This window comes from Apium graveolens, chromosome 6 (genome assembly GCF_009905375.1).
Source record: "Apium graveolens cultivar Ventura chromosome 6, ASM990537v1, whole genome shotgun sequence".
NCBI classification, from domain to species: domain Eukaryota; kingdom Viridiplantae; phylum Streptophyta; class Magnoliopsida; order Apiales; family Apiaceae; genus Apium; species Apium graveolens.
The window spans coordinates 148,954,753-149,026,841 of NC_133652.1; the positions used below are offsets into that span (position 1 = coordinate 148,954,753).

General features: G+C 36.4%; 1 pseudogene; it reads left to right on the forward strand.

Annotated features, from left to right (window-relative positions):
- The first annotated feature begins 26,589 nt into the window (after positions 1–26,589).
- On the forward strand, positions 26,590–43,586 carry LOC141665527 (diacylglycerol kinase 2-like; annotated as a pseudogene).
- The last annotated feature ends 28,503 nt before the right edge of the window (positions 43,587–72,089 follow it).

The following is a 72,089-nucleotide window of genomic DNA, read 5'->3' on the forward strand; positions in this document are numbered from 1 at the left end:
GGCAACTAATTCTCTCAACCTCTTCCTCCCTCCATTATTTTGATTTCTTGGTGGATACCGGTGGAGTGCTTCACAATTGAGGAGTGTTAGATATATTTGATAATGTCATGTCTAATATGATTTATGTTTAGTTTTCAGATCTTACTTAAACATGACAAATCAGTACTTAACTGAAATCAGCACTTATACTGAAGTCAGAACTTAAGTTATCAGTACTTAAGATTCAGGAGATATTTATCAGGAGATAATATTAGGACTTAAAGGAAACTTTCAGATAAGGAAGGCGGATGATTGAAAGGAAAGAAGATCAAGACAAATGTAAGAAGTGATATGCATGAAGAAGGAATTCTATGAAGAATGGAATACTTGAAAGAAAAGATAACTGATTGATATATTTTAGGAAGCAAAATTATATTCCATATCAATTAGCGATTATCTTGTAACTGTGTGATATATAAACACAGACATAGGGTTTACACTATAAGTGTTATCATTATCGAGAATATTATTCATTATAACCCTAGCAGCTCTCGTGATATTTGTTCATCACTGAGAGAGGACAGTTCCATATTGTAACAGAGTTTATTGCATTGAATAAAGTCTGTTTTTCTGTTACTTGTGTTATTTGAATTCGATTTGATTGTGCTATACACTGTATTCAACCCCCTTCTACAGTGTGTGTGACCTAACAAGTGGTATCAGAGCCTATCTGTTAACACATAAACAGTTTAAGATCCAAAAACAATCATGTCTGAAGCAGAAACTCCAACCAAGCCCACCAAAACCGAAGAACCACCAAAGACTAAAATCCATAGTCGATATGAGGCTATTAGAGTTCCCATACTGAAGCCATCTGAATATCCCATATGGAAGGTGAGGATGACTATGTTTCTCAAAGCTACTGATCCAGAATATCTTGACAGAATCCATGAAGGACCTCACAAGCCAACAAAACTCGCTGTTGTAGTTGCAGGTGAAGCAGCAAAGTCTGTACCAAAGGAGAAGAGTGATTACACTGCTGAAGATATTGCTTCAATTGCTAAGGATGCTAAGGTACAACACTTGCTGCATAGTGCCATTGATAATGTAATGTCAAACAGGGTAATTAACTGCAAGACTGCAAAGGAGATATGGGATGCCTTGGAGACAAGGTGCCAGGGAACTGATTCGATCAAGAAAAACAGGAAGACAATACTCACTCAAGAGTATGAACACTTTGACTCAAAGCCTAATGAGTCATTGACTGATTTATATGACAGATTTGTCAAACTCTTGAATGATTTGTCACTAGTTGATAAGGAGTATGATATTGAAGATTCAAACCTTAAATTCCTGTTAGCTCTTCCTGAAAGTTGGGATTTGAAGGCAACAATTATAAGAGACAACTATAATCTTGAAGAAACAACTCTTGATGAAATTTATGGAATGCTCAAGACTCATGAACTTGAGATGGAACAAAGAAGCAAGAGGAAAGGAGGAAAGTCAAGGACAGTTGCTCTTAAGGCTGATGAAGAATCCCCCAAGGCAGCTACCTCAAGGAAAGGCAAAGGAAAAACGCTCATCACAAAGACTGATACTGAGTCATCAAGTTCTGATAGTGATGATGATCAGAAACTGAAAGCTTACCTAAGATAGATGTTGATGAAGAGATGATGAAGCTGTGTGCTCTTATGGTGAAAGGAATCACAAGGATTGCATACAGGAAGTTCAGGAAGGGAAAGAGGTTTTCCAGGAAAGGTGCAAGTTCTAATAAGAAGAATTTCAGAAAATTTGAAGGCAAAGGAGGGAAGTCTGACAGAGGAGATTACACAAATGTCAAATGCTACAACTGTGGTGAGAAAGGCCACATATCTCCTGATTGCAAGAAAGTGAAGAGTGACAAAGGCAAGGCTCTTGTCACAAAGAAAAAAAGCTAGACAAACACTTCAGATTCTGAAAGTGAGGAGAACTATGCCTTGATGGCAAATGCTGATACGGTAAATGATGACAACAGTCCTGAAGCTGCTGAGTTAAAGGTACCTCAAACTACTTATGCCTTTCATACTGATGATATTAATGAGTTGAGAAGATATCTTAAAACCATGTTCATTAGTTATAGAGATCAAACTTTAATATGTGAAAGGTTAACTTCTAAAAATCTTGCTTGTAAAAAGAGAAATGATTATTTAGAAAAAGAGTTAGTCATGTTCCATCAAACTTAGAAAGATATAGATGATGCTTTCTATGTTAGGGATGAAGTACTTAAAATGAATGAATCTCTAAAAACTGAGTTAGAAAAGGAAAGAGAGATTATCAGGACTTGGAATAACTCTAGCAGAACAATTCAGAATTTGTTAAGTAGTGGAAACTGGAAAGAGGGCTTAGGTTATGGAGATGATAAGAATGATAAAGGAACTGTAGATATTAAGCCTATAGTTGTTAAACAAAAGCCAAAGTTAAAACCTGTTAAGTTTGTAGCTATAAAGTCTGAAACTGAGAAATCAGGAGTTAAAGAGGAATTAACTTCTGAAAAACTAAAACAGGAAAAGACAACTGAAGTAAACGTAGGCTTAATGACAAAGAAGCAGCTTAAGCATAAGCTGAAAGATGTAAAGAATATAAACAAGGTAAAGTCTCCTAGGAAAAATAGGAATGGAAAGGAAGGTATAAATAAAATCAATGATTATAAGCCTGTTCCCAATGCTCCTAGAAAAACATTTCATAACTATGGAAGTTCTAACCATCTGGCTTCTTTTTGCAGGAAGAATAAGAACATAAACTCCTTACCTTCAAAGTCAGGAGTTAGGAGTCGGTCTGTTAGATATAAGCCACAAAATCCTTGTTTTCATTGTGGTAGTTTATGGCATTCCATTTATACTTGTAAGGAATATCATAGTTTGTACTATGATTATTATCAAATAAAACCGTCTTTAAAGAAAGTTAGCATTGTTCATTCTAGTGTAAGTTCTGATACAAAGTCTGATAATATAAATGCTGATAAGAAAAATGTTAACATAAACTCTGATGCTAAATCCGCTGCAAATGTTAACAAACTTAATAAGGCCACAGGATCCAAGCAAGTCTGAGTCCTTAAAACTAATCATTAGTGGTCTTTATGATTGCAGGGCAACAGGAAAAACATTCTAGTTCTGGACAGTGGATGTTTAGGACATATGACTGGAAATAAAGCCCTGCTATCAGACTTTGTAGAGAAGGCTGGCCCAAGTGTTTCTTATGGAGATGGTAACATTGGAAAAACATTGGGATATGGCAATATCAATCTTGGGAATGTCATCATTAAAGAAGTAGCTCTGGTCTCAGGACTTAAACACAATCTGCTGAGTGTTAGTCAAATCTGTGACAGAGGTTATCATGTGGATTTTTTTGAAGAACACTGTGAAATTGTAAGAAAATCTACAGGCAAAGTTGTTCTGAAAGGATACAGGCATGGTAACATTTATGAAGCCAAGCTTTCAATAAGTACCGATGGTTCTGCAATCTGTCTGATGAGTAGAGCATCAATTGAAGAGAGCTGGAATTGGCACAAGAAACTCTCTCATTTAAATTTCAACAATATAAATGAACTGGTCAAGAAAAATCTTGTGAGAGGACTGCCAAAATCAGTATTTTGCTCCTGATGGCCTTTGTGATTCATGTCAGAAGGCTAAACAAAGAAAATCTTCATTCAAGAGCAAGACTGAATCATCAATTCTTGAGCCTTATCACCTACTACATGTTGATCTATTTGGTCCAGTGAATGTCATGTCTATTGCAACGAAGAAATATGCTATGGTAATAGTGGATGAGTTCACCAGATACACATGGGTGTATTTCTAGCACACAAAAAGTGAAACTGCATCTATCTTGATTGATCATGTCAAGCAACTGGATAAATTGGTCAAAGATTCTGTAAAGATCATAAGAAGTGATAATGGCACTGAGTTCAAGAATTTGACAATGGAAGAGTTCTGCAAAGACCATGGAATCAAGCAGGAATTTTTTGCTCCTGGAACTCCACAGCAAAATAGAGTTGTTGAAAGAAAGAATAGAACTCTTATTGTAGCTGCACGAACTATGCTTGATAAAGCAAAGCTACCAACCTATTTTTGGGCTGAAGCTGTGCAGACTGCTTGTTTTACTCAGAATGCAACACTCATTAACAAGCATGGAAAGACACCATATGAGATGGTGAAGAAAAAGAAGCCAAATCTAAAGTATTTTCATGTATTTGGATGCAAGTGTTTTGTTCTTAAGACTCACCCTGAATAGCTATCCAAATTTGATTTAAAAGCTGATGAAGGAATTTTTGTTGGATATCCACTTTCCACAGAAGCCTTCAGAGTCTATAATTTAAGAACAAGGGTTGTCATGGAATCTATCAATGTCTCCTTTGATGATAAGAAGATTACTGGACTTGAAGATTTTGATGATCATGATCAGCTGAGATTCGACAATGAAGACTTAAATTCTGATACTGAAAATCCTGATACTGTAAACTTTGATGGATTAAACTCTGATGTTATTGAAACAGTGGTGACTACGTCAAAGGAAGATGCACATGTGCAGGGGGAGCATACTGAAGATACCACCATATCTCAAGAAGCATCAGAACATACAACTGGCTCTTCAAGTTCTGATTCATCAAGTTCTGATAAGCCAAGTTCTGATAGTTCTGAAAACTTAAATTTTGAAGGATCCAACTCAGAGAGCATAGTTTCAGGGGGAGCATCAGAAAATGTTGATGAAGATGGCATGAATCATGGGGGAATATCCAGTTCTAGAGAAAACCTTCCATCTGCAAGGAAGTGGACTGAATCACATACACCTGACTTAATTATTGGAAATCCTGATGCAGATGTCAGAACTAGAACAGCTACTTCAAGTGAATGTCTCTATAATTCTTTTCTTTCTCAGACTGAACCAAAGAAAGTGGAAGAAGCTCTTCAAGATGCTGATTGGGTGCAAGCAATGCAGGAAGAGTTAAATGAATTTCAAATAAATAAAGTCTGGACCCTAGTGCCAAGACCAAAGAACAGATCTGTTGTTGGTACAAAGTGGGTGTTCAGAAACAAAACTGATAGTGATGGCATAATTACAAGGAATAAAGCAAGGTTGGTTGCAAAAGGATATTCTCAACATGAGGGAATTGATTATGATGAAACATTTGCACCAGTTGCTAGATTGGAAGCCATAAGGATATTTTTGGCTTATGCTGCTCACAAAAAGTTTACTGTCTTTCAAATGGATGTGAAAAGTGCTTTTCTCAATGGAGAATTGGAAGAGGAAGTATATGTTGAACAACCTCCAGGCTTTATAGATCCCAAATATCCAAATCATGTCTACAGGCTTGATAAAGCACTTTATGGCATTAAGCAAGCTCCAAGAGCATGGTATGAGACTTTAGCTCAGTTTCTTCTGGAAAGTGGATTTAACAGAGGAACTATAGACAAAACATTGGTCTACCTCAACTATGAAAAGGACTTACTTTTGGTTCAGATATATGTTGATGATATCATCTTTGGTTCTACAAATGACAGACTTTGCAAGAAGTTTGCCAAACTGATGCAGTCAAGATATCAAATGAGTATGATGGGGGAACTTAGCTATTTTATGGGCCTTCAAGTCAAGCAGAATGAAGAAGGCACTTTTATTTGTCAAACCAAGTACACTAGAAATTTGCTGAAGAAATTTGGAATGCAAGATTGTTTAAGTGCATCCACTCTCATGGCCACTGCAACAAAATTGGATAAGGATACTGGTAAATCAGTAGATATTATTGATTACAGAGGTATGATTGGCTCTCTACTCTATCTAACTGCTAGTAGACCTGATATCATGTATGCTACCTGTCTTTGTGCAAGATTTCAAGCAGATCCAAGCAGATCCAAGGGAAACCTCACTTAAGTACTGATTGTTGTCTGATGTGAATTTCTAAACTCTGATAGTGATATGAAAGTTTCTGGGATTATTCAATCCAATGAGGATAAATATGCTAGATGCTGACCTAGTAGTCTTTAACAAATCCCATGTTAGAAGTAATTATTTATGTGGAAATCTATTGACACAAGCAAATTCTGATATTGAGCTTAGTTAAGTTTACTTTGTCTATCTTATTACTAAGTCAACAACTAGAATAATGCTTCTCATCTGTTAAGTTCTGATGTTAGTAAATATGGTGAATGTACTAAGTGCTGATAAGCCTCACTTATCAAAAGAAAAGGAAAAGAAAAAGAAAAAAAATCAGGTACTCCTTTGAGATCTAGAGTAAAAACTGTGGAAGGGAAGACCCAAGTGCATTGCTGGTATTAAGTAATATGCATCAGAAAAGCAAAATAAATATTTTTCTTGGTGATTTTTCACACTCTATGATTACTAGAGAAATACTTTGATAATAGCATAAATTCTAATAACTAGTCGTGACTCACTTACACTGAGAAGCCACTGTAAAATGGAATTTCAAAAGATGCATAAAATGAGCACAAAACAGTTGAGGTGGACTCATGCATGAACTCATTCTAAAGTAAGCTTCAGAATTATGACAGATTTTGAGCAAAGTTCTTAGTTATGCCTTATTTCTAAGATGTACTGAAGTGAATCAGACTTTAATCTTTATCTGATATTTAACTTACTACACACACATACACTCCATATAAATGATGAAAATTACTGTGGTGATAAATGATGTTTTAGATGAACGGTTTATGTGTCAGATTGCATAAATTCTGAGGACAAGTTATGATGGAAGTTTTGATGATTAAGTTCTGAAGAAATGAAATCAGAAGTTGTGTAAAGAATTGCAGAAATAGACATTCATTTTTCGAGTTAAGAAATCATGTTTTGATGACTGTTAAGTTCTGATATAAGTCTAAGTTCTGATATTACACTCTGATTCTTTACTTGACTTATCTGTGGTTAAAATCTGAAAATGTCTTATTTAAAATCAGAATATGTTTGGGTGAGATATTAACAGTCAATATAATTAGGGTTGGTGGTACACGTCCATGCATAGTAATTTTTACTTGTTTCATGTGCGCATTAAATCCTGTTTTAAACTTCCAATGGCTGTTTTTATTCTCATCAGTCTAGGGAGACGAGGTAGAATTATTTCTACCTATAATCATTAAATTTTCCTTGCATCTCCTGACATTCCATTGGCTATATAAACCAACACTTCATTCCAGCCAGCACATCTCTCATTTTCTCATAAACTCACTCTCGTCTTATTCTTATCACCACAAATGGCTGCGTTTGGCTGGTTTTACAATTATGGCACTGAGAATGTACATGTTTTTCTGAATGGAATTCCAACTCCATAACATATCAACAACATCCCTCACAATCTCTGGATTCAATTTCCAGAGATCATTAAACGTGATTTGTTGACAGTCCGAAGAGATCTACATCTCCGTCATCTCCGACAACAGGAGCGAATCATTCGTCTCGCTGTACTTTTTGTTGAGAGTAGGAAGAAGAAATAATTTCGTCTCCCTGTCTCTCTTCACCGTCAGCTTTGTCTGGTTTCTTAGCTTAGGACAAAAGCTGTTGATGTTAGGATTTGTAGCTTAGGACAATCTTGTAATTTTGTGATGTAATTTAAATTTCATGAAATGTATTTGCCCAATATATTAATGAAATTTTATATTTATGCAAGATTTTGTCTCTGAGTCATTTGATATTCTGATGCATTTTTAAATCCTGATTTACCCATATTCTGATGACCGTTTTAGCTCTGATACAAATCAAGTTCTGATTCTAACGTGGCAATATTTATTTACTTGGTTTCTTTATAGTCATTCTCTCATTGGTTATATTTTTACAGAATATTGGTCTCGCAGTAAAAATAATTTATTAAGTGGGAACAGTTTTAAATTTTACAATAAAACTGAACTACCTTAATTAATGGGATTACTTGGTAAGTGGAACTGTTTTTCCTTGAAAAACTGCATGTGATAAGTAATGATTACTGAGTTCCCATGCCCATTAATTATATTTTACTGCTGCATGTCTGACAGGTGTCCCAACGGTTACTTTTTCTACCGTGTATAAGTAAAAGAGAGAAAAGATTGTAAAATCTTTTATTTACTATCACATTTTATCTCTCTCTCTTTACTTCTATTCTCTCTCATCTCCTGACGCTTTTTCATACAAACATTTTATCAAACACCTTACAGGCAATCAAATTTCTCAATTTTTCTCATGGCACCTAAGGATTTGATTATAGATGGAGCCAAGTTTGTACCCAACAACTATGCTGCAATCTTGAACCATGCTGAAGCTCCATCTGATTTGCACTTTGTGCAAGATCTTCTAGCACACAGTGAGATTGGGTATGCGTTGACCCAACCTTAGGTCATTTCAAGCCAACAAGTTCTGACATTCTGGCGGACTGGGCATTTTGATAATGGTGGTATGACTGGGACTCCAAGCATTATTTTTCAAGTGAATGATGTTGAGCATGTGGTAACTCCTGGAGCAGTTCGTAAAGCTCTGCACTTACCAGAAGGCTGCACTTTTTCCACAGTGGAGGAACCTGTTCTACAGCAGCTCATGGCCAATTTGAGGTATGAGAAGAGTTTGGCCAAGCTTGGATAGTTGAAAAGGGCACATATCAGGAAGGAATGGAGCTTTTTCCTCGACTGCATCACTAAGGCATTCGCCAATAAGTGTTCCAACTTTGATGCCATTCCAATAATGAGTCAACACATCGGGTATGCTATTATTCACCAAACTCATTTTGATTTTGCAAGTGCTGTGCTAGGTTTTATAGGGGATAGGATGACAGAAGATAGGAATGTAGTGTACTTTGCTAGATTCTGTCAGCTTATATATAACTTATGTTGTGCTGATGAACCCCAACCTACTACTGACTTAATTCCACCCTTTAAGCTTGCAAAACGGGCTTTTAATGACTTGGTAAATGCTGACCTTAAGAAAAAGGTGGTTAGACCCTTACAGATACCTCAGTCTGTAAAACAGATCCTGGTAAATGCTGATCCTCAAACCTACAGATCTGTTTACCCTGATGTTCAACCCACCAACACATCCCAGACACCACAACAACCATTAGAACATACCACATATACACCTCAACCTACTCAACCCTCTATCAGAACATATCTCAAACCTTCACAGATATCTCAACCTTCATCATCAGCACATACTGTGAGGCCTTCATCTTCAAAGCCCAAGAGGACAAAGACTGTACCTCAGACACAACAGAAGAGAAGGAGGATTGTTCAGAGAGATGAGTCAGACAGTGAAGAACAGGTTCCTGTGTCAGAACCTGTTGTCAAAGAAGCTGAGAAGGTCTCCCCTCAGAAGGATATTGGAATTGGGGGTTCTAAGCTTCTCAAAATGCTTATAAGGATGTATTCTAATGAAACTCCCAAGGAAACTCCACCTTCAAAGAGATACAAGAAATAGAGAGCATAAAGGTACAGGGCTGAGTCAGTTTCAGACCCAGGCACAAGTGCTGAGATTGATATTTACAACCTAATTGTTCCAGAGGTTCTCTACTTAGAAGCTCCACCAGCTACAATCAATCCATCAACAACACCAATTCCTGATGCTAATGAAACTCCAGAATTATCTACAACACCTTCTCTGCATCTAGACATTGAAGATCAGACTATAGGTGAGCATCAGAATATGGCTGTTGATCAGAACTTGGACACATATCAGCACTTAGAGGATGATGTTGAAGCCTCCATAGCCTCTCATACTGTTCTTTTATCAGAGGATGTTGACTCTGTAAGTTCTGATGGTGCAAATGCTGATGATACTGATGATGCTGCTACAAATGCAGATGCTGATGAAGCTGGTCCTTCTGGACATGCACCTCTACAAGCTCCTTCAAAAGATGAACTAGTTAAAAAGTTTGTTAGAGGAGATGCACCAGTACCTTGGAGTGAAACTCCTAGAGGACAGGAGTGGACTAAGGAATGGAACTCGGTCAGTTTTATTCCTTCCGAAAAGATTCTTGCTGATCACTTGGCAAAAGCTGATGAGATGTTAGTTAATGATGATTTCAAAATATAGCTGAGAGTTACTGCTTTGAGTACTAGACATCTTCAAGGTCAACACTCAACAACTCATGCCGAGGTGCATAAAATTCAAGAAGCTTTACTCAAGCAAGAAACAACTATGAAACTTGAAAAGAAAAGCTTTTTCAAACCTACCTTTAACAGAGGTGCCTACATTGAGAAAACCCAAGAGAAGCAACAATCTCAGATTGATGAAATTTTGCAAAATCAAGCTTCTCAGCAATCTCAACTCAATGAGATCCAATCCTCAGTGGAATTGCTTGTCTCTCTTCTTTTACCTGCTAATTCCAAAAAGGGGGAGAAAGTAATTAAGTCAAAATGCAAACCTGATAAGACGCTGAAGAAAAAGAATGATGGTAATGACCCGGTAAACTCTGGAATGGGTGGAGGTCATGGTCAAGGTAGAGATCTCTCATCAAGAAGAGCTGGAACTACAAGTCATAGAACAAGTTCTGATACTGGGAGAAGAATAATTTCTGATACTGGCAAAATGATAAGTTCTGATAAACTTTTGGATCTTGATGAAGAAATTTCAAGACAGTTATTTCTGAAAGAAAATCCAGGAATGGACTTTGAAAGTCTAATGGAAGAAGAAGCTAGACTTAAGTCAGAAAAAGTCAACTGCAAATCTGAAGCTTCTGTTGGTAAAAAGAAACTTCCTACGGCTAAAGGTATTGTGATAAAAGAAAGGACAAATCCTGTGGCAACCAAGGCCAAATCACAATCACAGATAGATCCAAGGTCCAAGGACAAAGAAAAAGTTGGTGAACCTATAAAGGTTTATGTGCCTCCTATGGATGAAGAAATTTATGTTGAAGATGCTGATCTTACTCTGACTTTAAGGAAGATTTCTAAGACAACCTCTGACATGGCTCAAGTTGTTTAGAGTCAAGATATAGTTAGTTCTGATATAACCATGAAGCAAGCAACCTCTGACATATCTCAAGTTGACTTGATATCAGAAGATAAGTCAAAGGAAACCTCTGACATTGCTCATGTTAAATCCTCAAGGTTACTCCTACCAGGTTTCACTAAAGCCAAATAGACTCAACCTTTGAAGACTGCAACAAGTGGTTTTGAAGCAAGAGTGGTTACTGGAAAGGAAGCAAGAGATAAATCTGGATTGGGTAGTGCTGATGAAAGAAGAGTGCAGAACACGACCAATGATCCAACTTCCTTAAGTGAACCAGGTGTTGGAGCAACTCCTGAAAGATTGAATCAACTTAAATCTGTATAGATGGTCTACCATACCTTCTTGAAAGAACACATCTTGTTATATTTCATGACAGATGGTAGGGTTTACCATATAAGGGAAAATGCTATACCACTGAAGTATTTTGAAGAACTAGAACATGTTTTATTCTTACTTCAAGTGAATGACAGAATAACAGAAAGTGTTGCAAACTATTTGAAGACTCAAATTCAAAGACAGAAAAGGCTTTATTCTGTAAAGTCTGACAGCACATACTATCCAAAGTACAGAGATCACAATGGTGATATTGTTGATATGAAGCCTAATACTGCACGGATCAGAACATATCTTGGTATTAAGGGACTTAAATTCAATCTAGAGTCTGACAAAGCTTTTGTCATAAGACTGGATCAGGAGTTGAGAAAAGCAAAAATTAATGATCTCATATATGATATCTTCCAAACTGGTGAAGATACTGCAGAACTCAAAGATGCTAAGAGGAGGATGATTGATGAACTCAGATATGCTGAGAGATGTTTGTTAAAGAACTATCTCAGAACAACTCCTGACATCAAAGAGATCAGAAAGTGAAGCCAAGTCAAGATCTACAACTGCTCAAATTCTGATATGTATACAGACTGAAGTTGTTATCAGAAGTTAAAGTTGGTAAAGCTTTAAGGACTGTAAGTTGTAGTTATCTAGTCAATTTCTCATGCATTTGTACTTAATATTTTTGACATCATCAAATATCTATTAAACTTGTATATTATGCTAATTTAGAAGTTGGGGGAGATTGTTTTATATATTTGATAATGTCATGTCTAATATGATTTATGTTTAGTTTTCAGATCTTACTTAAACAGGACAAATCAGTACTTAACTGAAATCAGCACTTATACTAAAGTCGGAACTTAAGTTATCAGTACTTAAGATTCAGGAGATATTTATCAGGAGATAATATCAGGACTTAAAGGAAACTTTCAGATAAGGAAGGCGGCTGATTGAAAGGAAAGAAGATCAAGATAAACGTAAGAAGATATATGCATGAAGAAGGAATTCTATGAAGAATGGAATACTTGGAAGAAAAGATAACTGATTGATATATTTTAGGAAGCATAATTATATTCCATATCAATTAGCGATTATCTTGTAACCGTGTGATATATAAACACAGACATAGGGTTTACACTATAAGTGTTATCATTATCAAGAATATTATTCATTGTAACCCTAGCAGCTCTCGTAATATTTGTTCATCACTGAGAGAGGACAGTTCCATATTGTAACAGAGTTTATTGCATTGAATAAAGTCTATTTTTCTGTTACTTGTGTTATTTGAATTTGATTTGATTGTGCTATACACTGTATTCAACCCCCTTCTACAGTGTGTGTGACCTAACAAGGAGCAGCTGTTAAGGATCTCCGTTCATCATTCTTGGATCGCTATTAAAGTTTAGTAATCGATCCCTCGATTTATTCACGATTTGTATGCGTTTATATGGATTTTATATCAAGAAAATGTTTTACCATGCTTCTGTGATGTATAAAATCCTACAATGGTATCAGTGCATAGGTTGTATTCATATAGATCTGTGATAAAAATTTCAGAATTTTATGATCTTGTATGAATTTATTATGATTTTTGTAAGTTATATCATGGATTAATTATGATTGATTAGAAATTGTTTCTCAAAATTGTTTTGACTGTAGATATGGGTTCTACAAGTGTTGTAGATCGTCTGGGTATTTTTTTCATAATTTTCTGATGTGTGGATTAATTATTATGAATTTTTAAAGTTGTTTTAATTAAAATTCGTAATTAAATATGTATATATATATGTAATCTGTTATGTATATATATATATATGTTGTATGCTGCTGGAAATCAAAAGTCTGTACTGATGTTGATGGTGGTACGGTGTTCGATGCGGCGGCTGTTGATTAATAAAAAAAAAGAGAGAAAGGAGTCGGCTGCTGCAGGCTCGTGCAGCGCACGCATGGAGGGGGTGTCGCGCATTCCGGGAATGCGTTACACCCTGTGGCGCATTCACGGAATGCGTTACACCTTTTAATGGCTTAAAAGGATTGTAACGCATTACCGGAATGCATTACAGGGCTTGTAACGCGTTCCTGTAATGCGTTACAGCCCATCTGTTTTTTTAATTTGATTTCTGGGAGTTTCGTAACTCCGTTTTGGGTGTGCAATATATCGTTGGATTCGTTTTTCTGAGACGGATCTAATGGAGTCAAATTTTTTTTATATAAAATTTTTGAACTTTTTATATTCCCGAAAGTGTTTTAAAGCATGTTTTAATTGTTTAATTGCTTTTAAATGCTATAATAAATTCATACATCATAATATCAATGTGTGACATGATATTGCTTGCATGCTTACTTGTTTATTTATTTTTATATATATGAGATATATGCCTATGTTTACCATGCGATGATAGATTTAGGTGAACTTAAATCAATATAAGGCGTGCTCTAGAAAATCTAGAATAAGAATCATTTCTTGCCTTAACAATAATATTATGAATACAATCATGAGATTCTTGTGTTTATGAAACACATATTTAAATATGAATTTTCAATATTGAGAGAAAGGATGATTCTGTCAAAAGCAGATTTATATCTGTAAGAAAGGGGTATTAAGTGACGCCTCTTGACAATGCTCCCCCCGATCTGGGAATCATCTGATTATCGATTATTGATTTGAAATATTTAATTTAAAAGGAAGAATATCTTTATAATATGATTATGATTGTAACATAATATAATCCCTCTAAAATTAAATAATATCAAGTAGTAATTGGCCAATGACACAACGGGCCTGTGTCGGTCAAAGCCTTCCGACATGGTAGAAAGTAGTTCTTATTTTTAAATCATTGTCGTTTCGTGCTACAGCCGAAGGCTTTGATTTCGAAATAAGAAATACTTGTCTATTACATAGAGATGTGTACATTGAATTAGAATCTAAAGGTCATTACGTGCTGCAGCCGTGGGCCGTTGGAGACTGATTAAATTGTACAAAATGTTGGGTTAGACTTGACTTAGAATATTGAGTCTGTCGTGCTACAGCCGTGACTCAACTATTCAAGAGGCTAAAGTTTTATTAGTGAATAACATAAGATGTAATTGACAATAGTTGTCTGTTTATTGAACATCACATGACGTTTCATGCTACATCCGAGGTTGTATGATGGAATGTAGGATCCATATTCCCACTAGCATTATGAATGCTTAATTTTTCACTTAAAGGGGTTATATAATTTAGATAAACTAGTGGGAGCCACTTATGAATAAAGACCCGATTCATATAGTGTTTTGAAATGAAATTGAATATTTGCTAAGTGTTGTTATGTGTTCATCATTTACAGATTTACTATATACGTTATGTCTTCTGTACTATCACTCCGGAGTATACTAGATGCTCACAAGTTGGCTGGTCCTAATTTTGTTGACTGGCTTCGAAACTTGAGAATTGTTCTCAGGGTTGAGAAGTTGGAATATGTGCTTGACTTACCTAAGCCTACTGAACCTGCTAGCGATGCACATAATGATGAACATGTTGTGTATTGTAAGTGGACAGATGATGCAAATGTTGCTCAATACATCATGCTAGCTTCCATGAATATTGAGCTACAGAAGCAGCATGAGCATATGGATGCTCACACTATCCTTATGCATCTGCAAGAGTTGTATGATGTGGCAGGGAGGACAGCTCGATATGAGATATCGAAGGAGTTGTTCGGTTGTAGGATATCTGAGGGATCATCTGTGAATGACCATGTACTTAAGATGATCAATTTGATTGAATGTCTTGGACAACTTGGTTTTGCCATGGATGGGGAGCTGAGCCAAGACTTGGTCTTGCAATCACTTCCGGGTTCGTTCTCGTAGTTTGTTGTGAACTTTCACATGAATAAGCTGGATGTCAGCCTTCCTGAACTCCACAACATGTTGAAGACCGCGGAATCGAATTTTCCCTCTAAGAAGAGTTCTGTTCTTCTAATTGGTGAAGGTTCCAATCCTAAGAAAAGGAAGAAGAACCCTTCCAAGAAGAAGAAAGTAGGTGAGAAAAAGCCGATTCCACCAAAAGCTGAAGACCCCAAGAGCAAAGCTGTTTGCTTAAACTGTAACAAAGTGGGGCACTGGAAGAGGAACTGCAAGGTTTACCTTGCAGAATTCAAGAAGAAGAAGGGTAGTGAGATGATTTAATTGAATATGTCATTAAATCAAATTTCTACTTGGGTATTAGATACCGCCTGTGGTTCTCATATTTGCAATTCGTTGCAGGGACTAAGGAGAAGTAGGACTCTTGAAGAAGAGGAGGTGATTCTACAGATGGGAAATGGAGCAAGAGTTGCTGCTGAAGCTGTAGGATCATTTCATTTACATATGCCTACGGGCAAGACTATTGTTTTAAATATTTGTTATTTTTTTCCCTCGATTGTGAGGAATATTATTTCTATTCCCATGTTAGACTTGGCTGGATTTTCGTTTGTTATTCAGAATAATAAATGTTCAATTCTTAGAGATAACGTTCTTTATAAAAGTGGTATTTTAAACAATGGTCTGTATATATGTGACGTAGAGCATAATTTACTACAAATTGAACATACTAATAAAAGAAAAAGGGATGATGAAAATCTCACTTTCTTGTGGCACTGCAGACTTGGTCATATATGTGAAAATAGACTGCGGACATTGCATAAGGAAGGGTTACTTGACCCCTTTGATTTTGAATCATATCCTACATGCGAATCTTGTTCATTGGGTAAAATGACCAAATCTCCATTTAGTGGACATGGAGAGAGGGCTGCAGATTTGCTAGGATTGGTACACACAGATTTATATGGACCAATGTCTACGCAAGCCATGGGTGGATTTTCATACTTCATTACTTTCATAGATGATCGATCTAGATTCGGATATGTGTATTTGATGAAACACAAGTCTGAAGCCTTTGAAAAGTTCAAAGAATATAAGTATGAAGTGGAGAAACAAATAAAAATATAGTATTATAACTCTTTGATCAGATCGAGGTGGTGAATACTTGAATGAAGAGTTTCTACCTTATCTCAAAGAAAATGGTATAGTCTCCCAGTGGACTCCTCCATATACTCCACATTTCAATGGGGTATCTGAAAGGAGAAATCGAACTTTGTCAGACATGGTTCGGTCCATGATGAGCTATGCGAATCTTCCAGTATTCCTGTGGGGTTATGCATTGGAAACCTCAGCATATTTACTGAATAAGGTGCCTTCCAAATCTGTTCCTTAAACTCCATATGAGATATGGAAAGAAAGGAAACCGAGTCTTAAACACGTTAAGATTTGGGGATGTGCAGCTTATGTCAAGAAAGTTGACCCAGATAAGCTGGAATCTCGATCCGTAAAATGTAATTTTGTGGGATATCCTAAAGAGACTTTAGGGTATTACTTTTACACCGATCATAGGGTGTTTGTCTCCAGATATGCTACCTTCTTGGAAAAGCAGTTTATCCTTGAAGGAAACAGTGGGAGCAAGATTGAACTTGATGAAGTTCAAGAAGCACAAACTACTACGGTTCAAGTGGAAACACCTATTCAGACTGAACAACCTTCTATGTAATAGCCCATTCGTAGGACAGGGAGAGTGTCTCGCCAACCTGAGAGGTATTATGGCCTTGTCATTGAGAATGACAATGAGTTGTCAATCATTGATGATAACGACCCTATGACCTATAATGAGGCTATGAGTAATGTTGACTCAGAGAAATGGAAAAGTGCCATGAAATCCGAAATGGAAACTATATATACCAACCAAGTATGGACTTTGGTTGAAGCACCTGAGGGTGTGAAGCCTATTGAGTGTAAATGGGTATACAAAAGAAAGATTGGAGCAGATGGCCAGGTGGAGACCTATAAGGCCAGGCTCATGGTAAAAGGATTCAGACAAAGCAAGGGATTGACTTTGATGGAACTTTCTCGCCTGTAGCCCTGTTAAAATCAATTTGGATTTTGCTTGCGATTACTGCTTACTACGACAATGAGATCTGGAAAATGGATGTGAAAACGCCCTTCCTCAATGGGAAACTTGAAGAGGAAGTTATGACACAGCCAGAGGGTTTTCTTTCCAAGGGAAATGAACACCTAGTGTGTAAGCTGCTACGAACCATATATGGTTTAAAGCAAGCTTCTCGTAGATGGAACATCCGTTTTGATGAGACAATCAAAGAGTTTGGTTTTATCAAAAATATAGATGAACCATGTGTCTACAAGATGGTTAGTGGGAGCGCGGTAACATCTCTTGTATTATATCTGGATGACATACTTATAGGAAATGTTTTGCGGCGCTTTCATCTGAATAGAAAGATTGTTGAAAGAGGAGATGTCAATGTCAAGAGAGTTGACACACATAACAACATAGCAGACCCTTTAACAAAGCCAATTTCTCAAAGTCACTTTGATCGTCATAAAGACAAGATGGGTATTAGATACCAGAGTGATTGGCTTTAGTACAAGTGGGAGATTGAAAGAGATGTATCCTAAGTCCAATCATGTATGATGATTTAGGAATAACTTTTATGTAATTTGTTTTGATTTCATTGATATTAATAAAAGACTTGTTTTGGTTTTATTGCGGGCTTTATCTATTTAAGTGTTTAAATAAGATATACCATAGTTTAGAGTAAAGCTTTTTATGGATTATGATGAGATCATAATAATGAGACCTAAAAGATTATAACTCTGAACTTAAATATTTCCTGGTCATAGGATTACTAACTGGTAATTAGTAATCCGCAAAGATCGGTACATACTATGCTTGCTTCGTTATGAAGGATGTCTGTTCTCATAGACATTTGTGTGGTGACACTATAGCTAGTATGTAGGTGCTTATTATAGAATAAGTTCACTGAACATGACTCACACAGCTGAACAACTGATGGAGTTCACTCACGTGTCAGCAGATGTTCACACAGTGATAGTTGTACAAGTATCCTTAGACTTGAGGTCATCATAATCATCTTGTGTACACTGAACTATACTTTGGTTTAGTTCTTACTCTCCAGGGACAATAATAAGGGTTCTACTGGGTGTAGGAATTTGTACACGAAGATAGTGTATGATCAATAAAGGATCTACCCCTTCCAGTGAAAGGAAGAGAATGTTTAATGTTGATCCACTTATGCTAGTTCAGGAATCTCTGGCCAGAGTGAATGAAATTAGAAAGGAGTTTCTAATTCACATTAATTAGAACTAAGCATAGTAAATGGGAAAGCATATGATTAAATAAGATAGGCTTGACACGAGTTCCATGCCTTGTATTTAATCATGACATTGCAGGGTAGAAGGAATTAATTGTACGGTAACTATTCACTGAATAGGTTCTTGGTATTCTAAGCAGTGAATTCGTATTATCCGGATAGTCGCGATATGCTGAGAAGTATCCCTCACGATATAGAATAAACATGATTAATTTATTAATTATTCATATTTAATAAATTAGAGAATTTATATAAATAATGATAAAATAGTTTTATTATTATTTATTTCTACTATCGGCTTAATATTGAACCTACAGGGTCACACCATAAAAGAGAATGATTTAATGGTGGAGGAATTAATTAATAATGGCTGGTGATTATTTATTTGCGAAATAAATAATTAAGTAGAAAATTTAATATTTGATTAAATGAGATTTAATTAATTATAAATTAAATAAGAAAAGTTCTTAATATTATTAATTAAGAATTTAATTTTGGAAATTAAATCAAGTGAGAGAATTATTTTTCTAAAGTGTTTAGAAAAGGGATTAATTATTAAAAGGTGTTTTAATTATTAGTTAATTGGTTAATAAGAATAATCAATTAAAGGGTTAATAATAATAATATTTTATGGGAAAATTTTCAGCTGAAAATTTTGCCTATAAATATACTATTATAAACCATATTTGCCTCAACCAAAAAAAAACCCTAAATCTAAAGTAGAAAAGAAAGGGAGGCAACTAGTTCTCTCAACCTCTTCCTCCCTCCATTATTTTGATCTCTTGGTGGATACCGGTGGAGTGCTTCACAATTGAGGAGCAGCTGCTAAGGATCTCCGTTCATCGTTCTTGGAACACTATAAAAGGTTAGTAATCGATCCCTCGATTTATTCACGATTTGTATGCGTTTATATGGATTTTATATCAAGAAAATGTTTTACCATGCTTCTGTGATGTATAAAATCCTACATCAACATGCTCCAATATATCGCAAGATTTGCTAATAACAGTCATGCACTTATCTCAAGATAATACATCAATATATTTACATCACAACAACAGTATAACGGGTAGAAAACTTGCCTGAGCGTTCCGGGGTAGACTTAAGCTTAGAGTGGGTCCGGTAACCTATGAACAACAACATAAGCCGAAATTAAACCACGGTCGCTTAAGAAACTAGTCAAAACTCACTTATACCCCAACGGTCGCTTACGGTCGCTTATACGCTTAACGATTTGCGTTAATCGCTTGCGTATCCTCGGCTCCACCAATTTTAATAAATTAACCGTTATGAATTTTAAGGGGACTCTTTCACCAGTACTTTACCAACTGCCTAATCCACCTTAAATAATTGTTTCGTGTTTTGATTAATCATTTACGGGTCTCAATTATGGTCTCAAAGTTACTCGAGGTTTCGGGGTTCGCTCGCGAAATGCCATTACTTAAAATGGTCGTATCTCCTAAACCGTAAATCGGATCTAAGAGAACGACATATCAAAATGAAGCTTTAATCATAAACTTTCTAAGCATGGTAATGGTCAGTTCATGGCAGTGAGTGTTCGGGTGCAAAATTCATGCACAAAACAGTCTAAGGAAAATTGGGCATTACGATGGCTATAACTTAGCGATTCCCAAATTTTACCAAATCAATTCATTATCAACCACCACCAATCAACACTATTCCACCATCATTCAACCACGATACAAGATCATTCAACCATAACTCAAGATCTCAACTTATTCATCTAAACCAAGTCAAAATGTGACCAAGAACTTCAAATCCAACAAGTATCACTCCTAACTCCAAAATCAACAAAACCACTTACTAAACAAAGCTCTAAACATGATTACACACCCATTACACTAACCCATCATCTAAACATTAGGAAATCAAAACAAACAAAACTTAATACTAAGGGTTTGAGAAGTTATACCTTCCTTGGAGAGTGGAGAATCACTTAGGGAGCCTTGAATAACCACTAACTATCTCTACTAAGCTTGGATCTAGAAGAAAACATAAGAAAACACAAAGTTAGTTTCTTGAAAACACTATTCATCAAGAACTTTGATGAATTGATTAGATTAGTAAACCTTGTAATCTTGGCTTCAAACTCATTACATAACTAAATCATGAATTATGGAAGCTAAGGAAACAAACCTCTTAATTTTTGAAGGTGTGTAGCTTGAGTTTTGAAAATTTCTCCTTGCTTTTTCAAGAAGAAGTCGAAGCAAAAAATGGGGGAAGAAGAGAGAGTTTGCTTGGTTAGTTTTGGGAAGTATGAAATGAAATGCTTGGTTGCTTTCCTTTTGACTTGGCAAATTATTAGCTTTTTACCATGGTAAGTTTTACTTAGCTATAAATCAATCAACAAACCAAAACTCCTTGTCATGCTTGTATCATCTTTTAACACATGGCTTCTCCTTGTGATGTGATGACATCATCATCCACTAACCTCTTTGATTAACCCTTAATTACTTGGCTAATGACCGCTTATCTGTCATACGGTTCGCTTAACTTTCGTTCGCGTTCGTCATTTAAGATATCATATCCGGGATCTTATTACTTGGGTTTCCCTAACCTTTCTCAATATTTTATATTTCTTATATGATCCTCTCTTATAATCCTTTTTATCATGTTACCTAATACTCAATTCTTTCAGTATCTGGTGGATTTTCAGGAAAAATCAAAGTGTCCGGATTCGAATTCTAACGACCTTTACATACACTCATTTACATTATAGAATACTAATACGATCTTAGAATTTCCATAACAGTACTCCTATATAGCGTGGTCTGATAATTTTTCTTAATTAGCATAGTCAGCAAAAGTTACTATTGATCAGGGTTTCAAAAATTTCCAAGAATTGGGGTTATTACAGTCTCCCCTCCTTAAAAGGATTCCGTCCCGGAATCAGATAGAAAACAGTTGGGGATACTTTCTTAGCATTGCACTTTCTAATTCTCAAGTCAATTTTCCCGCATTGTGGTTCTACCACCAAACTCTAACTAGTTTGATAACCATGTTCCTAAACACTTGTCCCTTTTTTATTCATAACCCTCACTGGTTGCTCCATATAGGTTAAGTCTGGTCGCAGGTTTACGTGTTCATATTCCCCTATGTGTCTCGCCTCTAGATCATACTTCCTTAACATTGATACTTGGAACTCATTGTGAACTTGTTGCAGGTTCGGGGGTAGGGCTCGTTCATTTGATAACTTCCCAATACATCTTAATATATCCAAGGGTCCAACAAATCGTGGACTTAGCTTTACTTTCTTTGCGAACCTCACCATTCCCTTCCAAGGCTTTTCAAGGGGATACCTTTAACAATAATAGGTCCCCTACTTCATACTCTTTGTCCTTTCGTTGTCAAATCAGCATATTTCTTATGTCCATCTTGGGCTACTCCCAGCCGTCCTCTGATTAGATCTATTATATCCTTGGTCCTTTGGACCACTACTGGTCCGAGCATCTTGCGCTCTCCAACTCCATCCTATCATAAGGGAGATCGACATTTTCTTCCCTCAAGGATCTCATAAGGCGACATCTCGATACTGACATACGATCTATTATCGTAAGAAAACTCAATCCGCGTTAAGTGATCACTCCAAATTCTTTCAAGTCTATTGCACAGACTCTCATCATAGTTTCTAGCGTTATAGCTTTTTCTTATCAATACCCACTCTTTTCTAGTTCGTAAACGTTACTATCTTCCGTACCTAATATTATACTGGTTACACTTTTGCTCGATAGCGTTCTATAACCTTTTAAGAAATCGCGTCAAACTTAGTATCACGAACGTGTTAGATTCGGAATACCACTATATTGATACCACTTCATCTCTAGCTGCTTCCATTTTCCAAAGTTTGATCAATCATATAGAAGTTAAAGAATTTATTGAGAGATCACTATGATTATGAACACTTGTTACATCGCACAGTTAGTATAGAAGGTGGCCACCCTTTAGTACTTGACAAGCAATTAAACAATAGATGGTATCCTGCTAGGCTTCTATCACACAGATAGATAGTCATTCGGCAATACCTCCCCTGCTGGAAGGGTTGTTCTTCTCAACTTATAAAAAATGAAAAGGAGAGAAAAGAACGAATTTAAGAGCATTATATAAAAAAATATACTGCCACAAAATATTTGGCTTGGAATCTACCTCTGAACTATAAAGGTTTATTAAAGGAGAATGAAATATAAGTATCTATATCAATATCCAGTATTATTGCATCGCAATTCATGTGCCTGAATATTTTTGCTATTCCGTCTATCATTCTATAAACCCATGTTCTTGCTCGAGCTTATAAACAATCACCGTTGAAACTCCTTCGACAACAAAAATCGAATCTGGGATTTCATTCTAGACATCATCGTTACGAGAATTCTACGCTTTCCCCACAACCTTCCTTGTATAGTAATATGACTCTCTATCGATAAGAAAGAATAAATTTTAAATAGATAGATAATCCACTAGTTAGTCTATCAATGATAACTTATACATCACCATGACCTGATTAGTGGTACTCAATCTCAACATTCATTATAATACAACTCTCCCGGTTGTTATCATCTCATTATTCCCGGAATCATTGCTGCATTACTATAATCCACTGTGGACCTACAATAGTCATTAGTTTTCCTTGGAATCTTAATAGCTAACCATACGGAGTCTATACTTGTCGTATCAAATTCTTCTAAGGAGGTAACATAATCACCGTTCATGATTCATGAAGAACACTCCTGATCCTGACATACATACATGACATGAAGCAGATAAAATTGCAGAAGAGTTTCAATGAAAGCAACGATAGCAGGCTAATACCATTATTAACCATATGTCTTTATTAGGAGACGTGAAGCTCAAAGGTTTATTTAGTCCTTTTATAACATGGTCCTCGCTTATCTCAAGATAGTACCTTCTAAGATAGGTAGCCCGCTCACAGCGATGACATGAATTAAATCTTTACCAGACTACTATTACGGTTGAGTATCGTACAATCATCAGAAGGAATATCAGTCTTTCACACCATAATACCATATTCACAGCTTTAACCATCATTACTGTATTCCTCTGGCACGAGCGCCTATAATTTCTCTTTTACAGTTAGAGTGTCGGCCACCTCATTGGCCTTTCCTGATAGTAATAGTTCCTTATAATCAATATCTTTTGAACGATCTCCAACTAAATTTTCTGCCTCATTTGCCATCACTGCTTGTGTGAAAATGCTCTTCCTTAAGCTTTGGTGAGAAAAAAAATATCACCATTTTTCCATAAGTTATTGCCTCGGTCTTTAGAGGTTAACATTATCACGACTAACTCTCGATCATACTTAGGACGTCTCTTATCTTGGGTCCTTCTTGTTTTCACTAATCTCAACCTTTATTGGGTCAATCTATACTTTCTTATGGTTCAACACGTGCCCACCTGGCATTATTATAATTACGTAATATTTCCTTTATCAAAATTTCTATTCATCAGAACTTTGAATATTACCTTTCTCCTTATAAGACCTCTAAGGTTATCCTTGAATCGTTACTCCTGTATTCCCTAGATACAGGGCATATCAAAATACCATTTACTAATACTAGAACCATTGTCTATATACTTCTAAAAATTCCTCCACTGATCCTTAAAGGTTGTTGTTACCCTAATTTTTTCTAATTCATACTTTCGAAACTCATATTGTCCCTATTAAGGGTGAAATGCCAACCTTTATGCATTTCTCTAGGATTCATCTCAAGTTATCGAGGTTCTATCCTTAATTCCACCTTTAAAAAGGTACTTGCATCCTTCCATGGATAAATCAAGTCATATATCCCTGATAAGGGTATCTTATTCAATCATTCCCACCTCGATAGTCTATACCTAATTTCACAATAACATCATTCTTCAAACTGAGGTCAATCCATATGGCCTCCAGAAGATAACAATGGTTATTCGCCTTTCTTTCTTAATTGGGTAATGATAACATGGATGTTCTGGAAGATATTGGTTGTGTTCAAAGTGAACTTTTTTAGTTCTAATTACTCATTTACCTCTGTTATTTTTCTTAATAGTCATCTCAATATTGGGATATCTTTTGTACCTAGTGTCTCCTTTTGGCTATCCAGTCACTGGTGTTACATACACCTCATATTCTTGAAGGTCACTTCATTCATCCAATTTCCTAATTTCTTGTTTTCCTGTCTCCTCGGTCCATCCGTGTTTTCTTATTAGCCCATCGATCTATCTCGAAGTGTCTTCGAATACTCCCAACTTATAGGGGATAAAATATATATATATATACATATCATTTATGCCTTCAACCATCAACTTTAACTCATGGTGAATCACCCCCATCCTAATGATCACACACTTTTCCATTTCTATTACTATGAGTCTTTAGGGTTTCCTCATACCCAACTCCCTTATCATTCCTCAAACTCTATTACATTTATATTCCTTTCCACTTCAGTTTTTTTATTATTATTACAATCATTTCATGAACCCATTAATCATTGACTTCAAACAGCACGTCATTCTGGGATTCGTGTCATTAGGACGAATCTTGCCAACTTTTACAACTTAGATTCATAATTCATCATACCTGTCCACCTTTGTTCTGGCTTTAAAGCTTTTACACTATCTCTATAACCTTGGGAAGTACTTTTCCGAAAACAATTGACTGAACTTTAATCGGTTTATTATAACCTCTGGCTTCCTGTCTTTCTTGGCCTTTCACCAGCGGGTGGCCTCTCTCTTAGGAAGGTAAGTGACAAAAACAATCTTTTGCGCTTCATCAATCATTTAGAATATAAAATCATTCCTCTGTTTCCTTTAGCCAGGCTCTTGCCTCGGCTAGGTCAGCTTGCACTACTAGAAATAGTGCCTACGACATCACCCCTTTAACATCGGTTGCTTTAAAACTGATGTTGAAGGTGTTGTAAGACATCAGTATCTAAACCAACCGATGTCTATAATCGTTTTTAAAAAAAATAAAAAATGCCCGCTTCTTTCTTTCCCCCGTAAATACACCAAAAAATTCCCCCTTAACCAAATTTTTTATTTTCAGTTTCCCCCATTAACCAAAACAGTTTCCCCCTTCTCTCTCTCTCTCAGCTTTCTCATTCTCTCTTCTCTCTCTCTCATTCTCTCATTCTCTCTTCTATCTTCTCTCTCACTGTCTTGTCTCTCTTCTCTCTTCTCTCTCATCTCTCACTGTCTCTCTTCTCACTCACTTTCTTTAACCTAAAACCCCTAAAATTTATATGAATTAATAAACTCGATTAATTCATAAATCGAGGTCGATTGGTGCTAAAGAGCCTTGAAGGAAGTCTGGACTACTAGATTAGTGTGTGAAAAGTACGTTTTTTCGAATTTAATTTCAAATTTTATGTTTTGATTTTAATCAAGTTTGTTTTTTTATTTTATGTTTTTTCGAGTTTGATTTTAGGTCTTTGGAGCTAGGTTTGGTCAATCTTGAAGTGGGTTTGCTCGATTAGGTAAGATTTCACATGCATGTGTATGTTTTGTTACTTTAATAGATGCATGTGTTCCTCCTTGTTCTTGTTTAATTTTAATAGATGCATGTGAATGGATCTTATTTAGTTTATATTATGTATGTTCTTGTTCTGTGCTACATGTGTTTCTGCTTGAATAAATTTAGTGATCTCAGTCCTTTTACAAGAGATTAAACACCACTGATAGTGGCAATCTCAAATACATAGTGTAGCATACTGTCGGATCCTCTAGCATTTGGGTTATACAATTGCCTTTATTAAGATTTTTAGAGGTTTTAGCTTTGGCTGTATGTAATCTATTGCATATAAATGGTGATCATGCGGTGTACAGGGTTCTTGTTCATATGAAAATAGTTGTCTCTTTACTCATTACTTCTTTGGACTAATTATAATTATTTCCGTGGCTTAGGGTCATCCAGAATCTGCTTGGATTTGGATATCATCAACCTTGTAGGCTGCCAAAAGAGTTGAGATAGATGATGACGGACTAGTTTCAGAATGATTGATTTTAGTTTATTGAATAGCTTGTTGAGTACCTCAAATTCTTATGGTCCAAATTTTGGATGGTTAGTTACAGCTTCATTTAGATTTATAGCTGTTATATATGCATTTTTTAAATGGCAGAGAAAGACATCTCTGTATTGGGTAAAAGCTTCTGCAAGAGAGAAAAAGAAGGTATGGAAGAAGCTAAAACTTCCCTTATCACACCATGCATGGGTGGAAGACTTTTCTCATGGCAAACAGCCATCTACATGCTGTGTTTGTCTAACTTCTGTGGTATCCCCACAGAGCACAGGTTCAAAACCCACGGCTCATTCTCCTATCCAGCATTGCTCTGTTTGTGGTGTATCGGTGCATTTCAGTTGCTATCAGTTTGCAAGAAAGGATTGCAAATGTGTTGCTTAAGATGTTATGAATTAGTGGACTTGCTTGCAGATGCAAGACCTCTTCTGGTCTTCATCAATACTGAGAGTGGGGCTCAAAATGGACCAGCTCTTAAAAGGAGATTAAGCACGCTATTGAACCCTGTGCAGGTAAATGTTATTTGTCAGTATTATATCAGCCTAGATATGTATTTGTTACGGTATAAACCTCTGTTATGATACGCTATATTGGTGAGAAAATCCAAAACCAATTTTACTATTTTTGCATAGAGAAGAGAGTGAGGATTCAAAACTCGAGCCATTTTAAACTTCTCACGATGAGTTCACGAACTTAGTTCACTCATCTGGTGTTCCTTTTCTATAGCCTATATCAATTCTTTTTTGTTCCGTCTTTGCAAGTAGGAGAAGTGCTCTTTTTGTTATTGTTAGTTGTCATTAGAGTTTGTAGTATAGAATTGTCTTGCTTTAGGTAATATATATCGTTGAAATATGCAAAGCTTATATATATGCATTTAGGAAAACATGAGTTTTCCTGATTCTTAAAGGGTGTTAAGTTTTGAAAAAGTTTGGTAGATGTAATTACAATACTCATGGTTGTACTTGATTCAACACTGGAACCTTTATGCTTCAAGTACTAGGTATTTTTTGTTACAAACAAAAAAAAGCACTTAATAGTATTGAGTCTGAAATGCATTATTCTGTTATAAAAAATATGTGTCATGCAATTTGCCTTATGTGTTGCATTCGTTGTTGATACAATTGATCTTATCATTTTCCACTAGAATAACCTTGTATGTCTTTTAGCATAGAATTGTATTACCCTATGACAAATGGCTTATGTTCAGATAGAATTATCTTAGCCTACTAACTAAGGTGAACTGTGTTTATATTATTAGTGAAATATAGTTGCGTTTTGCTGAACCAAGTATTTTTTTTAATTTATATGTTCAGATGTTTTTGGTGATTCCTACTCGTGTATTAAGTGCATTACGTGTCTATATTGGTAATTCTATATGTCTGTAGAGTTTGTAGGCTAAGAGGTATGTAATGGAGCATGCACCTAACAAAACTATGAATCAAACACGCCATATAGTTTGGCTTTCTACCATATAAAAGGTCTGACCTTTTTGCTTAGAAATATATTACCAAATGTGTCTTTTGTATTCTAAGTCAGAGCATCTATCCATAAGTTCATGTTAATGTCTAATATTTTAAATTTAATTTTATTGTTAAGGTATCTAAATAAAGCCACTTCCTGTTTCAGGTGTTTGAACTCAGTTCCTCACAAGGGCCTGAGGCTGGTTTGAAGTTATTCAGTAATGTGCAATATTTTAGAGTTTTGGTTTGTGGGGGAGATGGAACTGTCGCTTGGGTTCTTGATGCAATTGAGAAACATAACTTTGAGTCACCGCCACCTGTTGCAGTTCTACCACTGGGGACCGGAAATGATCTATCCAGGGTGTTCTATTTCCTAAATAAGCATGCAGCTATGTGCATTTGACGTATTAAATTCCAATCGTCTAAACTATATGCTTTTATGGTTTCTTAAATTTTGACTAGTTTGTGAATAAATTACGGGATGCGAAAGAAGGGGCTAGGGATATAATGGACAGAACATGTGCAGACTTACCATGGCAAGTGTGGCTTGAATTTGATGGAAAGGACATTCAGATTCCAAAGGTACATCAGTTATGATTAATTATATACTGAAGAACTTTTCCTTTTATAAAGTTTTTAAATGTAAGCTTAACAATTTTTTTTCGTAAATTTTCAGGATGCGGAATGTTTAATTGTGCTCAATATTGGCAGTGATATGAAAGGTGTGGATCTTTGGCAAAATGATTATGAGCATGATGATCAATTTAGTCATCAGTACATGCATGATAAAATGCTAGAAGTTATATGCGTTTCTCAACAAGATTGCCAACATAAGGAAAACTTGGTGGGAGCCCAATGTCTTGCCTAGAATATTACTCATCCCAGAGAGAGGAATTACAGTTCATAAATCACCTCATTATTTGATGGAGTTCAGAGACAATAAAGGAGTCAGAAGATTTTTCAGACTTGAAGATCAGGTCAAGATTGCCAGTAATGAAACTCTCAAGGATATGCAATCTAAGTTGGACATCAATGAAGAAGATGAAGCTGAATTCTACAGACAACTCCAACTCCAAATAGAGGAAAATGACAGGAGGCTAGGGAAGAAAACAAGGGATCAAAGGAAAAGAAATTAATCTACTCAGGCTTAAGGAGCACCCTTGGAAAGAATGTAATTCTTCAATTCTATCTCAGTATACACATTTTTGCAGCACTTTTGAATTTCTACTTTATTTCAGTTCATATGTTTGATAAGTATTTTGTTATCATCAAGTTAAACCCAAATTTATGCCTACAGTTCTAGTAGACATAAATAGGGGGAGATTGTAAGGAATATGTGTATTAGTTTGATGATAAGTTAAACAAAACACTTAAGTAGAAATCTAGTGTTTGTAGCCTCAACGGATAAGACTATTTTGGCTATCCGTTGAAGGAGTAGCTTTACTTAGAAATAAGTTTAGTATTGTAGCACATTTTATTCTCTGTATTTAAGTTGTAATTCTTAGATGTTGTGGGAAATTATCAGTCATGTTGACTACTAGTGGATATGCAAATAGGAGGGCTAATTGTAAATATTTCATGCCTTGTAATTTTGTATAAGTGAAGTAGTATCAACTGATATTAAAGGCCTTCAACGGATGAGAAACAAAGCTTCAACGGATGAGAAACAAAGCTTCAACGGATGTCTCTAAAGCTTCAACGGATAACATCCATCAACGGATGAGTGCTTCAACTGCTAATGCATCAACGGATAAAGCTTCAACGGATAAAGTCATCAATGGATGAAAGCTTCAACGGATGCTTAGTTCAATAGCAGTTGATAGTGACAATTCATAAGCTGACAGAGGCACATGGGTTGACAGAGACAAACTGGAATGTGGCAGCCTCTAGGAGGAATCAAGAAAATGCAGCATTTCCATTCTGGTGCAAACAAGGAAGTATTCAAAGATTCACAGCTAAACCTAAATTGCATTGGATAGAGAAATGAAGAAGAAACTTGTGAAGAATCTTTTAATTGTATTTTACAGTTTTGTCTTCACTTGTAAACTTGGTGATATATAAACCAAGTAGCAGCTAGTAATTAGATGGTGAATTTTCCAGAGCTGTTTAGAAAAATCTAGAGAGAAAATCATCTAGTTTGTACTAGGACGCAGCTGTGATTTAATTCTTTGAATCACAGATTTTCTGAAATAACACATCTCTGGTGGAACAACAAATCCACCAGAAAAGTTTTTAAGTTCTTTGTGTTCTTTACATTTGTGTTTGAATATATATCTGTCTGTATTAGCTTCAAGCAATTCACACACATTTATTCACTAAAACACTTAGCCTTAGAAACTGCTCAAAACTTGAAAAAGTTTTGAGATTTACATTCAACCCCCCTTCTGTAAAACTCATTGTTAGTCCACTGGGAATAACAATTGGTATAAGAGCAAGCTCTTAACTTACAAAGACTTTAAAGATCTATTCTACTAACATCATGAGTCAGAAGAATACTCCTGCTACCATTATAAGTAGGAAGGATATTGGTATAAAGATTCCAGTCCTGGAAAAAGATAACTATCATCACTGGAAAGTAAAGATGCATTTACATCTACTCTCTCAGGATGAAAGCTATATCAACTGCATTGAAAATGGCCCTCATATCCCTCACAAGGTGGCTACAGCTGCTACTACAACAGTTGCTGTTGGACAGTCCATTCCCAAGTCAAAAGCAGAATGGACTATTGAAGATATTGAAGAGATTCGCAAGGACAAGAAAGCCATGAACATTCTGTTTAATGGCTTAGATCAAGATATGTTTGACAATGTCATTAATAGCCAAACTACAAAGGAAGTTTGGGATACTGTGCAAATCATCTGTGAAGGTACTGAGCAGGTTAGAGAGAACAAAATGCAGCTTCTCATTCAACAGTATGAATATTTTCATTTTGAAGAAGGAGAATCATTAAATGATACCTTCAACAGATTTCAGAAACTGTTAAATGGATTGAAGTTGTATGGTAGAGTGTACCAAGTCAAGGACTCCAACTTAAAATTTCTGAGGTCTCTACCAAAGGAATGGAAGCCTATGACTGTTTCTCTAAGAAATTCTCAAGATTATAAGAACTTCACACTTGAAAGATTATATGGAATTTTGAAGACTTATGAACTTGAGATGGAGCAAGATGAGCTGTTGGAAAAGGGAAAGAGAAAAGGAGGATCAGTTGCACTTGTAGCTGACAATGAGAAGATTGAAGCCAGGAATGAGGAAAAGACAATGCCAAGTCTCAAAATTCGCACAAGCAAATCAGAATCAAGCAAGGGAAAGGAGCAAGTAGCTGAGGATGAAGACAATTCCAGTCAAGATGACTCTGATGATGTTGATGAGCATCTGGCTTTTCTGTCCAGGAGGTTTGCAAAGATGAAATTCAAGAAAAATACAAAATTCACTAAGTCAAACAAAAATATGGTGGACAAATCTAAGTTCAAATGTTATAACTGTGGCATTAGTGGACACTTTGCAAATGAGTGCAGGAAGCCAACCTCTGATAAGAAGAAATTTGAGCAAGGTGATTACAAAAAGAAGTATTTTGATTTGCTCAAACAATAGAAAAGAGCTTTTCTCACTCAAGATGATTGGGCAGCAGATGGAACCAATGAAGATGATGATATGGAATATGTCAACCTAGCCCTGATGGCTAATTCTGATGAAAATGAAACTAGTTCATCAAGCAACTAGGTAATTACTACTGACCTCTCTCAGCTTTCTAAAATTGAATGCAATGAAGCCATAAATGATATGTCCAATGAATTATATCATTTGCGTATTTCCCTTAAATCACTAGCTAAAGAAAACACAAGAATCAAAGAGAATAATATGTTTTTAAGTGATAGGAATGCTGTATTAGAGGATCAGGTAATTGAGCTTGAAAAGATTAAAATTAAATGCTTGACTGTTGAGAGTGAACTAGAAGAAGCTGTTAAGAAAGTAGAAATTCTTTCTAAACAGTTAGAAAGTGAGCAAGAGGTAATCAAGGCCTGGAAAACATCTAGGGATGTTAGTGCTCAGATTGTCAAGGTTCAGGGAATTGAATTATTATGTGAGAATGCCTGGAAGAAAAACAAAAAGGAGTTAGAATTAATTGATGGATTGTCAACGGATGTGGAATCAACGGATGATGAAAGTTATCCGTTGAAGGAAGAAAAAGAGCATCCGTTGAAGGCTCATCAATTAAAACAGGCAAGTGATTCTAAAAAGAAAAATCTCAATAAGAAGGTTCGTTCAACTTTCAAGAACTCTGTCAAAGAAGGAGCTAGCACATCCAAAGATGCCAGTAAGGTGAATATAGGACACATGAGTTTAGATCAGTTGAAAAATAGGCTTATGTTGGTTGAGGATAAAAAGAAAACTAAAAGAAAATCTAATAGAAATAGGAAGGTAGGGATTAACAAACACAACAATTACACACCTGATAAGTATGCTCCTAGAAAAAGCTGTGTGCATTGTAAAAGTGTTAATCATCTATCTGATAACTGCAAATCTATTAAGAATGCTCCCATGCCTTTAACTCCCCCCATGCCTAACATGTCTATGTCACCTCTGCATGCTATGCCTGTTATGTCTCATCAGAATCCTCATGCACATTTTGCAAATATGCCATATGTTAATAATCCTTATTTTACTGCATTCAGTATGCCTCAGATGCCATACAACATGCCTATGTGGAATAATATGTTTGCACAATCCATGCCTTATCAAATTCAACCAAATGTGCTAAATGATTCTGTGACTAACCCTATACTTCAACCAACTACATCTGAGACCGAGGTTGACCCAAAGTTACCTAAGTCAAAAGATGCAGGAGGAATGAAGTTTAGGAAAAAGATTAACAAGGCTGGACCCAAGGAAACTTGGGTACCAAAATCAACTTGATTGATTTTATTGTGTGCAGGGAAAAAGAAGGAATCTATGGTACTTGGACAGTGGTTGTTCAAGACACATGACAGGAGATTTCACCCTGCTCACAGAGTTCAAGGAGAGAGCTGGGCCTAGAATAACCTTTGGAGATGACAGCAAAGGGTTCACTATGGGATATGGCTTGATTTCAAAAGAAAATGTCATCATTGATAAAGTTGCATTAGTTGATGGTCTCAAACACAATCTATTGAGCATCAGTCAACTATGTGACAGAGGGAATACTGTTTCCTTCAATTCTGAAGCCTGTGTTGTCACAAGTAAGAAGGACAACAAAGTGGTTCTAACTGGAGTTAGAAAAGGGAATGTGTACTTAGCTGACTTCAACTCTACAGATTCAGAATCAATTACTTGTCTTCTCAGCAAAGCAAGTCCAGATGAAAGTTGGCTATGGCACAAGGAGCTGTCCCATTTGAATTTCAAGACAATGAATAATCTAGTCAAAAAGGACTTAGTTAGAGGAATCCCTCTAGTGGAATTCACAAGGGATGGACTGTGTGATGCTTGTCAGAAAGGAAATCAAAAGAAAGCATCATTTAGTAAGAAGCTTGAATCAGCAATTGATGAACCATTACAACTGCTACACATGGATCTTTTTGGACCAGTCAATGTATTGTCAATTTCAAGGAAAAGATATTGCCTAGTGATTGTAGATGATATCTCAAAGTTTTCATGGGCTTATTTCCTTGGATCAAAGGATGAAGCTAGTGAAATCATTATCAATCATATCAAGCAAGTCAACTATCATCCAGATTTCAAAGTAAGGAATATCAGGAGTGACAATGGAACTGAGTTCAAGAATACAACCATGAAGTTGTTCTGTGAAGAAAATGGGATCATGCATGAGTTCTCAGCTCCAAGGACTCCACAACAAAATGGTGTGGTGGAAAGGAAGAATAGATCACTAATTGAAGCTGCAAGAACAATGCTTGAAGAGTCAAAACTCCCAACATACTTTTGGGCTAAGGCTGTTAACTGTGCATGTTACACTCAGAATATTTCTCTAATTAATCAGGCAAAAGGCATGACTCCCTATCAATTGTTCAAGAGAAGAAAACCAACTTTAAACTTTCTGCATGTCTTTGGTTGCAAATGCTACATTCTAAGGAATCAACCTGATCACAAAGGGAAGTTTGATGCAAAGGCTGATGAAGGAATATTTGTTGGTTATTCTACTGGAAAATCATATAGAGTCTACAATCTAAGAACCAACATTGTCATGGAATCTGTGCATGTTGTGTTTGATGATAAAAAGATTGATGGACTAACAGATGAGGGACATCATGAAGGACTCAAATTTGACCATATTGAGATATATTGTGATGATAGTGAAGATGAGAATGATGGAGAAGGCACCTCGAAAAGAATTCAAAATATGACTTTGGATAATGCACAGAATGCTGCATCCGTTGAAAGTCATGATTCAGCTTCCGTTGATAGAAGCAATGCAGCATCCATTGAAAGACAAAGTGCATCATCCGCTGAAGTTCATAATGAAGTATCCGTTGATCACAGTCTGTCAATGGATAATCATTTCACTTCATCAGTTGATAGAACTCCCAATTCCTTTCAAAGGATCAGCAACTCAGGGGGAGTTTCAACCAATCAATATTCTATCTCACATCATGACAATACTGAGACAACCTCATCTAGAGCTAATCTACCACCTCAAAAGAAATGGACCAAGAATCACCCTTTTGAACTGATCATTGGTGATGCTACATCTAAAGTGCAAACTAGAAGGGCTACTCAAGATGAATGTCTGTATAGTAGCTTTCTATCACAGGACGAACCTAAGAGAGTGGAAGAAGCTCTATTGGATCCAGATTGGATTTTAGCAATGCAAGAGGAGCTAAACCAATTTGAAAGGAACAAAGTATGGAAGCTGGTACCCAAGCCAAAGAACAAGAGTTATATTGACACAAAATGGGTATTCAGAAACAAGATGGATGAAAATGGCATTATCATAAGGAATAAAGCCAGATTGGTTGCTAAAGGCTATTCTCAACAAGAGGGAATAGATTTTGATGAGACATTTGCTCCAGTTGCCAGACTTGAAGCCATCAGAATCTTTCTAGCCTATGCAGCCCATGCCAATTTCAAGGTCTATCAAATGAATGTCAAGAGTGCATTTCTGAATGGGGAATTGGAGGAAGAAGTTTATGTAAGCCAACCTCCAGGATTTGAAGATCCAAATTTTCCAGACTATGTGTATTATCTGTTAAAAGGACTCTATGGACTAAAGCAAGCACCTAGACCCTGGTATGAGACTTTCTCAAAATTTCTTCTAGATAATCACTTCACAAGAGGTACTGTTGACAAAACTCTTTTCTTTAGAAATGTTAATGGCTCTACAATACTTGTTCAAATTTATGTAGATGATATTATATTTGGTTCTACAGATGATAAGCTTTGTAAAAAGTTTGCTAAGTTAATGCAAAGTAAATATGAAATGAGCATGATGGGAGAGCTAACTTATTTTCTTGGTTTACAAGTTAAACAAGTTAGTGGTGGAATTTTCATTAGTCAAACTAAATATATTTATGATCTTTTAAAGAAGTTTGACTTAATGGATTGTTCATCTGCAAAAACTCCCATGGCCACTGCCACCAAGCTTGAATTAAACAAGGCTGAAAAGTCTGTAGACATTTCAAGTTATAGAGGCATGGTTGGCTCACTTTTATATTTAACTGCTAGTAGACCTGATATAATATTTTCTACATGTCTCTGTACTAGATTTCAAGCTGACCCTAAAAGTCTCACTTAGTGGCTATTAAAAGGATTTTCAGATATCTCAAAGGGACTCCAAATCTAGGAATTTGGTACCCTAGAGAGTCTGGTTTTTGATCTAATTGGCTACTCAGATGCAGATTATGCAGGTTGCAAAATAGACAGGAAAAGCACAACTGGCACCTGTCAATTTCTAGGGAATAAGCTTGTGGCATGGTTCAGCAAGAAGCAAAATTCTGTTTTAACATCAACAGCTGAAGCTGAGTACATTGCTGCTGGTAGTTGATGTGCATGGATACTGTGGATGAGGAATCAACTATTTGACTATGGACTAACTGTTGACAAAATTCTTATATTCTATGAAAACACAAGTGTCATTGCCATTACTGAAAATAGAGTGCAGCACTCAAGAACCAAGCACATTGACATCAAATACCACTTCATAAGGGAACATGTGACGAAAGGTACAGTGGAACTTCATTTTGTTCCAAGTGAAAAGCAGATTGCAGACATATTTACCAAGCCACTTGATGAATCAACATTCACAAGATTAGTAAGTGAGCTAGGTATGCTTAATTATTCATAAATTTATGTCCTCGTTATAATCTGCTTTGAAGCCTGAAATGAATTTGTGGCAAGAACAAAGTTCGCTTTAAGTAAAGTTTATTTTATCAATGGATATTCCCTATCCGTTGAAAGACAAATACATTTCTGGTAATTTTATCCTTCAACGGAAAAAAATAGTGTTAATCTTCAATGGATAACTATTTACCTCATCCGTTGAAGTGTCACATCAGTTACTTTAAGTGAGTCACAGCCGTTGATTCGTTTACTTAACCGTTGATACATATATACACAGTTGTATGTATTTGTATTAAAGGCAGTTTTCAGAATTTCTACAGTTTTCTTTATTCTCAAACAGTTGTAATTTACTTAAAAGTATTATTTAATCATTCTATTTATGTTTTAATTCGAGAAAGTATAAAAGCCCATTGAATTCTTATTTTCACTTTACGCTTTCTTGCAATTTTTACTCTCTTTCTCTCCCAAAACTCTCAATCTTTTCTCTGCAACCTCTACTCACAACAATGGCACCGGTAGTCAAGATTATGTCTCAGTCTGGCTTTGTTTATGAAAAGAACAATTTTGTAGCCTTGGTGGAAAAGAATGAAGCCCACTCAGATTATCACAAGATGATGGACTTCATCAAGAACTGCAAACTAAGCTATGCAATGCTGGAAGCCCCAACTATCTATTGTGAGGTAATTGAGGAGATTTGGACAACTGCAGAGTTCAACTCCACAGATATGACCATTACTTTCTCTCTCAAAGGTAAGGATTACTGTATTAACTGTGATGATATACAGTCTTGCTTTAAGCTACCTGAGAATAATGCCATGGCACCACACACTGATAATGATGTATCTGCTATGTTAAATTCCATAGGCTATTCTTTTGATTCTGCTAGTTTAGGGAGAATTAGAAGAAAGGGCCTTAGGAAAGAATGGAGTTTTCTTGGAGATGCCTTTATCAAGGTTTTATCTGGGAAGATTAGCAATTTTGATGCCATAACTTCATCTCTTGTTAATATGCTCTATATGCTAGTTTCTGATAGGTACTTTAATTTTAGCAACTATGTCATGCTAGAATTAGGTTCCAGGTTAGGTAACAAAGCTAATAGACCTCATAACATCTACTATGCTAGATTCTTTATGTTATTGGCTAACCATGTTGCTGAAGGTTTGGTCATAACTAATGAGAGCAATAAACTCAAATGTTGGGCACAAGAGAAAAGGGTCCTTGCAGACCTTTTGAGAATTAACCTCAACAACCAGGTGCCATTGGTATATTTACCAATAATGAATGCACCTCAGGTAAGTGAGGTAAATACTTCTGCAACTCCTACCTCTTACAACCCCATTGTTTCTTTGCCTTCTAGTGTGGCAATGGAATCTGTGTCTTTGTCCCAACAGATTCCTACCAAAGCCACCAAAACTAAAATTCCAAAACACAAGTCAAAGAAAATCACCTCTGTTGTTTCTCAAAAGACAACAGTTGTAACAACTACCATAAACCCTGAAGGGAGTGAACAGGGTGTGAGTGGTGAGGGGAGGGGTGAACATCAAGAAATCCCCCAGGATAAGGTTGGAGAGGTGAGTGGTACCCTAGCCATCCAAGCCACAGTTTCTCAAAAGACTGTGGTGGTTCAAAAGGAGTCAAACATATCCCTAGTTACATCATCCCAAAAGGATGCAGCTATTGAAAATAGTCCCCAACCAGGGACACAGAACAAAAGAGGGAGGGACACTGAAGCCACACATTCACCTATCAAAGCCTTTTCAAGAAGAAAGAAGGCTAAAACCCTAGTTTCAACACAGGGGGCACACACTGCATAGATACATCCACCTGTATCTTTGCCTTCTCAAATTCAGCTTGATGTGGCTCCAGCAAATGTGGAGTCACGGCCCCATTCTCTCATAATAGACGCACATCAATCACCAAATTCTCCATCACCATCTCTGGATGTGGATATGATATTCACATTAATTTCTGATTCTCCCTCTTTATAACTCAGGGAGGAGCCCCACTCAAATCCTGGTGATCATCATCTTTTAGATGATTTGTTGGATCATCAGCCAATTCTTTCAGACTTAGTTGAAGAATCTGTGTCACCTCACTTAAAATCAATTCATACAGATTCAACAATTATGTCACTTTCAATATCTACATCTTTTCCTTCTTCAACGGATATCTCTCATCCGTTGACAAGTGGTTGTTCTTCGACGGATAAGCTTAACAGCAATTATCCGTTGATATCATCAGTTTCCACTTCAACGGATACTCCCTATCCGTTGATGGTCTCTACACATATAACTGAATCAATTCCAAGTGTAGAAGACATGGTTACTGTACAATCATTTCTAGGATTGAGGGAAGGGAGTGATAATTTGAGTGAGAGGCTGGGTTGCTCCCAGGCAAAAGGAGAGGTTGAGAGTCAAAATATGCATGCTATTTCTTCCAGCATGGCAAAAGTGAATGAGGGGAGTGCCACCTTAGTAGGTGAGGATGAGGGTGTGAGGGTGTGTGTGAGCCAGGGGGAGCCCCTGATGCTAGAATATAGAGAAAATGAGAGAAGGCAAGTACAGAAGCTATAAGGGTGGATCCAACCATTGCTAGTGAGTCAATGATTGTGGATGATGTTGAAAAGGGAAGACAATTTCAGCAACATTACAAAGCTAAAATTGATCACATTTCCTTGGATGCTGACACTTTTACTCATCCTGTTTCAGCCTATCAACTGTTGGCTGCTCAGGGCAATGTGGAGGCAGAGCAGACTTTGAACATAGTGCGCACTTCAGAATCTCTTCAAAGAGATAAAGCTGCTGTTAATAGGATACCTTCTCAAGCTGGTGAGCCATCTGAAGAATTTGAAGTAAATTCTAATGATGATGACTCTATTTCTTTGGATGGGAGCATGAACTTAGGGGGAGATGTAGGCCCAAGTTCTGTTCCAGATTTACCTGAATGGGCATGGACAAAGAAATCTACACCAGGACAGTTTGGTGTAGCTTTGGTCAAGCAGGTTATGGCTATTCAAAAGGCCCTTCAGGACACTTCAGATGCCGGTACCAAGGCTATTCTTCAACCTCATCTAGACTCTCTGCATCTCTTGCAGTTGCAGCACATCAGACAGAATTTGAGTGTGGATGAACTCAAAAAGGATATTGCTGATTTGAAATCCTACAATTCTGAGAAGTTGGATTCAATCATGCCTTATGGTACAATGCAAGATTTGTTTGCTGAGATTAAGGAGAGAATCTGATGCTGACAAGAGGCTGGCCAAGTTGGAAAACAGAGTTCAAGTCATTGAAGACTCTGTGGTCACCATTCTTTAAAATCAACAATCTCAGACAAGTCTACTATTGCAGCTGGCAAAAGCACAAGGCTTGACCCCTATCCTTGATGATAACAAAAAGGGAGAGAATAAAGGGGAAAGGGAAGGAGAGCCATTAAGAAAAGTTCAAATATCTAAAGTGCTAGTTCATGCCATCACCACTTCTCCAACACTTCAAATCAAAGGAAAGCTTGATAGAATTGATTTAATCCAGATAGCAGCAGCTGAGATGAAAGTCAAAGAGCAAAGGAGGAAAATTGATGAAAGGATGCAACAAATTTTTGGTTCTACAACTTCAAAATCACAATCTGTGAAGCATAACACAAAGGTGGAGCCAATCATTATGGAGCTCAAGCCATTAAGAAGGAATAAGGTTGGAGAGACTTCTTCCAAGAATCTGAAACCTATGGTTCTCAAGCCCAACAACAGATCCAACAAGGACTCTACAAAGAACCCTCAAAGCCTTGCTCAGTTGAAAGGAGTGGATTTTCCTCTTCCAAAGCCTGATGAAGATAAGGTTTTGGGTGGTAATATCATGAAGCACAACGAGACCAAGGATGTGGTTGAAAGAATGAACATGGCTATTATCTTTAGAGAGGGAAAGAGTATCTGTGTGATACAAGGACATCCCAAATTCTCAATAGCCAAGAGGGAAGAAGCCAGAAGGTTGAAAGAAGAAGCTAAAAAGCTAAAGGCTGACAAAAGAGCACAAGCAAAGCTTGAAAAACAGCTAAAGTCAAGTCAAGCTGAAGAAAAGAAAGAAATTGAAGAAAAGGGTGAAGATGTAGGTATGGGGGACATGCTTAATGATGATGTGGAAGAAAGAAGCAAAGAAAGAAAGGAATGGCAGAAAGGGAACAGAAAGAAGGCCAATGCAAAAAGGAAGATTGTAGATGAAACTGAAGAAACCCAATCAAAATCCAAACCACTACCTTCTATTCCTGAACCCATTGTGCCTGACCCCTTCATAAACATCCATGGTGAAACAATCACTCCTAAGGAGGAACCAATTGATTGGGACACCATCAAATTGCCCACTTTCTTAACCACTTCTCCACCATCAAAGAAACAGAAAAGAAAAATCAAATCAACACCTCCTCTAACCTCAATCAAATTCACTCAGAAGCCTAAGCCTAAGCCACAAGCCTCAAAGGATGATTATGTTCATATTTGTGACATAAAGGAATTTACAGACATTGAACTCTATCTGGATGAGCTGGAAGAAGTAAGGGGAATAGATGCCTACAGACAGCTTCCAGAAAGACTAGTGTTCAAATATAAAGGAAGTGGGCAAAGGACTTGGCCTCTTTACAGAATTCTGGATGAAGGCTATTCTACCTTGTTTAGAGTCTACTCAGCTAAAAAAAGGGATTCTGGCTTTACCAGGACTGCCAAAACTGAGATTCTCAACAAGATTGCCAGCATAAGGAAAACTTGGTGGGAGCCCAATGCCTTGCCTAGAACATTACTCATCCCAGAGAGAGGAATTACAGTTCATAAATCACCTCATTGGTTGATGGAGTTCAGAGACAATAAAGGAGTCAAAAGATTTTTCAGACTTGAAGATCGGCTCAAGATTGCCAGTAATGAAACTCTCAAGGATATGCAATCTAAGTTGGACATCAATGAAGAAGATAAAGCTGAATTCTACAGACAACTCCAACTCCAAATAGAGGAAAATGACAGGAGGCTAGAGAAGAAAATAAGGGATCAAAGGAAAAGAAATTAATCTACTCAGGCTTAAGGAGCACCCTTGGAAACAATGTAATTCTTCAATTCTATCTCAGTATACACATTTTTGCAGCACTTTTGAATTTCTACTTTATTTCAGTTCATATGTTTGATAAGTATTTTGTTATCATCAAGTTAAACCCAAATTTATGCCTACAATTCTAGTAGACATAAATAGGGGGAGATTGTTAGGAATATGTGTATTAGTTTGATGATAAGTTAAACAAAACACTTAAGTAGAAATCTAGTATTTGTAGCCTCAACGGATAAGACCATTTTGGCTATCCGTTGAAGGAGTAGCTTTACTTAGAAATAAGTTTAGTATTGTAGCACATTTCATTCTCTGTATTTAAGTTGTAATTCTTAGATGTTGTGGGAAATTATCAGTCATGTTGACTACTAGTGGATATGCAAATAGGAGGGCTAATTGTAAATATTTCATGCCTTGTAATTTTGTATAAGTGAAATAGTATCAACTGATATTAAAGGCCTTCAACGGATGAAAAACAAAGCTTCAACGGATGTCTCTAAAGCTTCAACGGATAACATCCATCAACGGATAAAGCTTCAATTGCTAATGCATCAACGGATAAAGCTTCAACGGATAAAGCTTCAACGGATAAAGTCATCAACGGATGAAAGCTTCAACAGATGCTTAGTTCAATAGCAGTTGATAGTGACAATTCATAAGTTGACAGAGGCACATGGGTTGACAGAGACAAACTGGAATGTGGCAGCCTCTAGGAGGAATCAAGAAAATGTAACATTTCCATTCTGGTGCAAACAAGGAAGTATTCAAAGATTCACAGCTAAACCTAAATTGCATTGGATAGAGAAATGAAGAAGAAACATGTGAAAAATCTTTTAATTGTATTTTACAGTTTTGTCTTCACTTGTAAACTTGGTGATATATAAACCAAGTAGCAGCTAATAATTAGATGGTGTATTTTCCAGAGCTGTTTAGAAAAATCCAGAGAGAAAATCATCTAGTTTGTACTAGGACGCAGCTGTGATTTAATTCTTTGAATCACAGATTTTCTGAAATAACACATCTCTGGTGGAACAACAAATCCACCAGAAAAGTTTTTAAGTTCTTTGTGTTCTTTACATTTGTGTTTGAATATATATCTGTCTGTATTAGCTTCAAGCAATTCACACACATTTGTTCACTAAAACACTTAGCCTTAGAAACTGCTCAAATCATGAAAAAGTTTTGAGATTTACATTCAACCCCCCTTCTGTAAATCTCATTGTTAGTCCACTGGAAATAACAGAAGAAGAATGTAAAAAAAGTAACAAACAAAAAGTATAGCAGCGTGTAATTGTTAAGTGTAAATGTTAAGGCTTGGTGACTTTGTAAATTAATATGAAAACTAGTTTTTTTTACTTGTTACAATATTATGTCTTGCTGATTATGTAATGTAAGTCAGTCAGTTGCTTTGTCAGTCGTCAATTTCAAGGTCTTACTTTGTCAGTCGCCTATGTAATTATCTTCATGTTGCTCTCACTCTTATGTCTTGATTTGCAAATATAAATATACAGTCAGTAGCGTGGCAGTGATCTGTTGCTTTAAGAAAAATGTTTAAACTGCTTAAACTGTTGCTGGTAATTATAATCATATCTGTTTTGTGCCTAGTGCAATGTTCACTTCGCATTAGAGAATATGCATATTTATCACTATATTAAGATGCATTTAATATATGATATACTAGACAATTATGTACTTTCTAATATGTAAAGGCTCTCCTCTAATATTTTTTGCCTGATTTACACATCATCTCCTACACCTACTCAATTAATTTAATTAGATGGAGGGTTATATATACGCATAACTCATGAGTTTCATGAATAACATAATAATGTTCACCAAGATGCCAATACATGATATATTAACCCTGGAATTCACAGAAGCCCTTATTTTTTTATCAGGTTGGACTTTCCCAAGCTAAGAGGTTAGCCCAAGGAAAAACCATAAAAATACATCTTTCAAGTCCTTTTCCAGTTCAAATAGATGGGGAGCCTTTTATGGTCTTTTAGATTTATGGAGAAAATTACCTAGTTAGGAGAAGTCACTATTTGCTGAGATATGCTTAAAATAGAAGAATCCTTCGATATTGTACAAAAGAAATGACAGTGACTTGTTGTTTATTATTTCATTATCAGGTGTTTATGTTAAGAAGGGCTTCAGGTTCACAGGAATCAAGAGGCCATGTTGCTGCTATTATGACAGATGTTTTGGTTGATGCTGAGTGTAAAGGTGTTATCAATGCATATCAAAAGAAATTACTTCTCCAGGAGATTGCCCTTCAGCTTTCTTGATCTAATTATTCCTTTTGTTTTATACGACAGACGAGCTTGACGAGGCGCAAATGAAGGCTGCAGAATATATCCAGGATTTGATATGAAGTTTTTAATGACTTGATTTTTGCAAACTAGTAAGGGAACCATATGCTTTTGCAAACTTTAGTGGTCTCTTATGTTGGTATATTTTAGACGTATATTAAGTTGTATAAATTTTAGTTGGAATATGGAGATGAATATGGATGGGTGGATTGGTTTTTGGTTGTAGATATGGATGTTGGTTGTTTGTTGGACGTCAGAATGGTTAGATGTTGGTTATCGGAGAATGCAGTTGGATTTTGGTTGTAGACATGCAAGTTGATTTAGTATATAATTTGGTTGTTTGTTGGATGTTCATTTGGTATTTTTTTGCTTTTTCTGGGTTTATGCACAAATGCACAGGCTTATTTTTAAAAAAATAAGAACTCAAACATCGGTTCTTGTTATAAAACTGATGTGAATCAACTAAAAACACATCACCTACTCAACTAAAAACAATGTCTAAAACAACAAAAAAAATCGAATTATTGGAAAGAAAACGATGTCTACAATGTTAAAGCACATCACTTTATGCAAGTATATAAAAGTAAAATGAAAGAAAACCGATGTTAAAGTAGAAGTTTCACATCGCTTCCTCAAACAAAACTGATTTTATAATACATGTCTTACATCGGTTTAGCAAATGAACTGATGTAAAATACAAACTAAGACATCGATTTGTTTAAGAATCTGATATCTATCAATTAAAAGTGCTTCCCTTTTATATGTTTAAAATGTTATTTAACCTCCTAAATACCATTTTTGGCAATCTAGTTTTAACATTGTATTCAAAAAAGGGCTAATTATACATCAGTTTGCTAAAAAACCGATGTCTGTGTACATCTTTAACATTGGCTAAAAACTGATGTTAAAGACCCCTGCCCTTCTCTACACATGCGAAGACGGTTTAAAAAAAAAGACATCGGTTTATAACCGATGTCTAAGGGCATTTTTCTAGTAGTGTTGTTCCTTGGAACTCTGAGAGCTTAGCGACTTAAAGGTCCTTAAAGAATTTCATACCACATTATTTCCTCAGGGTGGTGGTTGGGGGTAATAGTATAAGTTTTGTTTAGGCAGATCCATGAATTTCCCTATAGGAGTACCGTCCTGGTTCTCCCTACCTTGCTCGACTTCTTTTTTCTCAGTACGAAATATTTCCTCCTACTCCCTATAATCAGGGTTATCTTATACGTTAAAATCCTTGATTTCCACTTTATTATGTTATGGGTTCCTTCTTTTTGATGGCGACCTCCCTGACTATCATATTCAAGGTTTTCCCTAAATCTTATTCCTCAAACTAGGGCTTTCATCTAAGATCTTATCTTTAAGCTCTTGAACATTGAAATCTAATTTCTGTCGGAATACCTCACTATTCCCTTATCATCTTTCTCGGTATTAATCTCTTCTCTAGTCATTGGCTCTCTACCTTCATTCATCACTTTTTCCTGGCACAATCTGATCTTTTCCGATAATTCAGGCTGCATTGCGATCTTAAACAGCTTTTCGGTACCGGCTTCGGTTGCGTTCACTTCTATTTCCATTTTCTCAAAATCTCTTATCAACTCTCCCAAAGACATTATCATCTTGAGTCTCTCCTTTCTACCAAGGGCATTAGCCACCATTTTGGCTTTCCATGGATGATAAAGAATCTCATAATCGTAATCCTTGATTAGCTCTAACCAACTCCTCTGGTGCATGTTGAGCTCTTTCTGCGTGAAAATGTACTAGAGCACTTATGGCTTGTGTAAATCTCGCACTTCTCTCCATACAAGTAGTGCCTCCAATCTTTAGGGCAAAACTATTACCACGAGCCTAATGGGTGGGGATATCGAATTTTATATTCCCTTAATTGTCTTGACGCGTACGCAATTACCTTGCTGTGCTGTATAAGAAGCACCCTAATTCCTTATGTGAAGCGTCACTACAAATCACAAAATCTCCTTTTCCATCTGGCAATGTGTAACACCCCCAGATCCGGGGTCGGGGATCCGGGTTGTCACGGTCTTTCTTTCCACAATATCACTTCACTTAATTAATAATAATAACCTTATGCTGTGACCCCACACTAACACACACCACAACCCGTTATAGTCTCAGAGATGAAATTTAAATAAGTACAAGTCTTTGAATCCACAATTAAGTCAATACACCTTAAAAAGGTTTCTGAATAAATTTACATTTCTTTGCCATTATTACAATTCATAATATACATTAGTCTGGTACATTACTAGTTGAAAACTTAGCCTATTGGTAATTTCTACCTCAGCTACAGCGGCCTGAACGCTTCCAGAAAGCTGCGGAACGTTTCCTATCCGCTTGCGAATTGGGAGCTTGGTCCTGTTCATCTTATCTATCTGATGTTGTGTGATGAAAGAAGAAAGCAAGGGTGAGCATCAAGCCCACCAAAATAATATGTATAATGATTAACAATATATGAGCCTACTCATAATACTCATGAAAGTCTTGGTCAAAAGAAATGAACCAAGTTTGATATCTTAATGCGATGAAGTCGCAAAATATTCAGTATATATACATATATACTTTTTATAAATATTGGAAGTCCTCTTCCATGCATAATATACACAAAGTCCCAGTGTATAACTGTATAAAAAATATCGTTGCAAGGTGATCTCATATATCTAACCTTGTCTCAACGTTTTTCTGAAAATCTTTGCCATGCATAAGATAATCATTTACTAGATATAAGTTTAAAAGATGAAGTTACAAGATACTCCAATATACTTATATCCTTTCCAAATACTACTTGAACTACCACCGTTCAAGTTATAATTAGTTCAAAAGTTCATCACATAGATGAGACTACAAGATAATACTTGAATAGATTCAACCTTTAAAATATCATCAAAATAAAATGAAGTTATGAGATACTTCATTTGATGCAAACATCATTTTGAAAACTTGACCCTGCCAACACTCAACAATCGCCCAACCGTAGCCTTTCTATCGAAGTGCTCTGGGTAGTGTTGCAGAAATATCCAATTGGATGATGAACTCATTACGGGAGTTTGCCGCGCCAGGAAGACCACTTACGATGATCAGTCGTAGTAGTTCAACCCCACCATTTTCTACATGTAGAGGAGAACCTGTCGGATTTACTTGTCAACCGAACACTGAACTCCTAAGGAATGGACCGCCTTAGCGGAACTTCCAGGCCATTTGGGCCAATATAATAAGGCTGGGCCGGCGCTACTCGGCCACTTACGCCACTCCTAGTTCAGATGAAATCCATGACTCTGAAACGTAAAGCTTGTCCCCACTTTCCCCAAGTAGAAACTTGTTGATACGGCTCCACCAAGAAGTCGTATCTATTTGGAAAGGAGAACTCACCGATATTTCCCAGGCGATGCCTGTTAATGGATTAACTTGTTCCAAGAATTTTACTTCCCGAGTGTTGGGTAAGTAATCAATTCATTTATCAAAACAGCAACCTTGTTGCGAATATAAAACACACCACAGAGCCGGATCCCTCAAGTTTTGAGCGAGTATTTAAATCCCCTTCGAAAGGAGGATCTTAAAAAAAATGAGTTTTGGGATCCGCTCTAACTTTTAAAAAAATCATTTTGAAGACTCGCAAAACATTTTTAAGAATGTTTGGAGTGAAGCTGATTTAATGAAGTAAATCAGTCCCCAGAATATTTAGAAAATGTCTGAATATTATTATTTAAATAATATTCCCATAAAGAATAATCTTTATAAAATAATTGAAGTAGAAGTATTAAAACTTATACTTGAAATGAATAGCAAATAATCAAAGATATACTTATACGAAAGTAATATCTTTATTTGAATAATCAAAAGTAAGTTTGATTATCGACACCTTATTCTTTAATACAATAAAGAATATTATTAAGTAATAAGCGGAGTCATAATACCTCGAATGAATACTATAAATAATATTCATAAAATAAAGGAGTCATACATCCTCAAATGAATATCCAAGTAATATTCAATAATAATATAAACTGAGTCATAAGCCCTCGAATGAATATTCAAATAATATTCAAATAATAAAATAAACTGAGTCATAAGCCCTCGAATGAATACTCAAATTAATATTCAATTAAGTAAAATAAAGGTATCGAATAAACCTTATTCGATCCATAGTTTTAAAAACTATATCCATATATATATAAATATATATATATATAATATACTCGGGAACATCGACTCCCGGTTTAGAAATATGTTCACCTTTTATCCCCTATACTAAGGGTATACGCAACTACTTGCTTATTTCTAGCATAGGTATTATGCAACTATAAGCATTGAAATCAACGGATAGATAACCAGATTACGAAACAGACATGCATATATACCATATCAGCATGCTCCAATATATCGCAAAATTTGCTAATAACAATCATGCACTATCACAAGATAATGCATATACATATATTTACATCACAACAACAGTATATCGGGTAGAAAACTTGCCTGAGCGACTGGGGGTTACGAATGGCTCGGGACGAGTCTGGTAACCTATAAACAACAAGTAAGTTGGAATTAAACCAAAGTCACTTGTAAATCTATACTCTAACCAACTCAGACTCTAACGCTCGTTTTGCGCTTACTGATTCTCTTAAGTCACTCGAGTACCCTCGGCTCCACCATTTTTAATAATTTAACCTTTACGAGTTTTAAGGCGATTCCTTCGCGAGTGTCTTACCAACTGCCTAACACACTTACCATAAATGTTTCATGCATTAATTAACCCTTATTGGTCTTTAACCTATGTTTCAAAGTAAGGCGAGGGGAAAAGTTTCGTTCGCGAAACGCCGTTACTTGAAACGGTTGTTTCTCCTAAACCGTGCATCGGAATCGAACGAACTACATATCAAAACGAAGCTTGTAACATGAGCTATCTAAACATGGCAGTGGTCATAATCTAGCAGGGGGTTCTCGGGTCCTAATGTTATGCACAAAAACAGTCCAAAGAAAATCGGACGTTACGACGGCTATGTTTACGCGATTACCAATGTTTAAACTACTCCAATTAACCACCAACCAACTCATAACCATCAATACAACAAAACTTCACCTAAACCATACCACATCATTCCATAATCTCCAAGGTTTTCAACTCAAACAACCACAATCACGACCTATGAACTATAATCAAGCTTCAATTACCAAAAACACTTCCAAATCAAACCAAACTACTAATAATCACAATCCATGCTTCTCATTTCACAACACCAACCATTAAACTTACTAACAAATAAAGTAAAGGCTAGGTTTTGAAGTTTATACCTTCCTTGGGAGGTGTTAAGTTGCTAGGAAGCCTTAGGGAGCCTCCTACAAGCTTGATCTTTCCAAAGAAATCAAGAACACAAAGTTAGGCTTTGAAGTTTCTAAAAGTCCGATTTAAAGAACTGTAAAAATGAGGGTCTTACCATGATTATTTGGACGAGACTTGTGAACAAGAGTTGTAGGCCATCTCAATACCTTTCCAATGAGCTATAGAACACAATATTTGAGTGAGAAATGAAGGAGATACAACAGTTTTAGTGTTCTGGTTCTGTTTTGGCCGAGAGCATGAAGAACAATGCCTTGGTTTCTTTTTGATTTTGATGAAAAATGATTTGCTTGGCTTGGTTGGTTTGATTTTTGTGTTTGTTTTAGTAAATTACCTAGTTGCCCTTGATTTTGTGTGGTTAAAAAGCCACCACATCTCCTTCCTTCCCATGTCATGCTTGTGTCATCCTCATAATGTCATCCTCCCCTCCTTGTCCTCTTCTCATTGGTTGGGTGACATCATCCTCTCTAATCCCTTTGATTAACTTCCTAATTATTTGCCTAATGACCGCTGATCTGTTATACGGTTCGCTTAACTTTCGTTTTCGTTTATCGTTTGAAGGATCATACCCGGGATCTTATTACTTAGGTTCCCTTAACCTTTCTCAATATATTATATTCCTTTTATGATCCTCTTCTATAATCCTTTAATTTAAATCCTTTTTATCCTGTTACCTTTTTCTCAAATCTTTCCGTATCTAGTGTATTTCCGGGAAAAATCAAAATGTTCGGATTTGGATTCTGACGATCTTTACATACACTTATATCCCATATAAAGTACTAATAAAATCTCAGAATATCCATATCAGAACCCCTACATAGTGTGGCATGAAAAGTTTTCTCATTCAGCAAAAACACTATTCATAAGGGTTTCAAAATTTCTCAAAAATTGGGGTTATTACAGTCTCCCCTCCTTAAAAGGATTCCGTCCCGGAATCAGATAGAAAACAAATGGGGATACTTTCTTAGCATTACACTTTCTAACTCTCGAGTCAATTTTCCCACATTGTGGTTCTACCACCAAACTCTGCCTAGTTTGATAACCCTTCTCCTAAGCACTCGTTCCTTCTTAATCTATACCCTTCCTGGTTGGTCCATATAGGTTACGTCTGGTTGCATGTCTATGCGCTCATATGCCCCTATTTGTCTGGCATCCGAATTACACTTCCTTAACATTGATACGTGAAACACGTTACGACCTTCTACATGTTCGGGGTTAGGGCTAGCTCATATGCTAACTTCCCAACGTCTTAATATATCCAAGGGTCCAACAAATTGTAGACTTAGCTTTCCTTTCTTTCCGAATCTCATCAATCCTTTCCAAGGGATACCTATAACATTACTAGGTCCCCTATTTCATACTTTTATCCTTTCGTGTCAAATCAACATACTTATCATATCCATCTTGGGCTACTACCAGCCGTCCTCTGATTAGATCTATCATATCCTTGGTCCTTTGGACTACTGCGGGTCCGAGCATCTTGCGCTCTACAACTTAATCCTAACATAAGGGAGATCGACATTGTCTTCCCTCAAGGATCTCATAAGGCGACATCTCGATAATGACATATGATCTATTGTCGTAAGATAACTCAATCCGAATTAAGTGATCATTCCAAATTCTTTCAAGTCTATTGCACAGACTCTCATTATCGCTTTTAGCATTAGAGCTTCTGCTTCTCAATACCCATTCTTTTCCAGTTCGTAATCGCTACTACCTTCCGTTCCTAATATTATACTGGTTATACTTTTGCTCGTTAGTGTCCTATAACCTTTTAGTAACCACGTCAACCTTAGTATCACGAATGTGTTCCCATTCCGCATACTGCCACCACTTTATTACTCCTTTTTCAGTTGTTTCTATTTTCCAAAATTTGATCAATCAAATAGAAGTAAAGGAATTTGTTGAGAGATCACTATGATCATGAACACTTGTTATATCGCATAGTTAGTACAGAAGGTGGCCAGCCTTTAGTACTTGACAAGCAATTAAACAATAGCTGGTATCCTACTCGGCTTCTATCACACAGATAGATAGTCATTCGGCAATACCTCCCCTTTTTGGAAGAGTTGTTCTTCTCAGCTTACATGAAATGAAAAGAAGAGAAAAGAACGAACTGAAGAGAATTGTATATATGAAAAAAATATACTGCCACAAAATATATGGCTTGGAACCTACCTCTGAACTATAGAGGTTTGTCATAGGAGAACAAAACATAAACGTATTTATATCAGCATCAAGTATTATAGCATCGCATTTCACGTGCCTAAATATTTTTTTTTTTGCTAATCCGTCCATCATTCTATGGACCCATGCTCTTCCTCGAGCATATACACAATCACCTTTGAAACTCCCTCGACATCGAAAATCGAACTTGGGATCTCATTCTATATATCACCGTTACTAGGATTCTATGCTCGCACCGCAACCTTCCTCGTATAATAATACGACTCTCTATTGATAAGAAAGAATAATTATTCACTAGGTAGATACTCTACTTAATTAGTCTATCAATGATAACTTATACACTACCACGACCCGATTAGGGGTACTCAATCTCGACACCCATTCCAATACAACTCTCATGGTTGTAATCAGCTCACTACTCGCAGAATCATTGCTGCCTTACTATGGTCCACCATTGACCCACTGTAGTCATTCATTTTCCATGAAGTCTTAATAGCTAACCATACGGAGTCCATACATGTCGTATCAAATCCTTCTAAGGAGGTAACATAATCACCATTCATGATTCATGGAGTACACTCCTGATTCTGACATACATACATGACATGAAGCAGATAAAATTGCAGAAGAGTTTCAAGCAAAGCAACGATAGCAGGTTAATACCATTCTTAATCATATGCCTTAAATAGAAGAATTAACTCAAGGGTTCATCTAGTCCTTTTTGAAACATGGTCGTGGATTATTCTCAAGATAGGACCTTCTAAGATAGATAGCCCGCTCATGGCGATTACACGAATTAAACCTTTACCAACTACTATTACGGTTGGGTATTGCACAGTCATCAGAAGGAATGTCAATCTTCCAAACCATAATTCAACCTTCACATTTTTAACCATCATCACTGTATTCTTTTGACACACGCGCCTATAATTATCCACTTACCTTTAAAGTGTCGGCCACCTCTTTGGCCTTTCCTGATAGTAAAATTTCCTTACAGTCAATGTCATTTTAACCACCTCCAAATAAATTTTCCACCTTATTTCCGATCACTGCTTGAGTGAAGATGTTTTCCTTAAAATCAGATAAGAAAAATATCACCATTTTTTTTATAAGTTATTGCCTCAGTCTTTAGAGGTTAATCACTGTCATGACTGACTCTCAATCATAATTAGAACATCTTTTATCTTAAGTCCTAATTGCCCTGAATAATTTCGACCATTACTGGTTCGATCCATACTTTCTCGTGGTTTAACACGTGCCCCACTTGGCAACATTATAATTACGTCATATTTCCTTTATCAACATTTCTATTCTTGAAAATTTTGAATATTACCTTTCTCCTTGTAAAACCTCTAAGGTTATCCTTCAATCGTTCCTCCTGTATTCCCTAAATACAGGGCATATTAAAATACCATTTACTATTACTAGAACCATTGTCTATATACTTCTGAAAAATTTCTCCACTGATTCTTAAAGGTTGTTGCTACATTAACCCTTTCCAAATCATACTGTCAAAACTCATACTGTCCCTATTAAGGGTGAAATTCCAACCTTTATGCATTCCCCTAGGATTCATTTTAAGTTACCGATGTTCTATCCTTAATTCCACCTTTAAAAGGTACCTGCATCCTTCCATGGATAAATCAAGTCATATATCCCTGATAAGGGTGTCTTATTCAATCATTCCCACCTCGATAGTCTATACCTAACTTCATAATAGCATCCTTATTCAAATTGAGGTCAATCCATATGGCCTCCAAAAGATAACAATGGTCATCCACTTTTCTTTCTTGATTTGGTAATGATAACATGGATGTTCTGGAAGATATTGGTCATGTTCAACGTGAACTTCTTCTTAATAATTCCTTATTTACTTTTGTTGTTTATCTCAACAGTCATCTCAATGTTGGGATATCTTTCATATCTGGCGTCTCCCTTTCTGGGTATCATGCCACCGGTCTTACACTTTACCTTCTTGAAGGTCACTTCCTTCACCCAATTTTCTTAATTTCTTACTTTCTTGTCTCCTCAGTCTATCCGCGTCTCATTATTTATCCTTCAAATTATCTCAAGGTTTCCTCGAATCTTCCCAACTTACAGGGGATAAAATATATGTATCTATTATACCTTCAACCATCAATTTAACTCATGGTGAATCACTCTCATCCGGACGATTACCTACTTTTCTATTTCTATTTCTACGAGTCTTTAGGGTTTCCTCATACCCAACTCCCTTATCATTCCTCAAACTCTCTTGCCTTTATATTCCTTTCTCTTATCGTTATTTCATGAACCAACACAACATAAGCATTGATTTCAAACATCCCGTCATTCTGGATTCGTGTCTTCAAAACGAATCTTGATAACTTTTACAACTTAGATTCATAATTCATCATACTCGTCTGCCTTTGTTCTGGCTCTTAAGCTTTTACACTATCTCCATAACCTTGGGAAGTACTTTCCTGAAAACAATTGACTGAACTTAAATCAGTTTATTATAATCTCTTGCTCCGTGCCTTCCTTGGCCTTTCACCAGCGGGTGGTCTCTCTCTTAGGAGGGTAAGTGACAAAACAGTCTTTTGTGGTTCGTCAATCATTTAGAATCTCAAATGATTCATCTATTTCCTTTAGCCAGGCTCTTGCCTCGACTGGGTCAGCTTGTTCCTTGGAACTCTGAGAGCTTAGCGACTTAAAGGTCATGAAATAATTTCCCACCGCACTGTCTCCTCAGGGTGGTGGTTGGGGATAATAGTCTAAGTTCTCTTTAGACAGGTCCATGAATTGCCGTATAGGGGTACCATCTCGGGTCTCCTGTCCTTACTCGACTTTTGTTTCCTCAGTCTAAATATTACTTCCTACTCCCCATAATTGGGGTCATCTTACATAATTTAAATCCTCATTTTCCACTTCATCATGTTATGGGTTCCTTTTGTCTTGGTGGCAACCTCCCTGACTATCACGTTCAGGGTTTACTCTAACTCTTATTCCTCAAACTAGCTTTCATCTAAGATTTCATCTTTAAGCTCTTAAACCTTTGGAACCCAAATTCTATAGGAATACCTCATTATTCCCTTATCATCACTCTCGGTATTAATCTCATACCTATTTGTTGGCTCTCTGCCTTCATTCATCACTTTTACTGGCACAATATGTTCTTTTCCAATACTTCGGGCTGTATTGCTATCTCAAACAGCTTTTCGGTACCGGCTCCGGTTACCTTCACTACTATTTCCATTTTCTCAAAATCTCTTATAAACTCTCCAAAAAACATTATCATCTCGAGTCTCTCCTTTTTACTAAGGGCATCAGCCACCATATTGGCTTTCCCCGAATGATAAAGAATCTCCCAATCATAATTCTTGATTAGCTCTAACCGCCTCCTCTGGCGTATGTTGAGCTCTTTCTACGTAAGAATGTACTAGAGCTTCTATGGTTTGTGAATCTCACACTTCTCTCCATACAAGTAGTGCCTCAAATCTTTAGGGCAAAACTATTGCCACGAGCCCAAGCTCATGGGTGGGGATATCGAATTTTAAATTCCCTTAATTGTCTTGACGCAGACGTGATTATCTTGCTGTGCTATATAAGAAGCACCCTAATTCCTTATGCGAAGCGTCACTTACAAATCACAAAATCTCATTTTCCATCCGGCAACGCCAACATAGGGAACGTCACCAACCTTTGCTTCGGTTCTTGAAAGTTGTTCTCGTATTTCTCTGTCCATTCGAACTTCTCAGTCTTACGAGTAAGTCGCGTTAAAGGGGCTACTATCTTTACAACTTGAACGAACCTCCGGTAGTGACCGGCCAATCCTACCTCTGGTAGTTGACCAAACCATGCTCATCAATTCATCAGTGGTCCTTTATCCAATCCTGTCAGGATCCTCCATGGGATCCTCCTCAACAACTATCCCTTCTAGGACAACATCCTCAACTGCTAAATCCTCAATATCAACATCATCCGGTCCTGCATTAGGACACTCTATCGGATCCACAATCCGATCTCCAATTAGTAATAAAATATCATCGTGATGTTGCTCCTCAACCTCAGGGTTCGGAGTCCCGCTACCATATACGATAACGAACTTCGCTCCTATCACGATATTTATAAGGGTTCCCATAAGGGTTTTAACTGTCAGTGCTACGTTAGGTAGCCCGACTATGAACTTGGCAAGAGTTCTTATTATCTTAGTTAACTTATTATCTTAACGTCCCATCATCTCTGAGGTTTATAACGCTTAGCTCTGATACCATTTCTGTAACACCCCCAGATCCGGGGTCGGGGATCCGGGTTGTCACGGTCTTTCTTTCCACAATATCACTTCACTTAATTAATAATAATAACCTTATGCTGTGACCCCACACTAACACACACCACAACCCGTTATAGTCTCAGAGATGAAATTTAAATAAGTACAAGTCTTTGAATCCACAATTAAGTCAATACACCTTAAAAAGGTTTCTGAATAAATTTACATTTCTTTGCCATTATTACAATTCATAATATACATTAGTCTGGTACATTACTAGTTGAAAACTTAGCCTATTGGTAATTTCTACCTCAGCTACAGCGGCCTGAACGCTTCCAGAAAGCTGCGGAACGTTTCCTATCCGCTTGCGAATTGGGAGCTTGGTCCTGTTCATCTTATCTATCTGATGTTGTGTGATGAAAGAAGAAAGCAAGGGTGAGCATCAAGCCCACCAAAATAATATGTATAATGATTAACAATATATGAGCCTACTCATAATACTCATGAAAGTCTTGGTCAAAAGAAATGAACCAAGTTTGATATCTTAATGCGATGAAGTCGCAAAATATTCAGTATATATACATATATACTTTTTATAAATATTGGAAGTCCTCTTCCATGCATAATATACACAAAGTCCCAGTGTATAACTGTATAAAAAATATCGTTGCAAGGTGATCTCATATATCTAACCTTGTCTCAACGTTTTTCTGAAAATCTTTGCCATGCATAAGATAATCATTTACTAGATATAAGTTTAAAAGATGAAGTTACAAGATACTCCAATATACTTATATCCTTTCCAAATACTACTTGAACTACCACCGTTCAAGTTATAATTAGTTCAAAAGTTCATCACATAGATGAGACTACAAGATAATACTTGAATAGATTCAACCTTTAAAATATCATCAAAATAAAATGAAGTTATGAGATACTTCATTTGATGCAAACATCATTTTGAAAACTTGACCCTGCCAACACTCAACAATCGCCCAACCGTAGCCTTTCTATCGAAGTGCTCTGGGTAGTGTTGCAGAAATATCCAATTGGATGATGAACTCATTACGGGAGTTTGCCGCGCCAGGAAGACCACTTACGATGATCAGTCGTAGTAGTTCAACCCCACCATTTTCTACATGTAGAGGAGAACCTGTCGGATTTACTTGTCAACCGAACACTGAACTCCTAAGGAATGGACCGCCTTAGCGGAACTTCCAGGCCATTTGGGCCAATATAATAAGGCTGGGCCGGCGCTACTCGGCCACTTACGCCACTCCTAGTTCAGATGAAATCCATGACTCTGAAACGTAAAGCTTGTCCCCACTTTCCCCAAGTAGAAACTTGTTGATACGGCTCCACCAAGAAGTCGTATCTATTTGGAAAGGAGAACTCACCGATATTTCCCAGGCGATGCCTGTTAATGGATTAACTTGTTCCAAGAATTTTACTTCCCGAGTGTTGGGTAAGTAATCAATTCATTTATCAAAACAGCAACCTTGTTGCGAATATAAAACACACCACAGAGCCGGATCCCTCAAGTTTTGAGCGAGTATTTAAATCCCCTTCGAAAGGAGGATCTTAAAAAAAATGAGTTTTGGGATCCGCTCTAACTTTTAAAAAAATCATTTTGAAGACTCGCAAAACATTTTTAAGAATGTTTGGAGTGAAGCTGATTTAATGAAGTAAATCAGTCCCCAGAATATTTAGAAAATGTCTGAATATTATTATTTAAATAATATTCCCATAAAGAATAATCTTTATAAAATAATTGAAGTAGAAGTATTAAAACTTATACTTGAAATGAATAGCAAATAATCAAAGATATACTTATACGAAAGTAATATCTTTATTTGAATAATCAAAAGTAAGTTTGATTATCGACACCTTATTCTTTAATACAATAAAGAATATTATTAAGTAATAAGCGGAGTCATAATACCTCGAATGAATACTATAAATAATATTCATAAAATAAAGGAGTCATACATCCTCAAATGAATATCCAAGTAATATTCAATAATAATATAAACTGAGTCATAAGCCCTCGAATGAATATTCAAATAATATTCAAATAATAAAATAAACTGAGTCATAAGCCCTCGAATGAATACTCAAATTAATATTCAATTAAGTAAAATAAAGGTATCGAATAAACCTTATTCGATCCATAGTTTTAAAAACTATATCCATATATATATAAATATATATATATATAATATACTCGGGAACATCGACTCCCGGTTTAGAAATATGTTCACCTTTTATCCCCTATACTAAGGGTATACGCAACTACTTGCTTATTTCTAGCATAGGTATTATGCAACTATAAGCATTGAAATCAACGGATAGATAACCAGATTACGAAACAGACATGCATATATACCATATCAGCATGCTCCAATATATCGCAAAATTTGCTAATAACAATCATGCACTATCACAAGATAATGCATATACATATATTTACATCACAACAACAGTATATCGGGTAGAAAACTTGCCTGAGCGACTGGGGGTTACGAATGGCTCGGGACGAGTCTGGTAACCTATAAACAACAAGTAAGTTGGAATTAAACCAAAGTCACTTGTAAATCTATACTCTAACCAACTCAGACTCTAACGCTCGTTTTGCGCTTACTGATTCTCTTAAGTCACTCGAGTACCCTCGGCTCCACCATTTTTAATAATTTAACCTTTACGAGTTTTAAGGCGATTCCTTCGCGAGTGTCTTACCAACTGCCTAACACACTTACCATAAATGTTTCATGCATTAATTAACCCTTATTGGTCTTTAACCTATGTTTCAAAGTAAGGCGAGGGGAAAAGTTTCGTTCGCGAAACGCCGTTACTTGAAACGGTTGTTTCTCCTAAACCGTGCATCGGAATCGAACGAACTACATATCAAAACGAAGCTTGTAACATGAGCTATCTAAACATGGCAGTGGTCATAATCTAGCAGGGGGTTCTCGGGTCCTAATGTTATGCACAAAAACAGTCCAAAGAAAATCGGACGTTACGACGGCTATGTTTACGCGATTACCAATGTTTAAACTACTCCAATTAACCACCAACCAACTCATAACCATCAATACAACAAAACTTCACCTAAACCATACCACATCAGTCCATAATCTCCAAGGTTTTCAACTCAAACAACCACAATCACGACCTATGAACTATAATCAAGCTTCAATTACCAAAAACACTTCCAAATCAAACCAAACTACTAATAATCACAATCCATGCTTCTCATTTCACAACACCAACCATTAAACTTACTAACAAATAAAGTAAAGGCTAGGTTTTGAAGTTTATACCTTCCTTGGGAGGTGTTAAGTTGCTAGGAAGCCTTAGGGAGCCTCCTACAAGCTTGATCTTTCCAAAGAAATCAAGAATACAAAGTTAGGCTTTGAAGTTTCTAAAAGTCCGATTTAAAGAACTGTAAAAATGAGGGTCTTACCATGATTATTTGGATGAGACTTGTGAATAAGAGTTGTAGGCCATCTCAATACCTTTCCAATGAGCTATAGAACACAATATTTGAGTGAGAAATGAAGGAGATACAACAGTTTTAGTGTTCTGGTTCTGTTTTGGCCGAGAGCATGAAGAACAATGCCTTGGTTTCTTTTTGATTTTGATGAAAAATGATTTGCTTGGCTTGGTTGGTTTGATTTTTGTGTTTGTTTTAGTAAATTACCTAGTTGCCCTTGATTTTGTGTGGTTAAAAAGCCACCACATCTCCTTCCTTCCCATGTCATGCTTGTGTCATCCTCATAATGTCATCCTCCCCTCCTTGTCCTCTTCTCATTGGTTGGGTGACATCATCCTCTCTAATCCCTTTGATTAACTTCCTAATTATTTGCCTAATGACCGCTGATCTGTTATACGGTTCGCTTAACTTTCGTTTTCGTTTATCGTTTGAAGGATCATACCCGGGATCTTATTACTTAGGTTCCCTTAACCTTTCTCAATATATTATATTCCTTTTATGATCCTCTTCTATAATCCTTTAATTTAAATCCTTTTTATCCTGTTACCTTTTTCTCAAATCTTTCCGTATCTAGTGTATTTCCGGGAAAAATCAAAATGTTCGGATTTGGATTCTGACGATCTTTACATACACTTATATCCCATATAAAGTACTAATAAAATCTCAGAATATCCATATCAGAACCCCTACATAGTGTGGCATGAAAAGTTTTCTCATTCAGCAAAAACACTATTCATAAGGGTTTCAAAATTTCTCAAAAATTGGGGTTATTACACAATGCCAACATAGGGGCCGTCACCAATCTTTGCTTTAGTTCTTGAAAATTGTTCTCGTATTTCTCTGTCCATTCGAACTTCTCAGTCTTACGAGTAAGCCGCTTTAAACGGCCTGCTATCCTTGCAAACTTGAACGAACCTATGGTAATAACTGGCCCATCCTACCTCTGGTAGTCACCCTAACCGCGGTCATCAATTCATCAGCGGTCCTTTCTTCATTCTTGTCAGGATCCTCCACGGGATCCTTCTCAGCAACAATCCCTTTTGGGATAACATCCTTAATTGCTACATCCTTAATATGAACATCATCTGGTCCCTTGTTAGGGTGCTCCATTGGATCCACAATCTGATCCCTAATAAATATTAAAACATCATCGTATTATTGCTCTTGAACTTCAGGGTTCGGAGTCCCACTACCATATACGATAACGAACTACGCTTATATCACGATATTCACAAGGTTTCTCGTAAGGGTTATAACTAACAGTACTACGTTAGGTAGTCCGATTGTGAACTTGGCAAGAGTTCTTATTATCTTAAAGAAATTATTATTTTAACATCACATCATCTCTGAGGTTTATAACTCTGGGCTCTGATACCATTTTTGTAACACCCCCAAATCCGGGATCGGGGATCCGGGTTCTCACGAGTTCCATTTCCCTTAATAACACTTAATCTTAATAAACAACCAACTACTGCGTACTGTGACCCCACAATATACACACACACACCACAAGTTATAGTCTCAGAGATGAATACCAAAAATAACACAAGTAATTTTATTCCACAATTATAAGTCATTACACCTCAAAAGGGTTTCTGAATAAATTTACATATTCTTTGCCATTATTACAATTCATAATATACATAAGTCTGGTACATCAATAGTTGAAAACCTAGCCTATTGGTAGTTCCTACCTCAGCTATAGCGGCATCAACGCCTACAGGAAACTGCGGAACGTTTCTTATCCACTCGCGAATTGGGAGCTTGATCCTGTTCATCTTGTCTATCTGTTGTTGTGTGATGAAAGAAGAAAGCAAGGGTGAAAAACAAGCCCACCGAAATAATATGTATAATAATTAATAATATATGAGCATTCTTATAGTACTTATGAAAGTCTTGGTCAAGAAGAAATAAACCAAGTTGATATCTTAACGCGACCAAGTCGCAAAATATTCAGTATATATGTATATATACTTTTCAAAATCTTGGAAATCCTCTTCCATGCATAATATACATAGAGTTCCAGTTTATAACTGTATTAAAATATTGTTGCTAGGTGATCTCATATATCTAACCTTGTCTCAACGTTTTTTCTGAAAATCTTTGTCATGCATAAGATAATCATTAACTAGATATAAGTTGAAAAGATGAAGTTACAAGATACTCCAATATACTTATATATTTTCCAAATACTACTTGAACTACCACCGTTCAAGTTATAATCAGTTTCAAAAGTTCATCACACAGATGAGACTACAAGATAAGACTTGAATAGATTCAATCTTTGAAATATCATTTGAAAGAAATGAAGTTACGAGATACTTCATTAAGTCCCAATATATATATACACCTATATATATATATATATATCTCATACACTCCTTGAAAACCTCTGTTATGAAAATTATAAAAAGAGTTTTAATATCCAATGAATTTGGAAAGAAGAAAGCTTTGGCATAAACCCGATATCTTGCTGATCAGGAAAAGATACCAATTAAGTAACCTTTTCTACTAGTAGATGGATGAATCCCCCACCGGTCATCACCCTGGCCGTATTAGGGCCTTGTGCTGGACCGCCACCCGGCCTCTTATGCGTTGATGGACTGCCACCCAGCCACTTATACTTTGATAGACCGTACCCCAGCATGTCGCTTATGCCGACTCAATTAGATGGACTTACTTCCCGAATGTTGGGCAAGTAATCAAATTTTTTTATCAAAACCGCAACCTCGTTGCGAATATAAAATACACCACAGAGCCGAATCCCTCAGATTTTTGAGCGAGTATTTAAATCCCCTTCGAAAGGAAGATCTTAAATTTGAAAACGAGTTTTGGGATCCGCTCTAACTTTTAAAATCATTTTGAAGACTCGAAAACATTTTAAAGAATGTTTATAGTAATGATGATTTAATAAAATAAATTAGTCCCGATATATTAGAAAATATCTAAATATTATTATTTAAATAGTATTCCCATAAATGATAATATTTATAAAATAATTGAAGTAGAAGTGTTAGGTCACACACACTGTAGAAGGGGGTTGAATACAGTGTATAGCACAATCAAATCGAATTCTAATAACACAAGTAACAGAAAAACAGACTTTATTCAAAGCAATAAACTCTGTTACAATGCAGAACTGTCCTCTCTCAGTGATGAACAAATATCACGAGAGCAGCTAGGGTTACAAAGAATAGTATTCTCGATAATGATAACACTTATAGTGTAAACCCTATGTCTGTGTTTATATACTACATAGTTACAAGATAATCGCTAATTAATATCGAATATAATTCTGTTTCCTAAAATATATCAATCAGATATCTTTTCTTCCAAGTATTCTATTCTTCATAGAATTCCTTCTTCATGCATATCTCTTCTTATGTTTATCTTGATCTTCTCTTTAATCAATCAGCCGCCTTCCTAGTCTGAACGTTTCCTTTAAGTCCTGATATTATATTCTGATAAATATCTCCTGAACCTTAAGTACTGATAACTTAAGTTATGACTTCAGTATAAGTGCTGATTTCGGTTAAGTACTGATTTGTCCTGTTTAAGTAAGATCTGAAAACTAAACATAAATCATATTAGTCATGACATTATCAAATATATCTAACAATCTCCCCCAACTTGTAAATTAGCATAATATACAAGTTTAACAGATATTTGATGATGTCAAAAATATTAAGTACAAATGCATGAGAATTTGACTAGATAACTACAACTTATAGTCCTTAAAGCTTTACCAACTTTAACTTCTGATAACAACTTCAGTCTGTATTCATATCAGAATTTGAGCAGTTGTAGATCTTGACTTGGCTTCACTTTCTGATCTCTCTGATGTCAGGAGTTGTTCTAAGATAGTTCTTTAACAAACATCTCTCAGCATATCTGAGTTCATCAATCATCCTCCTTTTAGCATCTTTAAGCTCTGCAGAATCTTCACCAGTTTGAAAGATAGCAGCCCTGAGATCATTAATTCTAGCTTTCCTTATGTCCTGATCCAGTCTGATCAAATATGCCTTGTCAGACTCAAGATTGAATTCTACAGCCTTGTAACCCAGAAAGGTAGTTATAATCTTAGCAGAGTTAGGCTTCATCTCAACAATATCACCCTTGTGATCTCTATACTTTGGAAGATATGTGCTGTCAGACTTTACAGAATAAAGTCTTTTCTGTTTCTGAATTTGACTCTTTAAATAGTTTACAGCACATTCTGTTATTCTGTCATTCACTTGAAGTAAAAATAAAACATGTTCCGGTTCTTTAAAATACTTCAGTGGAATAGCATTTTCCCTTATGTGGTAAACCCTACCATCTGTCATGAAGTATTACAAGATGTGTTCTTTCAAATAGGTATGGTAAACCATCTATACAGATTCTAGTTGATTCAATCTTTCAGGAGTTGCTCCAATACCTGGTTCACTTAAGGAAGTTGGATTATTGGTTGTGTTCTGTACTTTTCTTTCATCAGCACTACCCAATCCAGATATATCTCTTGCTTCCTTTCCAGTAACCACTCTTGCTTTAAAACCACTTGCAACAGTCTTCAAAGGTTGAGTCTGTTTGGCTTTGGTTAAACCTGGTAGGAGTAAATTTGAAGGTTTAACATGAGCAATGTCAGAGGTTTCCTTTGATTTATCTTCTGATATCAAGTCAACTTGAGCTATATCAGAGGTTACTTGCTTCTTTGTAATATCAGAACTAACTATATCTTGACTCTGAACAACTTGAGCCATATCAGAGGTTATCTTAGAAATCTTTCTTGAAGTCAGAGTAAGATCAGTATCTTCAACAGTAATTTCTTCATCCACAGGAGGCACATAAACATTTATAGGTTCACCAACTTTTTCGTTGCCCTTAGACCTTGGATCTATCTGCAATTGTGATTTGGCCTTAGTTGCCTTAATATTTGTCCTTTCTTTTATCACAATGCCTTTGGCCTTTGGAAGTTTCTTTTTACCAACAGAAGCTTCAGATTTAGAGTTAACTTTTTCTGACTTAAGTCTAGCTTCTTCTTCCAATAGACTCTCAAAGTCCATTCCTGGATTTTCCTTCAGAAATAACTGTCTTGAAATTTCTTCATCAAGATCCAAAAGTTCATCAGAACTTATTCTTTTACCAGTATCAGAAGTAATTCTTTTTCCAGTATCAGAACTTGTTCTAAGACTTGTAGCTTCAGCTCTTCTTGATGAAAGACCTCTACCTTGACTATGACCTCTACCCATTCCAGAGTTTCCCTGGTCATTTTTTTCATCATCCTTCCCCTTCAGTGTCTTAACAATTTTGCATTTGGACTTAATTACCTTCTCCCCCTTTTTGGCATCAGCAGGTAAAAGAAGAGAGACAAGCAATTCCACTGAGGATTGGATCTCATCGAGTTGAGATTGCTGAGAAGCTTGATTTTTCAAAATTTCATCAATCTGAGACTGTTGCTTCTCTTGGGTCTTCTCAATGTAAGCAACTCTGTCAAAGGTAGGTTGGAAGAAAGTTTTCTTGTCAATTTTCTTAGTCATTTCTTGCTTGAGCAATTCTTCCTGAATTTTATGTACCTCTGCATGAGTTGTTGAATGTAGACCTTGCAGATGTCTAGTACTCAATGCAGTGACTCGAAGCTGTGTCTTAAAATCATCATTAATTAGCATCTCATCAGCTTTTTCCAAGTGCTCAGCAAGAATTTTTTCAGATGGAACAAAGGTAACTGTGTTCCACTCTTTAGTCCACTCCTGTCCTCTAGGAGTTTCACTCCAAGGTACTGGTGCTTTCCTTGTAACAAACCTCTTGACTATCTCACTTTTGTGAACAGTTTGTTTAGGTGCATGTCCTGATGGACCAGCTGCAGTAGCATCTTCATTTATAGCAGCATCACCAGTAGTATCAGCATTTGCAGCATCAGAACTTACAGAATCAGCATCTTCTGATAAAAGAACAGTATGAGAAGCTATTGAGGCTTCAACATCATCCTCTAAGTGATGATCTGCTTCCAAGTTCTGATCAACATCCATAGTCTGATGCTCACCTATATTCTGATCATCAACATCTAGATGCAGAGAAGGTGTTGTAGACAATTTTGGAGTTTCATTAGCATCAGTAAGAGGTGTTGTTGATGGATTAATTGATGTTGGAGCTTCTAAGTAAAGAACCTCAGGCACAACTAGGTTGTGAATATCAATTTCAGCACTTGTGCCTGGGTCTGCAGTAGATACTGGTTCATGTACAGGAGACACAGGTGGTGTAGTTGCTTTATCTGTAGCAGCTTCCTGAGTTGGTGACAATGGAGGTGGAGATGCAGTAGCTTCAGCAAATTTTGGCTCTTTTGAGATCAGAGATTCCTGATCTCCTTCCTTAGCTGCTGCTTTCTCATCATCTGAAGCTGGCATGTGAGCTCTCTGTTTCTTTCTTTTCTTTGAAGGTGTGGATTCCTTGGGAGTTTCAGCATATGACATTCTTCTAAGCCTTTTGGGAAGCTTAGATCCCCCAATTCCAGTATCCTTCTGAGAAGGAACCTTCTCAGCTTCTTTAACAACAGGTTCTGATGCAGAAACCTGTTCCTCACTATCTGACTCATCTCTCAGAACAATCCTCCTTCTCTTCTGTGATGTCTGAGGGACAGTCTTTGTCCTCTTAGGCTTGGAAGATGAAGGCTTCACAGTATGTGCTGATAATGAAGGTTGAGCTATCTGTGAAGGTTTGAGATGTGTTCTGATAGAGGGTTGAGTCGGTTGTGGTGTATGTGTGGTATGTTCTGAAGGTTGTTGTGGTGTTTGGAATGTGGTGGTAGGTTGAACATCAGGATAAACAGATCTGCAGGTTAGTGGATTAGCATTTACCAAGATCTATTTTACAGACTGAGGTATCTGTAAGGGTCTAACCACCTTTTTCTTAAGGTCAGCATTTACCAAGTCATTAAAAGCCCGTTTTGCAAGTTTAAAGGGTGGAAATAAAGAACTGGCTAGTTGAGGTTCATCAGCATAGCAAAAAGTATATATAAGCTGACAGAATCTAGCAAAGTATACGACATTCCTATCCTCTGTCATCCTATCCCCTATAAAGCATAGCACAGCACTTGCAAAATCAAAATGAGTTTGGTGAATAATAGCATACCCGATGTGATGACTCATGATTGGAATGGCATCAAAGTTGGAACACTTGTTGTCGAATGCTTTAGTGATGCAGTCGAAGAAAAAGCTCCATTTCTTTCTGATATGTGCTCATTTCAACTGTCCAAGCTTGGCCAAACTCTTCTCATACCCCAAATTGGCCATGAGCTGCTGGAGAACGGGTTCCTCCGGTGTTGAAAAAATGCAGCCTTCTGGTAAGTGTAGAGCTTTACGAACTGCTCAGGAGTTACCACATGCTCAACATCATTTACTTCGAAAATAATGCTTGGAGTACCAGTAGCACCACCATTATCAAAATGCCCAGTCCGCCAAAACGTCAGAACTTATTGGCTGGAAATGAGTTGAGGTTGGGTTAATGCATACCTAATTTCACTGTGTGCTAGAAGATCTTGCACAAAGTGTAAATCAGATGGAGCTTCATCATGGTGTAAGATTGCAGCATAGTTGTGGGGAACAAACTTGGCTCCATCTATAATCAAATCCTTAGGTGCCATGAGAAAAATTGAGAAATAAGTTTGCCTGTAAGGTGTTTGACAAAATGTCTGTATGAAAAAAAAACGTCAGGAGATGAGAGAGAAAAGAAGTAAAGAAAGAGAGATAAAGTGTGAAAGTAAATAAAAGATTTTACAATCTTCTCTCTCTATTACTTATACACGGTAGAAAAAATAACCGTTGGACACCTGTCAGACATGCAGCAGTAAAGAATAATTAATGGGCACGGGAAAACAGTAATCATTACTTATCACATGCAGTTTTTCAAGGAAAAACCGTTCCATTTACCAAGTAATCCCATTAATTTAGGTAGTTTAGTTTTAATTTAAAATTTAAACTGTTCCCACTTAAAAAATTATTTTTACTGCGAGACCAATATTCTGTATAAATACACTAAGTGAGAGAATGACCAAATAAAATAAATCAAGTAAACAGGTATTGCCACGTCAGAATCAGAACTTGATTTGTATCAGAAATAAAATGGTCATCAGATTATGGATAAATGGATTTAAAAATATATCACAATTTCAAACATCTCAGAGACCAAATCTTGCAAAAATAGAAATTTTCATTAATATATTGAGAAAATACATTCATGAAATTTAAATTACAGCATAACATTACAAGATTGTCCTAAGCTACAATTCCTAACAGCAACAACTATTGTCCTAAGCTAAGAAGCCTGACAAAGCTGATGGTGAAGAGAAATAGGGAACAGAAACTATTTCTTCTTCCTGCTCTCAACAAAGAGAATAGCGAGTCGTATGATTCGCTCCTGTTGTCGAAGATGACGAAGATGTAGTTCTCTGCGAACTTTCAACAGATCACGTTTAATAACCTCTAAAAATTGAATCCAGAGATTGTGAGGGATGTTGGCGATAGGGTGTGGAGTTGGAATTTCATTTATAAAGACATGTACAGTCTCATCACCATAATTGTAAAACCAGCCAAAAGCAGCCATTTTTGGTGTTAAGAATAAAATGAGAGTGAGTTTGTGAGGAATTTAGAGATGTGCTGGCTGGAGTGAAGTGTTGGTTTATATAGGCAATGGAATGTCAGGAGACGCAAGTAAAATTTAATGCTGACAGGTAGAAATAATTCTACCTCGTCTCCCTAGACTGAGGAGAATAAAAACAGCCATTGGAAGAGTAAAACAGGGTTTAATGCGCACAAGAAACAAGTAAACATTAATGTGCATCGACGTGTACCACTAACCCTAAATATAGTGACTGTTAATATCTCACCCAAACATATTCTGATGTAAAATGAGACTGTTTCAGATTTTAACCATAAATAAGTCAAGTAAAGGATCAGAATTTAATATCAGCACTTAGAATTATATCAGAACTTAACAGTCATCAGAACATGATTTCTTAACTCGAAAAGTGAATGCCTATTTCTGTAATTCTTCACACAAATTCTGATTTCGGTTCTTCAGAACTTAATCATCAGAACTTCCATCATAACTTGTCCTCAGAATGTATGTAATCTGACACATAAACTGTTCATCTAAAACCACATTGATCACCACAGTAATTTTCATCATTCATATGGAGTGAAAGTGTGTGCATTTAAGCTAAATATCAGACAAAGAGTAAAGTTTGATTCACTTCAGTACATCTTAGAAATAAGGCATAACTAAGAATCTTTACTTAAAATATGTCATTATGCTGAAGCCTACTATTGAATGAGTTTATGCATGAGTCCACCTCAACTGTTTTGTGTTAATTTTATGCATCTTTTGAAATTCCATTTTACAGTGGCTTCTCAGTGTAAGTGAGTCACGACTGCTTATCAGAATTTATGCTATTATCAGAGTATTTCTCCAGTAATCATAGAGTGTGAAAAGTCACCAAGAAAAATAATTATTTGCTTTTCTAATGCATATTACTTAATACCAGCAATGCACTTGGGTCGTCCCTTCCATATTTTTACTCTAGATCTCAAAGGAGTACCTGATTTTTATTCCTTGTTCTTTTCCTTTTTCTTTCGATAAGTGAGGTTTATCAGCACTTAGTACATTCAGCAGATTTACTAACATCAGAACTTAACAGATGAGAAGCATTATTCTAGTTTTTGACTTAGTAATAAGATAGACAAAGTAGACTTAACTAAGCTCAATATCAGAATTTTCTTGTGTTAATAGATTTCCACATAAATAATTACTTCTAACATGGGATCTTTAGTATATTAAAGACTACTAGGTCAGCATCTAGCACAGATATCCTCATAGGATTGAATAGTCACAGAAACATTCATATAACTATCAGAGTTTTAGAAATTCACATCAGACAACAATCAGTACTTAAGCAATTTCCAATTAGGCACAGAATACACAAAGAGAGTAATATCTGTAAATACTGATCATAAAGTCTGATGCATCAGAATAAAACTAAGCAGATTTAGAGAAAGAACCTGAAACCATTCCAAGTTCATTTACCAATCTTGTAAAAGTAGCTTCACACGGTGGTTTTGTGAAGATATCTGCTAGTTGTTGATCTGTTGGAACAAAGTGCAATTCCACTGTACCTTCATCCACATGTTCCCTTATGAAGTGGTACCTAATGCTGATATGCTTTGTCATTGAGTGTTGAACTGGATTACCTGTCATAGCAATAGCACTTTGATTATCACAGTAAATAGGGATTTTAAAGTATGTTAACCCATAATCCAGTAACTGATTCTTCATCCAAAGAATCTGTGCACAGCAGTTTCCTGCAGCAATGTATATTGCTTCTGCAGTTGATGTGGAAATTGACTTTTGTTTCTTGCTAAACCAAGAAACCAATCTGCCTCCAAGAAATTGGCAGCTTCCACTTGTGCTTTTCCTGTCAATTTTGCAACCTACAAAATCTGTATCTGAGTAACCTATTAGTTTAAAATCTGATTCTCTAGGATACCACAATCCCAGATCAGTTGTTCCTTTAAGATACTTGAAAATTATGTTCACAGCTGTTAAGTGAGGTTCTCTTGGATATGCTTGAAATCTTGCACAAAGACAGGTAGCATACATGATATCAGGTCTACTAGTAGTTAGATAGAGTAAAGAGCCAATCGTACTTCTGTAATCAGTAATATCTACTGATTTACCAGTATCCTTATCCAGTTTTATTGCAGTGGCCATGGGAGTGGATGCACTTGAACAATCTTGCATTCCAAATTTCTTCAGCAAATTTCTGCTGTACCTGGTTTGACAAATAAAAGTGCCTTCTTCATTCTGCTTGACTTGAAGGCCCAGAAAATAGCTAAGTTCCCCCATCATACTCATTTGATATCTTGACTGCATCAGTTTGGCAAACTTCTTGCAAAGTCTGTCATTTGTAGAACCAAAGATGATATCATCAACATATATCTGAACCAAAAGTAAGTCCTTTCCATGGTTGAGGTAGAACAATGTTCTGTCTATAGTTCCTCTGTTAAATCCACTTTCCAGAAGAAACTGAGCTAAAATCTCATACCATGCTCTTGGAGCTTACATAAGGCCATAAAGTGCTTTATCAAGCCTGTAGACATGATTTGGATATTTGGAATCTACAAAGCCTGGAGGTTGTTCAACATATACTTCCTCCTCCAATTCTCCATTGAGAAAAGTACTTTTCACATCCATTTGAAAGACAGTAAATTTTTTGTGAGCAGCATAAGCCAAAAATATCCTTATGGCTTCCAATCTAGCAACTGGTGCAAATGTTTCATCATAATCAATTCCCTCATGTTGAGAATATCCTTTTACAACCAACCTTGCTTTATTCCTTGTAATTATGCCATCACTATCAGTTTTGTTTCTGAACACCCACTTTGTACCAATAACAGATCTGTTCTTTGGTCTTGGCACTAGGGTCCAGACTTTGTTTCTTTCAAATTCATTCAACTCTTCCTGCATTGCTTGCACCCAATCAGCATCTTAAAGAGCTTCTTCCACTTTCTTTGGTTTAGTCTGAGAAAGAAAAGAATTGTAAAGATATTCACTTGAAGTAGCTGTTCTAGTTCTGACACCTGCATCAGGATTTGCAATTATTAAGTCAGGTGTATGTGATTTAGTCCACTTCCTTGCAGATGGAAGGTTTTCTCTAGAACTGGATGCTCCCCCATGATCCATGCCATCTTCATCAACATCTTCTGATGCTTCCCCTGAAACTATGCTCTCTGAGTTGGATCCTTCAGTATTTAAATTTTCAGAATTATCAGAACTTGGCTTATTAGAACTTGATGAATTAGAACTTGAAGAGCCAGTTGTATGTTCTGATGCTTCTTGAGATGTGGTTGTATCTTCAGTATGCTCCCCCTACACAGGTGCATCTTCCTTTGGCGTAGTCACCACAGTTTCAATAACATCAGAGTTTAATCCATCAGAGTTTGCAGTATCAGGATTTAGACTGTCAGGATTTTCAGTATCAGAATTTAAGTCTTCATTTTCAAATTTCAGCTGTTCATGATCATTGAAATCTTCAAGTCCAGTAATTTTTTTATCATCAAAGGAGACATTGATAGATTACATGACCACCCTTGTTCTCAAGTTATAGACTCTGAAGGCTTTTATGGAAAGTGGATATCCAACAAAGATTCCTTCATCAGCTTTTAGATCAAATTTGGATAGTTGTTCAGGATGAGTCTTAAGAATAAAATACTTGCATCCAAATACATGAAAATACTTCAGATTTGGCTTCTTTTTCTTCACCATCTCATATGGTGTCTTTCCATGCTTGTTAATGAGTGTTGCATTTTGAGTAAAACAAGCAGTCTACACAGCTTCAGCCCAGAAATAGGTTGGAAGCTTTGCTTCATCAAGCATAGTTCGTGTATCTTCAATAAGAGTTCCATTCTTTCTTTCAACAACTCCATTTTGCTGTGGAGTTTCAGGAGCAGAAAATTCCTGTTTGATTCCCTGGTCTTTGCAGAACTCTTCCATTGTAGAATTCTTGAACTCAGTGCCATTATCACTTCTTATAATTTTCACAGAGTCTATAACCAATTTATCCAGTTTCTTGACATGATCAATCAAGATAGATGCAGTTTCACATTTTGTGTGCAAGAAATACACCCATGTGTATCTAGTGAACTCATCCACTATTACCATAGCATATTTCTTCTTTGCAATAGACATGACATTCACTGGACCAAATAGATCAACATGTAGTAGGTGATAAGGCTCAAGAATTGATGATTCAGTCTTGCTCTTGAATGAAGATTTCCTTTGTTTAGCCTTCTGACAAAAATCGCAAAGGCCATCAGGAGCAAATACTGACTTTGGCAGTCCTTGATAAGTGGCATTTTATACCACTTAGAACGTCTTAAAATAGCTTAAATTGGTGTCTTGAAATCAAGTATTTTGTGTATTTGATGCGTTTTTCTAGTGTTTCTGCATTTTAGGGTAATAGTTGCATTTCGGGGGAGTAATCATCAAGAATAAGCCTTGGCATGTGTTCAGCATTGCGAGAGGAAAGAAAGGGGCAGATTACAGCGAAGAAACGGAGCAAACTCAGGAATTTTCCAGTAGGGTCCTGAGCGCCCGCTCAGCTATGCTGAGCGCCCGCTCAGCCCGCTCAGCTATGCTGAGCGGCCGCGCAGGGTCGGGAAAAATAATAAT